The sequence below is a fragment of the Panicum hallii genome, chromosome 2, assembly GCF_002211085.1.
Source record: "Panicum hallii strain FIL2 chromosome 2, PHallii_v3.1, whole genome shotgun sequence".
In the NCBI taxonomy this organism is placed as follows: Eukaryota; Viridiplantae; Streptophyta; class Magnoliopsida; order Poales; family Poaceae; genus Panicum; species Panicum hallii.
Genome location: NC_038043.1, coordinates 40,168,627 through 40,239,501, shown reverse-complemented (window position 1 = coordinate 40,239,501; position 70,875 = coordinate 40,168,627). Strand labels below are relative to the sequence as shown.

Below are 70,875 nucleotides of genomic sequence, written 5' to 3'. Positions count from 1 at the left end.
GATTAAATTGTTTGTGCATTCATGCTGGAGCATTATTTTTCTTGTGTTGAGTTTATAGGGTTTGAATTCAAATTTATTTGAATTCAAATGAGTTTGTTTGAATGTTTGAGTGTAGAAAAGAAAGAGAAAGGATAAAAGAAGCCAACCCCAAACCTCCTCTCTCAGCCCGGCCCATTTTCCTTTTCCCCCTCCTCACTCCCGCATGGGCCAACCAAAGCCCAGCATCCTCCCCTCTTCCCTTTCTCCCGCGTGGGCCAAGCCCCGGCCCATTTTCCCCAGCGCCCGCGCGCCCCCTCCCTCTTCTCTGTCTGCCGCACCGGGCCCACCTGCCAGCTTCCCCGTTGTTCCCCCCCTTCTCCTCTCTTCCCCGGCGCAACGGCCTCCGAGGTCTCCGGTGACCACCGTATCCTCTCCGCCGCAACCCTATCCCGAGAACCCGGGCCTCACCCTTCTTATTCCCCTACGCCACCCTTGGACCACCTCATCTCAACAGCGCCGCTCCCAAAACCCGGATCGCGGCCGCTGCCTTGCCCCTGCTTGGAGCCGAGCCTCGCCGCCGCGGGCACACCGGTCCGCTGTAGCCCCACCGCCTGAGACCTCCGCAGGAGCTCCGCCCAAGTGCCAGGGTTGACCACCGAGCCGTGCTCGTATCCTCCGTCCCTGTGCTCGCCAGAATTTGACCCGAAGCCACCGACGGTGAGACCTCCCGCCACCGAAATTACTCGCCGCCGGTGATCCTCACGCCCCCTTGACCCCTCTGCCACCTCCACAGGAGTCCCCGGAGTCGATCTACACCAGCCAAGGACCCCGGCCACTCCTGCAGCACCTTCCTCCGCGAGCGCCGCCCGCCCTCGCCGCACGGTCATCGTCGACGACCACCCTCCGTTGCGTCTCCGACCCCCACGACGCCTCGGTGAGCAACACATCACCCCCCTGGTCGTATTGCGCTAGACCCCGTGGTCTTTGACAGGCCGTAGCCTCTGGAACGCCGCTCGCCGGCGACATTCACCGCCCCTCACCGTCGCGCGCGAAGCCCGAGCCTCCCTAGGCCCAACCGTAGTCCCAGACCGCTTTCCCGTGCCTTGGTGGTGCCCCTAGGCCTGAAGTCGGGGAGCTTTGGCCCCCAGAGCGGCGGGAACGCCGAGCTCCGGCGAGTCCCGAGCTGCGCCGCCGCGGATCTGAGCCGCCGGCGTCACAGCGCCGCCCCTCCTTCCCCTTATCTCCCTGAGCCGTCCGATGCCGATCCAGTGGCCCAGACCCATCCCGCGCGCGAGTCAAATGGGAGGCATACCGGTCAGCGCCGGTAGTTTTGCTAAAGAGCCCTCGGGTTTATGGGAAATCAACCCGCCGTCCAACCCTAGCCCAAAAATATTTACAGATAGGCCCTTTTTCTTCCCTTTTGACCCCTGAGCTCTCTGGATTTAGGTTTTCTAGTCCTTGTTTAGAGTTTTTGCAGGCTAGCCCCTGTGTCTAACCTTTAATTAGGTTTTAGCCATCAGTTTTTGCACAGAACCCCCCTGGAAGCTCCAGTTTCTTACAAATAGGTCCCTGGATCCTGTTTTAAGCGTAGTTTTCGCGTTTTAGCTCAGTTTTAAACGTTCTTTATATGCACGCGATCGTTGTAACGCGTAGAATAGCTTTAGACTAGTTTTGTATGTTTCTCCTATGTAATGTTGTACTGTTTTCTTATAGTTTGCTATTGGTTGTGCATATGTGTATGTGTGGACTATGTTTGATGATCGTGAGTAGACGCGGAGCCTTTGGACCAGTACCAGGAGCAGCCATCTTCCGAGCAGTTCGAGCAGCAGCCGGAAGAGTACGAGGAAGGCAAGTATAACATGAACCTCCTATCACTTTTAAATACAATTTCATACTGCATTTTAATACTGTATGCCTACAAGGACTTTCCTAGCCACTTTATATCCTATATATATCCTTTGGGTTGCATTCTGGTTAGTTGTGCTAGGTTGCTGCGCTATAACAAACTTGGTCCTTTTTAATTAAATTTGATTAATGGTCTTATGCAACTTAATTCTGGGAGTGGCCCTCTGTGCTGTGTGCTTGAGTGGCTCACGTCTCCTTAAAAGATACTTTTGATAGAAACTTGGTTTAGGGGGCCAGCACGGTGCTTAGTGCTTGGTTGGCCACTCTCCCTAAGGACCGGTTCATAGAGCGACAACCTGGGACAACCGCGCAACCACAAGACTGGAATGGGACGGTCTTGACTTACTAATTAGGTTATTTTGGTTCGGGAGTAACTTACCTGCGTGGGCAAGAGGGGTGGTAAGCTTCAATGGTCCCTGCTCCTCCGGCTTGGTCTGTGCTGTGTGTCTTGTACCCCCAGAGGTGGGCCCCATCGTCGCTGATCCAGAATCCTTAGCGGTTACACCTTACCAACGTGATCCTCTGTAACGGTCTCGTAGTGTGCTTGCTAGCCATCTCACCTAAGGAAGTGTGATGAACAACTAGCGTAGCTCACGACTTGTGGGTAAAGTTGTGCAACCTCTCGAGAGTGTAAAACTGATATATCAGCTGTGCTCACAGTCATGAGCGGCCCAGATCCTCCGTCTGATTAGTGGGGTTATCAACCTTTGACGAGGGAGATTCCCCGGGTGGTTTTGGTTTGGATGGTTCTCAGTAGTTCTTAATTAATATTGATTAAATCTTATGCAATTTGGGTTATGGTAATTCATCCACTTGTAGTAATTAGCTTTAATAAAATTTGCCAAGATTAAAAGCTAATGCAGTTGAGTCAGCTAGCCCAGAGCCTCATAGTTTGTGTTATACTTGTTGAGTACTAGTTTGTTGCGGAGCTCGTCCATGGAATGAGCCAACTGGTTCCACTCCTCTTGCAGTCGCTCAAATGCAACGGCATCCACGAGCGTCCTGGTTTGGGCATTGGCCACCTGCCGGCAGGCGTCAGAGAGCTGCTCGGCCAGCTCCTCGCACTGGCACACCTCTTCAGCATGACAGTCCCTGTTACGACTCATGAGGGACTAGGAAGAGGGAACAAGTTAGGAATGCCTGAGAAGGAGGTGAGAATCAGGGACGCCGATATGGCGTACCTGACACGCAGGGATGGTGATGTCACGCAGCGCGCCCAGCGTGGTGGACAAGGCATCGGAGATGTTCCTTCACTCCTTATCCTCCATCTCATCACCAAAGGCGAGGATCTCTAAGATGGGATCCAGCGAGTCCGCTTCACGGTGGGTGCCTCGCAACGTGGATAGATCGCCACCCACCTGAGCCAAGCATGGTGAAGATCTGACGCCGTGGTTGGCATCAGCCGCTCCCACCAATTCCAAGGTGCTGGGCACCTCCTGTGGCACCAGCCCCGCCATGGCAGCCGCGGCCACCTCGCCATCGGCAGCTCAGGCCTCCTTCTAGATGATCACCATGACCTCGTGCGGCAGTGGTTCTTCTCGCGCCGGCTCCTCATCCAGGGCCGCCGCATCTGACGTGAACAGCAGCTCCTCCCATGCCATTTCCTCGCCCGTCTGCCCCGCCGCAGACACGTCGGCCTGCTGAGGTAGCGGCACCATTTGCGCCTTGACCTCTGGGACCGATTCGGGCATGCCTTTTCAGATCCCTCCTTGACGAGCGACGCCATTGGCGGCGTCTCATCTGCAAGCGCCTCCCCCTACGCCAGCTCCACAACCACCGTCCATGACGCCGGCCCTGTTTGCGTCTTGGCCTCCTCGGTGCCCCCACGCTCTCTCAGCGTGACATCGGCAGGCCCCGAAGGTGCCCGCCGGAGCGCAAGGACCTTCCATGGTGCCACCACCAAGGGACCCGCTCGGCCTCCCATGCTACAACAAATGCCCAAGGAAGTTGGCGCACAATTATCAGAGAATCGCCAAATATGAAAGGACAAAGAGATCCTCGACTCACCAGGACGCCACCATGCGAGGGTGCTTCGGGGTTGGACCCCCCAACCCCAGCTCCGCATCTCCGGCGCACTGCCATTTGAACTTTCCACCTGTGCTGGGGCTCCCACCGGAGTGTGGCAGTCTGCCCTCGTCGCCTCTATGCGCACATCCGCTCCCTCCTGCGCTAGGGTAGGCGTAGGGTCGGGGGGAACCTGTGCTAACGCCGTCGGCTGCGAGGACGAACCCTCATCGTCATGCGCTAGTTCGTCCCAGGGGATGTCGTCCCCCTCTTCCTCTTCATCATCGTCATCATCTTCCTCCTCCACCTCCTCGTCCGATCCTTGCCGACGCTTCCCGCGCTGCAGCTTCATAAGCACCCACACTTCCTTCTTCGCCTTCTTCGCGTCTTTCTTCATCTTGCGCGCCTCATCAGTAGCATAATTTGCCACTCGCGTGGTCTCGTCCTCCAGCAACGGCGCGCAAGAATCGTGGAAGGGGCTGAACCGCCCCTACAAACATCAACCCATAGAGCCAAAAGTAAGACCCAGAACAAAGCGAGACATGGAAGGGAGGTTGGGAAGTACTCACCAAATCGTCAAAGCAGATGTCAGGCCGCATGGCCGGGTGCCCCTCGACCAGGAACACTACATCGGCTCGTCTAGCGCCTACCGAATGCGCTGTTCGATCTCAAAATCACGGAGCAAATCCTGAGTGAGCACCGTGCCCTCAGACCACACGCTCGACGCCTTCCCAAACAGTGGGATGACGTGCGCCATCAACGGCGCCACCCTCCTAGAGTGGTAAGCTCGGATGACGCCGGCGCTGCAGAGGCCGCGCCTCTTCAGATGCGCTATGGCACCCATGTCCACGGGTCCCCATGACCACACCGGTAGAGCCGCCTCGAATGTACAGCCGGTGAAGAGCGAAAGGGTGGCATCGATGTGATTCTTGATGTAGAACCACTGCGAATGTTACCCTTTGTTGGATTTCATGGTGGTGCCCGGGATCCACGAAGGTGGATTCCGGTGCAGCCTATCGGGGCCGTCAACCCATCCCGCATCTTGATCATGGAAACAGCAAAGAAATACCTCTAGAGCTTGAAGTGGGGTTCGATCCCCCGGTATCCCTCGCACAGCTCGATGAAGGCCGCGATATGCTGAATCCTGTTCAGGTTGAGATGTTGCAGCTCGATCTAGTATTGATGAAGGAGTCCCCGGAAGAAGGGATGAGATAGCAACACAGGCCCACACTTGCGGAAGCGCGCGAAGGAGATGATGTAGCCATCACGTGGTGCTGGCACCTCCTTGTAGCCTGGTACGAGACACTCCCTTGCAGCAGACTTCGGGCAGAGAAGCCCGCGCGCGATGAGACTTCCCAGACGCACCTGACTCGCATCTGAGTGAAACACAATGCCATTGTTGGGCGGCGGTAAGTGCTCAAGAGCTCTTGCAGGGGGAAGGTTGCAAAGGGGGAACGGTTTAGGCTTTGACGGCGGGGAGATGAAGAGTACAGGAAGATGGAGTGGCATGGAGGGGCCGAGAACCCTAATTATAGGTAGGGGGAAGGAAGGCGAATCTCCACCTCGACTCCCACAACCGCCATATGGCCGCGTTCACCACGTCGCGTCGCCCCATCCTATCTGGAGGTACACGCACACCGCGCCCAGGCCTGACCCCTCGAGGGATGCGCTCGGCGGTAAAGGGAGCAAAAGCCCCCACAGGTAAGAGGGGATACGGGCTGAAAATGTCCCGATGGCTCATTAAGGTATGAGGGTTCGAAGGTTGGCCCGCCAACGGGTTCATAACCGCCCAGGGCACCACCGGACTGAGGGGTGGAGACGGATGGGCCCATTAGCGGCCAGCACCTAGGCACGCGCGCGCCATGAGCACCCCGACCCATATCCGAGTCTTGACTAGAGCATGATCCATGGTTTTTCATTGAACAAAGGCAACGAACCGTCAAGACCGGTCAAACCGACCTGATAACTATAAGGATCTATCGTCAGAATCTAGAGTTGGTCACCACCTAACACATGCCTGATCCCCGTGAACGAGAACTGGGGCCCCACCAGGATCAACCTGTTATCAGCTCACCGAGCACCACGTTTCGACAAACGAGAAAAAACATGACACGGCTCAGCCCTTCCGCCTTACCGAAAAAGATGATTGAAGGGAAGCGATTGCAAGACGAGAAGGCCTCCCGACTGGTCTACCGCTAATGCACGGGGGCTTAGGGGTCGGACTCGCAAGGAGACTGAATATGTGGTCGCATGCGAAGCGGAGGCAGGAGCCGAGAGGGAGAGTCCTCTCCGCCTTTCGGATCCCTTCCGAATAGAGAGACCCCCAGGACAGCACCCGACCCCTCCACGGGCTCAAGGCGGCCATGGGGCGTCGGAACCAAGCACCATGAGACCCTTTTACCTTTTCCAAATTACCAAGGGGATACGATCACATGGTACACTCTAGGTACATGGCAGAGCCACACGTCTAGATTTGCCAAAACGGCCTATATTGGGATGGAAGAAATAGCTGGCCATAGGCCATGTACAAGTACAAACAACCCAAATGCTACCACATAGGGTAGCGCTGAGAGTCGTCTGAGGTCTGCTTCAGTAGGGCGCGGGGCAACACGGACAGCTACGTCGCAATCCATCCCCTAACAGCGAAACTATCTAGGAAGCAGGAGCGGTACACGACTATAGATGCATATGTCTCATGCCACCTCAACATGCACCTCTACCGCCGTAAGGCTACCCCGGTGACACTAACGGTGAGGATGAGAAAGAGGGAAGCCAGATGAGGCCGTATAGCACAGAGCGGAATGAAATCAAGGTAGGTGCGGCGAGGCTTGCCTGCACCTCCCTACGGGAAGGAAGTAGAGAGACACGGGTGAGCCACCACCTACCCAACGATTTCACAAAGAGCAACGAATCCGCCTCCGCCCTCCCGAGGCACTTTCACCAGAACCGAGGCAATTGCTTGATGATGGCGAAACTAAGGATCTGGACACTCGAGTTATCCTTCCTCACGCTCCTCCACTCGCAGTCAATCCACTAATAGCAAATAATGAAGGACCGGGATCCAGCTCGAACGAGCCAAACCCGTGCTCTAGGAGGCCTAGGTCTACCATGCCTTTTGGAGGTTTTGCCAGTTGGATTTGGTGAAACAACCAGGAGCCAAGTGCCGCTATTTATAGCCGTGGCTGGGCAGGGCATCGTCGCGGGGCTGGACGGGCCAAAACCAAGAGACCAGCATTAAGAAAGCTTACCTGCCCTGATTCCCATCAACGACTGCAGGTCCGATGGGACAGCGCGGGACAAGACAGGATGGTGTCAGACCCGGGGCCACGGGACCACGCACATGGCATACATATTTTAGGATAAGGGATGGGACATGGCTCACGCCCTACATCAGTTTCAACTACTCGTACCATACTAGGACTCGTCAAAATAGAAGAAAACTACCCGAGTAGTACTCGGGTAGCACTCCTAAGCCCGTATCTAGCTAGGATTTCCATACAATCCTGTCCCCCGCAGACTATATAAGAGCGGGCAGGGACCCCCTCTAAAAAACATAATCATCTAAGTCAATACAAACCACCACACAGGACGTAAGGTATTACGCATACTGCGGCCCGAACCTATCTAAAGTTTCATGTTCCTTGCACCCTGGAGGATATCTCTCGGTGGGCTTGGAGGTTAAACACCGACAGCTAGCACGCCACGTATGGGTGTTCATCGAGCATCCACTGGAGAACTCGATGGGATCTTTCAACTTCACCAGCGCCGTGCCCGATGTGGGATCTTTCAACTTCACCACGTTCACCTTCGGCTCCTGGGTCTGCACCACCAACGGCTCAGGTGGTTTCAACAACCACCTAGCCAACCCCAAGAAGTTGGAGGCATCTGCTCCGACATCCAGCCGTGACATCGACAATCTTGCCAATGATCTCGGTGGGATCAAACTTTCTAATCTAATTGGAAGCTACACAAGTCATATCAAGGTAAACCCTCATCCATCGATCACTCCTGATGATCTAATTGCCAGGATAGATTAGGTGGATGACGGCATCGCCGAATGCATCAAGCTCGCGGAAGTTGCTCTCCATTAGCCTGACCCGGCGTCCTTGACACGGAACCACCCTGAGACTCCTCTCCATCCTCCTGTCGCCATCGGCGACATCTTTTCTGGCATTGACCGAGTCAACCAAGGTATCATAGAGTGCATCAATCTCGTAGAAACCACCCTTCAGTGCATCAACCCTAGGGAGCCGAAGGCATTCAATCGCGATTTCGACAACTTCATTGGCAAACTCAAAACCCCCAGACCAAGTCCAATTCCGTTTGAGGCAATCCTACCCAAGACCCTCTCCACATTGGAAGAGGACTTCAACCACCTACTACAACTTGGAGAAGAGGAAGCCACCGGATGTCAGGAGGCTACCATTTACGACAACCATCTGGATTCAGCTACTCATGCTACACCTATAAGAGGTAGCCGCCAGAGTCTGGCAAGAGGATTAACTCAGTCGGGAAGGCTCATGTTGGTGTTTTACCGCAACATCCACCGAGGGATACCCCCGATATGGTGAGTTTGTAGGTAGGATGTCACCGAGACCAGGAACTCGAAGGTGCAAAGAACATAAAGTTTAGATAGGTTTGGGCCACCAAGAGCACAATACCCTACGTCCTGTGTGGTTTGTATTGCCTTAGGTGGTGATCGGGTGATCTCCTGTTTGGAGGGGGTCCCTGTTCGCCCTTATATAGTCTGGGGGACAGGGTTATATGGAAGTTCTAATCGGATACAGGCTTAGGAGTCCTACGCGAGTACTTTTTGGATAGTTTTCTACTTTCTCCGACTAGTTTCACTACTGTATGAGTAGTCCTACTATACTACGAGTAGTTACAACAGATATAGGGTGTGGGCCATGCCCCCATCCTTTATCCTAGGAAATGTACACTAAGTGCACAGTCCCATGCGCCTGAGTCTGACAAGCCCCCGAGCTCTTCGTAGTCGAGTAGCGCAATTGTCCGAGCACTTCTGAAGGCGTCTTCGAGTTCTCCCAAACTCCATCTTGAAGGTGGCTTCCGAGTACTTCCTTAGCTGCATCAAGGCTGCGAGGGGTTCATACCCCGAGTAGTTGTCAAGTCTTTCTTTATATGGGGTGCGATTAAACTCGCACTCCATATGGAGTAACCCCTGAACCTTAGGTTAACTCATAGGATCAAGCTGAGAGTCAATTTAATCATGAGTCTTCTATCCTTATCTTCCAATAGCATTGAAAAATAAGTCGCTGATGACACGTGTCCCGCAGCCCCCGAGCCTTGAATCCAAATCCCCAGGATTTGGAATAAAGGATCCAAAGAATCGTGACATGCAATATATGACAGTAAAAATTTGATGGTGAAGATGGACAAGTTGGCTCAATAATTAGAAAACCACCTTTTTCGGGATGAATTCCCTAAAAAAATAGTTAAACAAATAACTTCCCCAAAAAGCGCCCTAAATTAATGCTCAAACAAATCTTGTTCCCTGAGCCAATGGCTAGATAAGACCTCTGAGTTAATAATTTGAAACACACCTTATTTCGGAATAGAATCTCAGAAATAATGGTTAACAATTATCTTCCCGAGAAAAATCTTCAAAAGCCTCTTGAATCAGGATCTTCCGAGTAGTTTTACAGCGTCCAGCCTTAAAGCATGAGAGTGTTGCTGAAAACAAGCTGAGTATCTTGTCGCATCTAGCTCCTGAGCCAGGGAGCAAGATAAGTAGCATAGTATATACCTAGCATTCGGTGGTGCTAGCCCCCGAGCCCAAGCATCGGCCAAGTTGCTGCTGGATCTCGACCAACCGATGAAGCCATTTGGCTAGAGTTGAGTCCGACTAGATTTGTAGGTGAGATGAGTAGTCGAAGTAGTCGAACACACGTAGAACTAGTCGTAAACTAGTAAACGCCTTGTCATGGGAGCAAGGCCTCATCAGTAACACAAGATACTAGTCGGGAACTAGTAATCTGTTACTGGAAGTATGGAAGTGAGACCCCTTCAGCAAACTTGCGCGTAATACCAGTCGTAAACCAGTAAAACGGAGTTATACTAGAAGTATGAGCATGAGGCCCCTTCAGTAACATAAGATACTAGTCGAAAACTAGAAATCTATTACTAAAAGTATAAGAGCGAGGCCCCTTCAGCAAACTTGCACATAATACCAGTCGTAAACCAGTAAAACGTAATTATACTAGAAGTATTGATCTCCAGACGTTGACAGAAGATGTCTTGGTTGACTAAGGATGAGAACGGCGTAAATGCTCGATATTCCAGGAATTATGAACCTCGTGGCCATAAGGGTACTGTAAGCGATACGACCTAGGGCCTGTAACCTTGTGCATGATAAAAGGCCCCTCCCATCACGAGTTAAGCTTGTGTAACCTCGTGTCATCCTGGATTTGTCGAAGAACAATATCTCCAACATTGAAAGAGCATCGTTGAACGTTCTGATCATGGTAACGATAGACTCCTTATAAGTAGCGGGCCGACTAGAGCAAGACATTGCATCTGATTTTCTCAGCTGAGTTGAGATATCTTGCAGTGTCAGCCTCGCCTTCTTCAAATATCGCCAGTCGAGGAATTCCACATTATGTCAGCTGGTAATATAGCTCCAGACCCGTATACGAAGAAGAAAGGTGGCTGTCCTGTGGCTTTGCTTGGTTGTGTGTGAAGCCCCAGGATTACTGATGAGATCTTGTCGATCCACTTGTCGCCCTTTTTGCTGTTCTCATCGTAGAGTCTTTTCCTCAAGCCATTAAGAATCAAGCCATTGGTGCGATCAACCTGGCCGTTGGCCCGCAGGTTAGCCATTGAAACATACTTGACTTCAATGGAACTATGCTCATAGAAATTCTAGAACTGATGCGAGTGAAAATTGGAACCCAGGTCCATGTTGATGGTGTTGGGGAAGAAAAAATGGTGCAAGATGTCGCAGATGAAGCTAACCACTCGATCTGCAGAAAGCGTTGTGATTGGCTTGTACTCGATCCACTTGGTAAACTTGTCGATGGCCACCAACACCTGAGTAAAACCTCCTGGCGCAGTTGTTAAAGGCCTTACCACGTCTAGGCCCTAACATGCAAATGGCCATGAAGGTGGTATGGTGATAAGGTTGTGAGCTAGGACATGGGGCTGTTTGCTGAAGAACTGGCAGTTTGTGCATCGGCGAACGAGTGCTTTGGCGTCCGCCAAAGCAGTCGGCTAGTAAAAACCAGATCTAAAAGCCTTGCTAACTAGTGTGCGAGAAGCAGCGTGATTCCCGCACATGCCTTCCTAAATCTCTTGGATTACTTCTATGTCCTCCTCTGTGTGGACACACTTCATGAGTATGCTTGATTCTGATCCATGCTTGTACAGGTTACCCCGACTAGAATGTACCCTTTACTGCGTCTTAGGGTGTGTGTAGCCTTAGCTTTTCGGGGGGGGGGGGTAATTTGTGTTCCTGGATATAGTCGATCAAGGTCACCCTCCAGTCGATCTCGATCATCAAGGCCTCTCGGTCGGGTTCTTTTGGACCCTGAGCGATGGAACTTGAGTATGGTGCCATGATGGAAGGGTGATGCAACTCGTGAACGAAAACTCCTGGTGGAATGTTAGCTTGATCAGAATCCAGTTTCGAGAGCACATCCGCTCCTACGTTGTTGTCGTGAATCACATGGTGGATTTCCAGCCCCAAGAACTTGTTCTCGAGCTTGCGTATCTCCACAACGTACGCGTCCATGGTGTTCTTGTTGACGTCCCACTCCTTGTTGACTTGTTGGACCATCAATAAGGAGTCACCATAGACGAGCAGTCGCTTGATGCCCAGAGAAACTGCCAGGCATAGCCCGTGCAATAGTGCCTCGTACTCGGCTTCATTGTTAGAGACCTCAATTAGTATTTGGAACATGTACTTAAGTTGTTCTCTTCTCGGACTGATGAAAAGTACTCCCGTGCCACCACCACCGAGCTTGAGTGAGCCATCGAAGTACATGACCCAATGCTCTGGCTGGTTGGCTGGGGCTTCCACTTGGTTTTCTTGCCACTCCACCATGAAATCGACTAGTGCCTGCGACTTGATGGCCGCCCAGGGCTTGAAGTCCAGGGTGAGAGTCACCCAGTTCCACTGCCCACTTGGAGATGCGCCCGGTGGCATCCCGATTGTGGAGGATATCCACCAACGGGAAGTCGGTGACCACCAAGATGTTGTATGCGTCGAAATAATGGCGAAGCTTCCTGAAGGTGATGAGTATACCGTAGACTAGTTTCTGAATTGTCGGGTAACAAACTTTGGATTTAGAAGGACTTTGTTAAGGAAGTATACTAGCCACTGCACACCGAAAGCATGGCCTTCCTCCTGGCGCTCCACCACGATTGCCGTATGACAATGTGAGTAGTTGCGGTAATGTAGAGTAGCAGGTTCTCACCTGGTTGGGTAGCCGTCAGGATGGGGGGTGGCTGCAAATGATGCTTGAGATCTTGTAGCACCTGCTTTGCCTCCTCTGTCCACTGGAACTTGTCGTGTCACTTGAGCAGTTTGAAGAAGGGTAATCCCCGTTCTCCAAGTCGGGAGATAAATCTATTCAAGGCTGCCATGCAGCCTGTGAGCTTCTGGACATCCTTGATCGTCCGTGGAGCATCCATGGCTGTGATGGCGGTGACGTTCTCTGGGTTTGCTTCAATTCCTCGATGACTAACAATGAAACCGAGTAGTTTTCCTTATGGCACGCCGAAGATGCACTGGGTTGGGTTAAGCTTCCATCGAAACTTGCATAAGCTATTGAATGTTTCCTCAAGATCAGGGATGAACTCGTCGTGGGATTTGGTCTTGATGACCACGTCATCCACATAAGCTTCAATATTGCGATGTAGCTGATCCGCAAGGCACAGTTGGATGGCCCACTGATAGGTGGTTCCTGCATTCTTCAACTCGAAGGATATTGTTGTGTATGCATATCCTCCAAAGGGGGTGATGAATGCTGTTTTGATCTGATCTTCTTCCTTCAGAGCGATCTGGTGGTAACCCGAGTAGAAGTCGAGGAAGCAGAGCAGGACGCAGCCAACCGTAGAGCTGATGACTTGGTCAATGCGTGCGAGCGAGAAGGGATCCTTTGGGCAGTGTTTATTGAGATCAGTATAATCCACACACATCCTCCATTCATTATTATTATTATTTTTCAAGACTAGTACAGTGTTAGGTAACCACTCGGGGTGGTACACTTCTTTAATAAAATTAGCCGCGAGTAGTTTTGCTAGCTCCATCTTGATGGCCTCCCTCTTGCCAGGAGTGAAGCATCGTAGTCGTTGCTTCTCCGGAGTGGCCTTAGGGTCAACTTTTAGGCAATGCTCGATCACCTCCTTGGGCACCCATGGCATATCCGCTGGTTACCATGCGAATATGTCTTGGTTAGACCTAAGGAAGCTGACAAGCGCGCTTTCCTATTTGTCACTCAAGCCGCCTCTGATCAAAGCAGTCTTGGACGAGTCGCCTTCTTGCAAGTGGATGGCCTTGATGCCAACGTCACTGGGGTTGGGTTTAACCCTCGATTGGCTAGGCCTCTGGCTAGAGATCTCCATCTCTAAATCAGTGAGCTTTTGCACGGCCGTGAGTACTTTAGCAGAAGGCTCTAGCATGCGTGATGTCGTGGCGTACTCGATCGCCTCATGGTCGCTGTCATACGACTTCTTCAGGTCACCATGGAGCATGAGTACGCATGTCTTGCCTGGCATCTTGAGTAGCAGGTAGATGTAGTGGGGCACAGCCATGAACTTGGCCAGTGCCAGTCTACCGAGGATGGCATGGTATGACGACTCGAAGTCAGCCACCTCGAACTTGATGTACTCGGTGTGGTAGTTGTCCTTCGTCCCAAAGGTAACTGCAGGACCACTGAACCGAGTGGTGTAGCCGCATTTCCCGGGACAATACCATAGAACGGAGCTCTACTAGGGGTGAGCATCTTGGAGATGTCTAGGCCCATCTTCTTCAGAGTACTCGCGAAAAGCAGGTTGAGGCCGCTCCCGCCATCGATGAGTACTCGGGTCAACTGTGAGCCCGCCACGACAGAATCTAGGACGAAAAGGAATTTTCCTAACTCGGAGAAGCTGGTCCATTGATCATCCCTAGAGAAGGAGATCGGGACCATGCTGTATCTCAGAGGTTTTTGCGTGGCAGGCTCTACGGAGAGGATTTCGCGCAGGGTCAACTTCTACGCGCGCTTGGAGGGAAAACCTCCGTCTCCACCAAAGATGACGTTGACGATGTTCTTTGGGTCCTGGAAATCTTGAGCCCCCGACTTGTCACCCTCTTCATCCTCCTAGTCCTTTCGCTTTCCAGCTTGCAGAAGGGGTAGAGCATTGAGTGACTTGCGGAGGCTGAGCACTCGAAGAGCGTATGTTGTGACTTCAGGTGCATCGGGTATTGTTTGTGTAGGACTTTCTCAAACTGTGCATCATTATTCCCCGACCGCTTGCCACGCGGATTACGCTCAATAGCCATGACTTCTTGGTCTGGATTCCGCCTCCAGGGGTTCCCCGAGTGGTTCCGCTGGCCCTTGTCGAAGTGGTTGTTGCAGTTGCCCTGCTTGTCGTTGTTGCGCTTGGGGAAGCGGTCGTTTTCCTTATCCTCTTGGTCAGCCCACCATGCCATCATATCACGTAGATCCACGGCGGTAGTCGGGCAGTTGCGTCCAAAGTAGTGGTACGTGTGCTTCGAGAAGAGCCCGTTCTGGAAGCAGCGGATGACGTCCTCGTCGGTGATGTTGACGATGGTGGCGTGCATCTCAAAGAAACACCGGGTGTACCACCGCAGGGTCTCTTTCATCTCTTGCTTGACCTGGGGCAGATCATGGTGAGTGCCTGCTCTGATCATGGATCCTGAGAAGTTATCGATGAAGGCCCGCTTGAGGTCCTCCTAGGAGTCGATGGAGTTTGGCTTGAGGCTTTCAAGCACAGTGAGGGGCACCGATTCCAAAGCTATAGGGAAGTAGAGAGCTCTGGTGGAGTTGGATCCCCCTGAAACCTTGATGGCTGGGTCCTGCTTGCTGTTGTACTTAGGGATTCTGACTGGTTTGAACTCCTTGGGATAGGATTTTTCAGTGATGTTGGAGGTGAAGGCGGGGAAGTGGTCATTGTCGTCATCATCATGGTACCTACCAGAACGGTCCCTTCTCCTTGACTTAATGATACACTACGCATCGCGGCCATCATTTATCTTTTGCCTAAGATCGATCATGGGAGCATCGTGAAGGCTGACCTTGAGTGGTGCTTGGCCATGAGGCCTTGCGCCATGTTGGTTGCGAGGTTGGCGAGTGGATTGTTGTACTTCTTTTTTGGCATGGCCACGCGCGGACTGGTGGCGCATATTGCGCTGGTGACTATAGTTCCTCCAGTTCCCGATGCCTCCTCCGGGGGTGCGACTGATCAGTGCAGTGTCACCATGGCGCTTAGATCTTGAAGGCAAGTTCCAAGTGGAAGACACTGGATGCTGCCCATCGAGTTGCACGAGCGCGCGTTGGGTTAGATACTATAGCCTTTGAATCTGGGGTTGGGTGGTAACTGTTGGGCTAGGAGTGTTGCTTCTCCAATGGCGCCAATTGGTATACGATACTCCCGATCCGTGGCTGTTGCAAAAGCGTTGTTGAGGTTCCTTTGGTACATTGGATTGCGAGCACGGTTTTGCGTGTTCTGCCGGCGCTGGGCACACTTGGCGTTCTTCAACCGCAGGATCCTTCGGTGCTCCTCGTTCTCGTCGTGGGGGGCGTCTACTGTGGGCTCATCAGCAGACACGTCAGCATGTTGTTCGTCATCGTACTCGGGACCCAGCTCATCATCATCCATGTTGCGAAGGGAGGCTATGTAGACTTGACGATCTGACGAGTTGTTAGCCGTATGGCTGTACTTGAGTAGCTCTGTGCTACCGTCTCCCTCTTCCGCAATGGGAGAGAGAGGTTTGCCCTCCTAGAAGGGCAATTCCTGTGTGAAGGCCACAATGCGGGAATCGTAGTCGAGTAGTTCAAAGGGCTCTAAGCCCTTCCAGTACATGAAACGGCCTTGCGGCGTAGATGTTATGGTTAAACCCAGATGATTGCCCAAAAGGATTTGGGGTAGTCATCGGGTTGTGAGTGGTTTTCAAGAGCGCCCCCACCCCCGACGGGCAGTGGCTCCCTCGTCTCTGAGTCCTCCTCGGCTCTGGCTTGAAGGTGTAGTACTAAACGACGAGTACTCTTCATTGCAGTCCGAGTAGTAGTTGAAAACAGGGTCCCCCGTCAAGCGGTGGCTCCCACGTCCTTGAGCTTGAGCAGTAGATCTAAGTCTTCCTCCAGTCGGAGAGGAACTTAGATTGTGTGGTCCCCTCAGATTGGTTTGAGTCCGGTCCTACTAGTTCTAGTGCATCACGAGTGGAAGTCGTATTGAGAATGAATATCTTTTTGATCTGCAGGACCAGATCAGGGAGCAGCAACTCGTCGAGGTTGTCGATGTACTCATCAAGGTCACTGCTTCGAGTTGATGTAGAGGCCTCCGGCTTCCTTGAGTTGACTAGGTGGGTGTTGAAGCCAGCCAAGCCGTTGGCGACGCAGATCCAGGAGCCGAAGATGAAAGTTGTGCCCTCATCGAGCACAGCGCTGGTGAAGTTGAAGAACGCCATGAAGTTCTCCGGTGGATGCTCGATGAACACCCCTACCTAGCTCGCCAGCTGTCAGTGTTTTACCTCCATGCCCACCGAGGGATACGCCCGAGGTGGTGAGTTTGTAGGTAGGGCGTGGTTCGTGCCGCTAAGAGCATAATACCCTATGTCCTGTGTGGTTTGTATTGCCTTAGGTGGTGATCGGGTAATCTCCTGTTTTGAGGGGGTCCCTATCTGCCCTTATATAGTCTGGGGGATAGATTACATGGAAGTCCTAATCGGATACAAGCTCAGAAGTCCTACCGAGTACTTTTCGGGTACTTTCCTATTGTCTCCGACTAGTTTTACTACTGTACGAGTAGTCATACTACGCTACGAGTAGTTACAATAGATGTAGGACGTGGGCCATGCCCCATCCCTTATCCTAGGAAATGTATGCTATGTTCACAGTCCCATAAGCCCAGGTCTGACAGCTCAAGCATTGGAAGGGTAGAAAGCCCTCCAAATTTCTCCAATAAAGCCCACCACGATCCGTTATCGACTCTACTGAACTCCCGTTCAAAGAAGGCAGACTTCTCGCTTCTTCTGACAACAAAGAAGGTTGGGCTGCTAGTACCAAACGCTTCGCACCAGATCGTGAGGTATTCATGATTCACATCGACAAAGATAGTGAAGAATTGGAGTATGTTCAATTGGACGACTACTACATCAACAACGACGACTACATCTCCGACACACCCGGTCTAGACCCAGACGCAGCGGGGGCATTCGCCCATCATGATCTACCTGTCCATGCTCTCAACACTATGGGAACCATGAAGATCGAAGATGAAGATGACGTCCAAAAAGAGCGACATAAGCTCCGGAATGCCAAGCGTGTCGCGCGCAGGCAGCGCATACCAGAATAGCACCAACATCAGCCTGGCAACCTCTATGACCGCTCCACAAGCGACCTCCACACTATCATCAACGATGGCCGAGACGCCCGCAACATCATCATCGCCAGGCAGCAGGAGCACGACGAGGTGGAGGCCTACAGCCCCACCAACTATCATATCCCCCTCGACTACCTGGGTACAACTCGAAAACGCAAGCTAGAAGTCGGGGAACAACCAACCCAAAGAAAGAAAACCCTAAGCTCAAAGGAACGATTCGAGGAGGCTCTCCACAAGTGATGCTCATGGCACCCAAAGAGCAAGCATTCTACCTTCGAATGTCAAACCCTTCAGAGGGTTTTGGGAGCTCCACCACTCAGCAAAGACTACGAAGAAAGGCGACGGGACTACCCGAATAATAATTTATTTATAAATTATGTACCCGATTCAAGAAGGTTTTTTGAGGGTCTTTTAGGTGTTTCACTTGTTCAACCATTGTTTTGAAACTATATCTCGAAACAAGGGGTTCTGTAAACCTAAAAGCACCTCTTTTTGCCACTTAGTCAGGGTCGCCATTTATGTTTATTATTCGGCTTAATCATGACTTTCTCGCTATACTATTCTTAGACGTGCCCAATGAATATCCAGCCTAATTAGTGCAACATTTTTCCAACCAATCTCTTGTCACCTATTCCTCATGTCACGAGCCTTTTTTACCAATGCTCGGGGGCTAAGAATACGGCCAGTGGGGATGGGCTCAGGAAAGAAGAAAATGATTCAATTTCTTCAAGGCTAAGCTCAGGGAACCCTGTCATAGCCGAGCCATACGACTGCCAAAAATGGTTGCCTCGTTTGGCAATGACTAGTGGAATCCATTAATTAGCCAAATAAAGCATCTACATGATTATCTATCAAATACTTCCAATAACGCTCTGTTCCCGACTAGTACTCTATGTTACTGAAGGGGCCTCGCTTCCATACTTCCAGTAACGCTCCGTTTACTAGTTCCCGACTAGTACTCTATGTTACTGAAGGGGCCTCGCTCCCATACTTCCAGTAACGCTCAGTTTACTGGTTCCCGATTAGTACTCTATGTTGCTGAAGGGGCCTCGCTCTCATACTTCCAGTAACACTCAGTTTATTAGTGCCAACTAGTAGTCTATGTTACTGAAGGGGCATCACTCCCATACTTCCAGTAACGCTCAGTTTACTAGTTCCCGACTAGTACTCTATGTTACTGAAGGGGCCTCGCTCCCATACTTCCAGTAACGCTCAGTTTACTAGTTCCTGACTAGTACTCTATGTTAGTGAAGGGGCCTCGCTCCCATACTTCCAGTAACGCTCAGTTTACTAGTTCCCAATTAGTACTCTATATGTTACTAAAGGGGTCTCGCTCCCATACTTCCAGTAACGCTCAGTTTACTAGTTCCCAACTAGTACTCTATATGCTACTAAAAGGGCCTCACTCCCATACTTCCTGCCTAGCCACGGAGATCGAGGAGGAGTCCGCTCTCGACGCGACTTCAACTCGTGCTGCACCAGGACTTCTCGGGTCGGATGTAAATCCGATCTAGGGGAAGAGTGTACCGACTCCTATTCGGGCTACGAAACATGGCTCCTGTCTACCAGGAATCCATACAATTTGAGTTCCATCCAATGCCTAATGGCATCTGCTCAAGAAGGTTGTGCAGCTGTTCAACTCCTTCTCGCCCTGTACGTCGATCTCCATCAGGCTACGGTGTGTACAGCAGCTGCCGCTACTCTTAGCTTTTCCTACTCTACACGACTCCAAGTTGCCTTGCCGAATACAACGACTACTCAACATGACTTCACCTTGCGTCACCGACTACCTCGACCACTCGATACAACTCCTGCTCGCACCGCCAACACACCAATGACTAAAACTAGTCGGAATTGACTTTAACTAGTTAGCTTCATCAACAACTGTTGCGGCTTCATTGACAATTGCCCATGAATCAAGCTAAGAGATCAGGCTTGGACCATGCTACTGAGTGAGGTATGCTCCCAAGAACTACCTTACTTGGCCATCACTTCGTCGGCACAGACCACTCAGCGTGCTAGCGGCTACTCAGCCGACCCCCAGGCTCGAGGGCTGGTGCCGCCAACCATGTGGTGTATCTCCTCTGACTCGGCCGGTATCTACGCTATTCGGTGTACCTTCGGTGGCTCGTCTAGCTCCCATGCTCGGGGGCTAGGCTCGACAAGGCACTCGGCGTACCTTGGGCGGCTCGTCTAGCTCCTGTGCTCCGAGGCTGGGCGCAACAGGGCAATCAGTGTGTTTTCATTGGCTCGTCTGGCTCCCATGCTTGGGGCTAGGCGCAGGAAAGAACTCGGCGTATCACTGCGTAGAAGCTCAAGAGTTCATCTCGGGATAAGATTTATTTTGAGCGGTAATTTAGGATTTCTTTAGGAAAGTTATTTGTTTAACCATTTTTTCAAGAATGTTATCCCAAAAAAGGATTTTCAAATTTCTGAACTAATTTTCTTATTTTTACCATCAATTCAAATTCTTAATCTTTTACACAATCCATGCCACGACTCTTCGAATTCTTTTTTCCAAACCTTAGGATTTGGACTCAAGGCTCGGGGGCTGCGGGACATGTGTCATTGATGACTTATTTTTCAAATTTTTTGAAGATAAGGATAGAAGATTCAAGACTAATTTGACCCTCAGTCTGATTCTTCGATTCAACCTAAGGCTCGGGGGCTACTCCATATGGAGTACGAGTTTAATTGCACCCCATATAAAAGAAGACTTGAAAGCTACTCGGGGCATGAGCACCTCATAGCCTCGATGCAACCAAGAAGTACTCGGAAGATACCTTCAAGACGGAGTTCAGGAGAACTCGAAGATGCCTTCAGAAGTACTCGAAAGCTTGCAGTACTCGACTACGAAGAGCTCGGGCGCTTGTAAAACCCGGGGCCACGGGACTACACATATGGCGTACATATTTTAGGATAAGGGATGGGACATGTCCCATGCCCCATATTAGTTGTAACTACTCGTACCATAGTAGAACTAGTCGGAACAGAAGGAAACTACTGGAGTAGTGCACGGGTAGGACTCTTAAGCTTGTATCTGACTAGAATTTCATGTAACCTTGTCCCTCCATACTATATAAGGGTGGGCAAGGACCCCAAAAAAATATCATCATCTAAGGTAGTACAAACCACTACACAGGATGTAGGGTATTACGCATACTGCAGCCTGAACCTGTCTAAAGTTTCGTGTTTCTTGCACCTTCGAATTTCTTATCTCAGCGACACCCCAACTACAATCTACCACCTCGAGGATATCCCTTGGTGGGCTTGGAGGTTAAACACCGATAGGCAGGCAGGCCCTGGCTAAGATAGGAGCAGGCGGCGGGAATCACGCGAGCCCCGAAGCAAAGCAAGGATGGGTGCAGCTGAAGAACTCGGGCTGGACGATCCGATGCCTGCAAAGGCTGCTGCTGGCAACAGTCGGTAGAAACAAGACCCGATGATGGAGTCCTCGGACCAAGGCATCGCCGCGGAGTACCTTCAGAACACGCAAAGCTAACCCTCTGCACGAATCTCTGATTCGCCCAGAGGCTCGGGGGCTATAACCACTGGGTGCGCTCATGCGCACCCACGTGAGTCAAGCGGAGGGAGATCTCTCATTGGTCGCTTCAATCAAGAGGGCGAGCACGCCAGTGGAACACTCTGCATGAATCTTTGATTCACCCAAAGGCTTGGGGGCTACACTCAGTGGGTGCGCTCGCACGCACCCACATGAGCCTAGCAGGAAGAAGACACTCCCAAGTCACGTCAGCCCGGATGCGTGGCTGGGAACGCATTTGGCCTAGCGTGGAAGACTATGTCCGGGTAAAACGAAGCCCCCGCACAGCTCTCAAAGTCACGCAGGGGCTCGGGGGCTACTGACAGGGGCGAACATCACGGATTCCCCAAAAGTGCGATTTTTAGGGAGCTAATCATGGATAGACCCTCCCAAACTGTGCAGCTCGGCCTAACCAGACTGTCACGCGGCCACGGACAACCCACCAGTTGGAGGAGCATCGACGGCCCAGTATCACGCCCAGACGTGAAGCATGAGTTGTCAGACCCGGTGCCACGGGACTGTGTACGTAACGTAGTTTAAAGAGGTTTAAGAGATTAAGTCCGTCTTGTCTCTTATTTATCTCGTTTATCTCTTATTTATCCCGTTTAAGTAGGAGATAGAGCTAACTGATACAGAAGGAATCTACTCGAGATATGTTCTGGTACGATTCCTTAGCTGGAGTTGGTTAGTATCTTTGTAACCCTGACCTCCCGGGTATATAAAGGAGGGCAGGGACCCCTCTCAAAAAAAGACCTCCAGATCATCCTACACCAAAGGCAATACAAACCACCACACAGGACGTAGGGTATTACGCGCCTCGCGGCCCGAACCTGTCTAAGTTTTGGGTTCCTTGCACCTTCGAGTTCCTGATCTCGGCGTCTCCTCATCTAAACTTATCACCTTGGGTATACCCCTCGGTGGGCGGCCGGTAAAACACCGACATGAGCCACCTCACCCGACCCCTTTGGGAAGGGCTCCGCCTCGCCCGACCCAAGGGCGCGGGCTCCGCCATACCTGTCTCAGGGATGTGGGACCCTCAGGATCCCGCAAGAGTGAAAGCTCATGTCAGAGGTCAAGCCTCTAACGCGAGGACATGCGAGAGAACGCCTTGACGTGACCCCTGAGTGACAGGCCATCACAGCGAGTCCCATTCGCCCGCCGCGCCGGGATTAAGCAGCAAAACGCGCCGGGGGCTCACGCTGCCCGTCTTGTCGAAGCACACATCGCCCACCAGAACGCCGGGAGCCTGCACCACCCGTCCTGTCGGAGTGCACGTCACCCACCAGACACGCCGGGACACATGCCACCTATCCTATCAAAGCGCACGTCGCACGTCGCGTGGGTGGAGGCATAGGGACACCCTCGCATGGCATAGGGACACCCTCGCATCATCTACAGGGCCAACAGGCCCACGTGAAGGGAAGGAGAGCAGCGGGATCCCGACAACCCTCCTCTTTCTACTCGTTATCTCTCTCTCATTCGGGTATCCGACCCTACCCCTTGGCTTATAAAAGGGAAGGAGAGAACCCCCGTAGGGGAATCGAAATCTCAAACACTCACGCACTCGCATAGCACTTCACCACCAGAGACTTGGGAGCCTGTTCCCTCTCTCGACCGTTTGTAAGCCCTAATGCAAACCAGTGCAAGAACACGAGCATCAATATTATCTTCATTGTTAATGTATTTGACGGAGCATAACCGTGTTAGCAGCACCACGTGTCAAGCTCAGCAGATTTACGGATAGATTTAGAACTGTGTTAGTAATACCATATTTCGAATAGTAAATACATCATTATATATAGTATTCAATCAGTATATGCAGTATAGAGTGGTGCCTGTCGGTACAAAATTTCCCATCCCTACACAATTTCTCCGAAAAGAAGCCGTTCCTGCGACAACAAAACCAACACCGCCTTGTGACCACCTCTCATTTGATTTCGGTCCCGGAGTCTCGCGCTTGACGTTGACTGACGACCCAAGCCCGGATTAGCGGCCCACCCTGGCCCCGAGCCCAGCATATATTCGGTGGGACCACGCAGCCACTTCCAAGCTTCCGCTGCACTGTTCTTCTCTTGCCCCGGCCCCGCCTCGCATTTTTCCTAATCCTTTCGTTACCTGCTCTCCCGCATACCCGCCAGCGTACCCGTTGGAGTAATTGCGCCGCGCCTCTTTTGGTTGGGAAGTCGGAAGCCGCTCCCTCCCCTCTTCTACTGACTCCCACCTCCCCAAACCTCTGTTCCTCGCTGCGCGGCGGCCTCGGCCTCCCCGCCGCGCCGGCGAGCCATGGAGCGGCGGTCCTCCGTCCGCTTCACGCCCTCCGAGGTGCGCCCCCCCTCTCCCGCGCGCCATTACCTCCCCCTTCCCTCCCCCGCGCCGCCGCCGCGGTGGTTGGGTTCGTACTGTTCTGTTCGTCGCGTCCTCCCCGCCCGGTGTGGGTTGGGTTCTTGGTGCTGGGGGCTGCCAAGAACCGTCATACGGATTAACCGGATGAGGATGGCCGGGGTCTCTTGCGCGCAGGATTGGCTTGGTTAGCTGCGCGGTGCTCCATTTGGGGTTTTGGGTGGGTTTTTCTTGGGGGCGTTCTTGGCCCTCCCGTTCGGGTCCCATTCGCCGGCTTCTTGGGCAATGCGAGGTTCTCTTCTTTGGAGGATGAACTTTGTAGGGATTCCCTGTCGCTCGTGCCTTGTCCGCGATCGCATCTTTTGTGGGGGTTTGTGGGCGAGCATTCCGATGATTATGTGCAGGGTTGATGCTTCCCTGTGCATGCACGAGCTGGTTCTTGATTGCATTGCGAATCGTTCGGTGCGACCTGCGGTAGGCTGTACCAATGCAAATTTGTGATATTTTTAGTTAATGGGTATGCTAGGGTTTTGTTCATGAGGGAAGAGTCGATGCCCCAATAGTAGCGTCAAACTGCAGATGTTGGTTACGGTAATCAATCCATGCTAGGGGACAAAAGGGATTGTTTGATTATTGCATTGATACATTTACTTGTAAATTGACCATGGCTGTGGTGAATACCAAAACAGATTGCCAGCTGTGGCGGGCTCTAACCATGGGAATTTGTAAATATTTCGCTTAATGGGTAGTATTAATGAGGTTTGGCTTTTGATTCAAGTCTCAATTGATGCCCCAGTGGCAGGGGTAAAGTGTTGCTTTAGCTAACCAATCCGTGAAATGGGAGAAACTTAATTGTTTGATTACTGCATTGATACATTCAGTTAATGCTTGTGAAAACATACATGTTGATAATCAAACTACTAAAAAATGTGCCCCATAATCCTATTCATGTTGGCATTTGATAATGGCGAGCAGAAACTGTGTCCAAATGTTATTGTACCCAGGGCAATGCAATTGTGCTAACGATTCCAAACTTACCACACAGTAAGTACAATTCTAGATCCCAGTTTGTGGAGGAAAGTACGCTTTGATGGTACATTGCAGATTTATAATGCAATGAGTTTAGAAGTATCATCTGCTGAGGGCTGTTAGGTTTGATGTCATTGACACAGTGTAGAGTCGAACACTATAAATTGCCTATCCATTTAGGTCCACCCGCTTTTGTGCTCTGCGGAATTATGGATCCTCCCTGCATCCATCAGTACACTACATTGATACGGAGTTGGTGTTGTATTTCAATTCGTTTGGTGCATATATCTTGCTAGTATATTAGATGTACCCCTATAGATTTTCCATGATGACTTAAAAGTACTTCCTGGTACAGATTGCAAGAATGGAGAAATTGGCTGCCGAGAGAAAGGAGCAAGTCTTGGATAACAAGTTCTGTCAGAAGCTTGCAGAAGAATTTAAGTAAGTTTCACGTTGTTACAGTGTGTTCCAACTGCCTCTTTAGTTTGAATTGTTACCAAAAGAATACAGATTTCGATCTAAATTTTCACACAAAGCATATAGCATGATTGGAGTATCTTCTACTGTTCTCTTCCAATCACGAGTCCCTGGTAATTTTTTGCTTGACAGTATTGATACAGAGTGTTGCGAAACTGAAATGTTTTCCTTTTATATTTTATACATTGAGTTGCATACCGTAGTTTTATAGTGACGCTTCTGATATCCGATTATATTTTCTGCTCTTCTATGCAGTTGTTCTGCTGGACGAGCTGGAAGCAAAGTATTACAGGCTACACAGGTGATGATATCTTAATGTTCCTCCATATTTTACCAACTGTGCACTAGCATGACATATTGACATCTCTTTCAACAGGTTCAAGGATGGTTCCTTAATAAGTTTCCAGTATCAGCCACTAAACCTACTTGTGTGCCCACTTTTTCTCAAGAAAAGGCTTCAACCGCAGAAGTAAATGTATCAGTTTCTGAGAAAAAGTCTGCAGCTTCTGAAGAAAAACTTTTCCCTCTTGATACAAGTATTTCAAACAACGAGGATGAGGTTTCTCCTGTTTTTCCATTAGGTATTCTCAAACATAAATCTGTTGATACTGGAAATTTTATGTTTTGGCGCTTGGTTCATGCAATGTTATGAAGTTTTCTTTGACCTGCCTTCTTTTCAGAAACTAGAGATAAGATTCCTGATCTTGAAGAGCTGGAGTTTGAGGCTAAGTCTTCAAAGGATTCTGCATGGTAGATACTTTCACCTGCAACTATCTGTTATTATTTCCTTTTCTGTTTCTTGCACTTACTTGCAATGATCCCGTTCATGTAGTCTTTCCCCTCATTTGTGTATGATACCCTGGTATACTGTGACAGTACTTGGACATCTACTGTTTAGCATGACCTTGGTGAATACAATGAATAGTATAAGTGATCTCATTATTGGATGTACTAGTTCATATTGAGCCTGCAAGGCTGCAAGGGTTTAATATCAGAGTTTATTTGCAGTACTCTTGTAAAGCTTGTTATATTGCCTTAAACTATGGTACTAATCATAGATGATGTTGGCACTTGGCAGTGGTGAACCTAGATTTTTAACGTTGCTAGATGGTAGATTAGGATGCTTATGTGTGCATGATGTTGGTAGCACCATACCCCCATGGGTTTGGCTTTCAGGTGCTTGGCAGCCAAATGTCATCACATGCTATTTTTTGTGCTATGCAGGTACGACATTGCCCTTTTCTTGGCACACAGGAGGAACAGGGCGGGTGAAATAGTAAGAAACTGATATCTTATTACATATGCATATTTTACCTTTTCAGCCCATGGTTTATTTAAGACTAGCTGATTAGTGAATTGTCAATTGTTTGCACTTTTTTGTCATTTCATTATCAAAGTGACTGCTTTGACTTTTTGGGATGCTTCTTCTCTAATATAGTTTTCTTGAATGCTTCCTTTGTTATTTCTGTGTCCTTTGTTGTTTGCATATTCAAGCTCTGTTTCATCCTTTTTGTAACTCAATATTTCTGTACTGCTGTTCCAGGAAGTCCGGGTGAGGTTTGAGGGTTTCGGGGCAGATGAGGATGAGTGGGTGAATGTGGAGAAGTGTATCCGCCAGCGTTCCATTCCTTTGGAGTCCTCGCAGTGCAGATCCATTGTTGAAGGAGACCTTGTCCTCTGCTTCAGGGTAAGTGGTTTATTGGAAAAAGAAACTATTTTCCTGGAGTACAGAAGGAGCATCAAACCTTGTACAATGATAGCATTAGATCGTGTGCTATGCAGTTGCGACTTGGGACTTGCTACTCTTTCAAAGCAGTTATCTTTGGCTTCCTTTTATTTTCCCCTTAAGCCCTTCCTTTCTTTAATTTGATTTGAACCTCAGGAGGGAAACGAAGAGGCATTGCATTTTGATGCACATGTTCTGGAAGTTCAGCGGAAGCAGCATGATATTAGGGGATGCAGATGCATATTCCTTGTTGAATACGATCATGATCGAAGCCAGGTATTCTCAACCAATCAATCACGCTGGAGCCAATAATGTAATCGTAGATTGCTTCGCTTGCTCTTGTTTGGAAGTGTTAATATGGCTTGACATTTAGAAACTTCTCTTTGGCTGATCACAGGAGAGGGTGAGCCTGAGAAGACTGTCCCGGCGTCCGAAGTACTCCTGAAGGCTGGGCTCCTGTTATCTCTGATGCGCATCTTACTATAAGATGCGCTTCTATCCGGAACTGACCGTAATGCGAAACTTAGTTGAAGTTAGGGGATGAACTCTGCTGCGCCCTTAATCATGTGTATAGTAACAACCGGGAGCAAGGATGCGCTTGCATTCCACCATCTGTGGCACGGGGCTGCTGTAATGGGTTGTTGGTGGCCGAATTTTGTAAACTAGTTTGGGTGCAATGGAGAGGGGAGTACGGCTTGAGTACTTGGTGTAGAAAATGAGGTTTATGGCCCAGCAATTTCACCGTGTTTCTACATTTCCCTCGTTCTGTCAATTTGAAGTGGTGAAGGTGCCTGTTTAGCTGATTTTAGTCTAGTTTATTGTACGGTGCATTCTCGTCAAAGCCCGTCTAGCTCAGTCGGTAGAGCGCAAGGCTCTTAACCGGTAGAGCCCCACGGTGGGCGTTTGGTTTTTGGGCTCAACTACATTAGTTTTTATTCTTTTTTCCATCCCTGTCTGTATCTCAGTCATTGAGTGGGACAGCTCAGTTGAATTACTTTTTTATCATCCTTCTTGTCTGTATAAGTAGTACAGTAGAAATGTGGCATTTACACTTTAAGGACTTCGTTTGCAGCTGCAGATCTCTCCCCTGTTGGCCTGTTCCCTTTCCTTTTGCTCGAGATGATTCTCCCCTTTTTCCTCGCCGGTGTAGTCTTTGTGTTTCGTCGGTGGGGTTGGGAGGCAAACATGCCAGGGCAGGCACAAGACACGCTTTGGTCTCCTTTTTTGGTGCCCAACGAGGTAACTATGAAAAAAAAACGCACGCATTTCTCTTGCTCAACTGATGAGCAGCAGTCAGTGCCCAGAGAGCAGCAGCGTGGTTTCAGAAGAATACCAGACCCAGTCAGTGCCTTAACGCGACCGCTGTGCTCTAGTGGATCCTCCCAAAGTAGTACACCGAGCACGCGCATACCCGCTGCCCGGTCTATCCGGATGTGTCCGAAACCGAACAAGCTCAGCGCCAGCCGCCAGGCTGAGGCAACCAGATCGGAAGAACCTACTTCCCCGTGTCCCACCGACATGTGGGCCCGGACCCTCGGTGCTGGATTGGATGATGGAATGCTACATGTCTCCTCGACTGATTTTCCTCTCCCCCTTTTTCTTAATGGCTGACGGGTGACAGCCCAGCCCCACCGAACCCAACACACTCAGGTATATATACGGTGAGAGCAGTTACACGCTAGCGTAGATAAAATTTATCGTGTATATATATATAATCAGCTGCTAGAAGCCGGCTGTCTGGCATCGACCTGTGAAAGCGACGCCTCTCCCGATCACCAATTTTGTCTCCTGCCAATTGATCTATCATGATCTTCCACTAATACTAATAGCTTAGCGTTCTTCCTCTTCCCGCCAGAGGGACATTCGGGCCCAATCGCACATGCAGAATAAGATACTGCATCACGGTCTGACCTTGAGAGCTGGGCATGTGATCCGAGCTGTGCTCCCGAGTCCCGCCGGCCGAGTAAAACGTCCTCGTGCTTGGCCTTCACCGGCCTCGCTCGCTTCTCCACCAGCGTCCAGCAAACGCTCCAGTTTCTGCACGCAGGTCCAAGAATGTCTCAAAGTTCAAACACGTACAGTTGCCGGATCACGAATGCCTACAAATGACGCGACGGTTGTTTCCAAATGGTTTTTTAAAAATGAAATGGTCTGTTTTAACAAAAAATAGAGAAAGAAAGGGTATTGCTACATCCGTCCTCGTAAATAGTTTCAAAATATCATGAACCTATTATATTTTGGAATAAGTGTATTTTTTATCCCTCAAGTATCGTAAAAGTGTGACATTCATCCCTCATATTTCATTTGGTGCAAATCAACCCCTTAACTAATTAAACTAGTGTATTTATCATCCCCACCTTAATTTAACAATAGTTTAGTATCATATAATATTGGTTTAGGTCATTTAATTATCTTAGTAATTATTGCCTAGCCATGTCTAATATATATTAAGTCAATCACTATAATAGTTCAATGTGAATCGGTTCTGTTAATTTTTCGGATAAAATTTTTATGGGCAACCAATTTAGAGAATTTACTTTTTTTGGGGGTTTATATCTTCAACTCATCATATTACATTGCTACGCGGTGATTAGTCAAATGAAAGCGTGGCATAAACCGCCATCAGATAGCACTAAACCATTGTTAAACTAAGGTGTGGATGATAAATACACCGGTTTAGTTAGTTAAAGGATTGATTTGCACCAAATAAAATATGAGGAATGAATGACACACTTTTTAATACTTCAGGGATGAAAAATTCACTTTTTTCGTTACATTTTTAATGCGTTTTATATCATTAATCGATGGTCAAAATATCGATGGCTTGCATATGTGATCACGATTATTGAAGCCTACAACCAATAATCTACCATAGACTAAGGCAAACCCCATTCTAGTAATAGGATGACACTTCCCTTACTTGTTAGGGATAGTAATGGCCACTTCTGTCCGTCAACCTTTTTTCCATGATCTTGGAGAGTACAACTAAGAAGAGATTAGCTCACCTTCCCAAGCCCATTCTCGCAGATTTTGAGAAGCATAATTAGCCGCCGGGTACGCATCAATCATGCGTGGTGGACTTGGCGCACGAGACAGCTGGCACGGACAGCCGCGTCCCGCAAGGACCTGATCTACACAATTATCGCCATCAGCCGGGTCACCCAGCTGGTGCGGCAGTACGTAGAGTACCACTACCAGGTCTTTGCTTAACCTTAACACACACGGTAATGGCGATGGTGGATGATGCTGTTTTGGCTGTGGGTACTGTCACGGCGTACACGGGAACATGGCCTGTTTGTTGGTGCCTTTATGTAGCATTTGTTCACCTGCTTTGCAAAGGTAACCCACAACCAAAGCTGCGAAAAGATAACCGATAAACAATATCTTTGGTTTACTTGCATTTTATTTTTTTTCTCAAAAACCTAGTCTTCTAGTATTCACTATTGTTGCACTTAGAATACATTGCTAGGAGTACAAATACTAGGACCTTGGCGCTTGCTTGCACCTCTTGACACCTGAGCAGTGCTCTATTATTATTGTTTTATGCTTGCATATATTATATTAATTGTATTTTCTTGAGTTTTTTATCAAGGTAGATTTTTTTTCTAAATGTAACAGCCCCTAATAATGTGGAATCTGTTTGATGTGTTGCCAAATTTTTTTTGTAATAGAATCTTATAACTCTCTATTGCTGTAGTCTTTACAGTACGATATAGGTGCTAAATAATATTTGTATGGACCCATATTTTCCAGCTAACAGAGTAGTGGTGTCTCCCTATTTTTCTGCTTTACACTAGTGCACCATATTTTTTATGAAGATGGAAAAAACTTTTAAATATAGCATCATGAATAGTATGGACTTCTTACCGATGTTGTTAAGATTTTCACTAGAATTTATAGAGATGCCTACTTTAAGTTACCAATAAACTTTTTTTTAATAAAAACTCCCCTTTTCAGCTTTGGGTAACATTAACAATGAGGAGAGAATGCATTTGGTATAAACTTGACCATCACAATAAAAGCTATGCTTGACAATAATAGGGATGCAGAAAAAAAATATTTATGATGTAAAACTTACCAATTGATCTCATTAATGTTCAACAATGTTGAAAATGAGTTCTCATTAAAAGCATGTTTTATCCTAAGGAAAGACCTAGACAGCGACACGCGTACGACGCTTATATGGGTTTTGTGAGCGGTTATGTCCATACTTTATAGGGTGCTTCTGTAGTTGTGTACGGGTATATATATGAGTACCTAGATTCGATAGCTACTTCAAAATTTCATATGCCATGCGGTATTTTAGAATTTTTAAAATTAATCTATTATTGAGCTATTTTCAGTTTTAATATGTGACACAACATTCGGTATCTATACATGTGTATGAACACATACGTCTCCAACTGCAGAACTATGTGTTATAGAAATGAAATGGAAGTGACAGCGAATGCCCACGCGTTCACCAAAGGAAAACACGGTAAAGAAAAGCCCTGCTAAGCAATTCCGGCTGCGAGTACCCGTAGCAATTTACCCTGCGAATTGCCATCTCCCTCGCTGGGGAGGACGAGTTTCCTCTCTCTGTCCTCATCATCCCCTGCGGCGAAAAGCGGCCCCGTCTCTCTCCTCCCCCTTTGCCCTTTCTCTCTCCTCTCCTCTCCCCTCCCCACTAGAGAGAGCGGGACCTAGCACGCGAGGAGAGAGGCGGGGAGAGAGGCAGGCAAGCCGCGAGGCCACCGCCGACGCCGACGCTGACACCGCCGCCGCGATGGCTCGCCTGTTCCGCGAGTCCCGCCGGGACTCGTCCCACTCCTCCTCCTCCAACGGCTTCCTCCCGCCCGCGGCGGCGGCCTCCTCCTCCTCGGCCCTCCCCTCGCCGTTCCCGGACCTCGGGGTCCCGCTCACGGCCGCGGACCTCCGGGAGGCCGCCTACGAGGTGCTGGTCGCGGCGTCCCGCACCACGGGCGGGAAGCCGCTCACCTACATCCCCCAGTCCGCGTCGGGCGCGGCGGCGCCGGCGTCCCCTGCCTCGTCCGCGTCCTCGGTCTCCTCCGCCTCGCTCCAGCGCTCCCTCACCTCCGCCGCCGCCAGCAAGATGAAGAAGGCGCTCGGCCTCCGCTCCTCCGCCTCCTCCAAGGGCGTCGGCAGCCCCGGGAGCGGCGGCAAGGCGGCCGGGCCCCCGCGGAGGCCCGCCACGGTCGGGGAGCTCATGCGGGTGCAGATGCGCGTCTCCGAGCCCGCCGACGCCAGGATCCGCAGGGGGCTCCTCCGCATCGCCGCCAGCCAGGTAGCATCTCGCGCTCGTATAGCGAGATTTCCGGTGGAAATGTAGCTCGGAATTCTGCTTGTTTGATCGATCCTTGTTTGCGAGCCCGGTCGAATTTGTGGTGCTGGTGCTGGTGGTTTGTGGTAGTAGATCTGGAGCGGGTCAAGCTTGCCATGGTGTTCTCGGAGTTTGTTGGAGGGTCGCCCGAAAATTCAAATTTAGCTAAAAATACACCCATTTTCTTGTCTTTTCGGTTTTCGTTTTGGTATTGGTCGCCATTCATAGGGAGGGGCTGAAATGCGCCCCCCCACCCCCCCCCCCCCCCAAGCGTAGATCTTGTATTTTGGGTGTCGGCTGCAGTGGGTATTGCCTTTTTTTTCTTGGTAGTTCATTGAATATAGAATTCTACCGCTCCACTTTATAATTAGGAGTGACCTTTGTTGGCACCATGATTCTTATCTTGGTCTGCAGTTTTCATCATAAAGTGGCAATGTGAAATAGGAAGGCACATAATTCAATCAATTTGATGCGGGAGGGTGTCTTATTTGATTTGTTTCGGAGGGGTAAATCTGCAATTCATTTGTTACCATTTGGACTTCGGTCACACAACCAAACCACTTCACATTTTCCTGTACTCATTAGATGTAGCTTCTTGATATTAACCACACCTTGAGCTTGCTGGATTGACAGCTTGGGGTTTGTTAGACTATTTGTAGTGACAAATTTAGTTCTATGCATTCTGATCATGGTTGATACCCCACCTCATATCTTGGATTTCAGAAGATGGCTTAGTACAACTGTAACAATTTGATGTTGTTTAGAGTATAATGATTAAAAGATGATCTCCAAAGTTTGGATGGGCATGGTATAGTAATCACTTTCTAATGATTAGCAAATGGTTTCCAAAAATCTCATGCAGCATTGTTTGCTTTGTTCATAACTCACATGCAAACGTTAATGTTGGGCTGTTTGGAAAAGATGCAGTGATGCACGCTAACTCACATATTCACAAAAAATTTCGTAATTTCTATGCCCTATTTCTGTTGCAATATTGGACACATTATCAGTTTGATGGGCCTTTGGGGGGTTGTCCTATGTAGTTGGCAATTTTTGTTGTAGGACATGATGACTTTTTGCTAATACACTTTAAAGTTTGTTAATACACTTTTAAATTTTCTGTGAAACAGCTTGGCAGACGTGCGGAATCTATGGTATTGCCCTTGGAATTCCTGCAACAGTTCAAGGCATCAGATTTCCCAGATCCTCAAGAGTATGAAGCATGGCGGAGTAGGAATTTAAAGCTTCTTGAGGCTGGTTTGCTTCTTCACCCACTTGTTCCACTGAACAAATCAGATAGTTCTGCACAACGGTTGCGCCAAATTATACGTGGTGCATATGATAGGCCACTTGAAACTGGGAAAAACTCTGAGTCAATGCAGAGCCTACGCACTTCTGTCATGTCCCTTGCTGGAAGGTCTCATGATGGAACTTCTGATGGATGCCACTGGGCAGATGGTTTCCCCTTGAACCTGCATCTCTACCAAATGTTGGTAGAAGCTTGCTTTGATAATGATGAGGGCACTGTGGTTGATGAGATCGATGAGGTGATGGAGCTCTTGAAGAAAACCTGGGTTATTCTTGGAATCAATGAGATGCTCCACAACCTTTGCTTTACTTGGGCATTGTTCAACCATTTTGTTATGTCTGGTCAAGTAGATATCGAGTTACTTTCTGCTGCAGAGAATCAGTTAGCTGAAGTTGCTAAGGATGCCAAGACCACAAAAGACCCAAATTACTGTAAAGTTTTAAGTTCAACATTAAGCTCAATAATGGGTTGGACTGAGAAAAGACTTCTGGCATATCATGAGACCTTCAATACAAGTAATATCGAGTCTATGCAAGGCATTGTCTCCATTGGAGTGTCAGCTGCTAGGGTTCTTGTTGAAGATATATCCCATGAATATCGTCGTAGAAGGAAAGAAGAGACTGATGTAGCTCGCAGCAGGGTAGAGACCTACATAAGGTCTTCACTCCGCACAGCTTTTGCCCAAGTAAGTGTTGTTAGTTGTAAATATCATCCTCAATTTTGATTCAATATATATGAAAAGTGCTGTTTCTGTACCTCAAAATACCTATATCATTTCATCATGTTTTGTCTCGTCAATTTTTGCTCACAACCCATGCCATGTATGCTAAGTATCCTGGAAACAATAGAAAACACTTTCCTCATTCTCAAGTAATATTTGTACTCAACCACTCTGCTTTATGGATGGTCTGAGATGCTAAGTCTTGTAAAATTGATATTTTGCTAGTCTCTTCTTTTATTGACATTACTTTGACCTTTGTAGAGAATGGAAGAAGCGGATTCAAAACGTTCATCAAGAAACCCTACTCCAGTGCTTTCTATTCTTGCAAAGGACATCGGTGACCTAGCTATAAAGGAGAAAAAATTGTACAGTCCAATACTGAAGACATGGCATCCCCTTGCTTCAGGTGTTGCTGTTGCAACCCTTCATTCTTGTTACAGAAATGAGCTGAAGCAGTTCGTAGCTGGGCTTACAGAGCTGACGCCAGATACAGTTCAGGTGCTTAAATCAGCAGACAAATTAGAGAAGGATCTTGTTAATATTGCTGTAGAAGATTCTGTGGATAGTGATGATGGAGGCAAGTCACTGATCAGAGAAATGCCTCCGTATGAAGCTGAAAATGCAATTGCTAATCTGGTGAAAGTGTGGATAAAAGAAAGGGTAGATAGACTCAAGGGATGGGTTGACCGGAATTTGAAGCAAGAGGTGCTCTTTTTACCCCTTCTCATCATCAAACCTTAATTTCTCGATATAAATAGATACAATCATAGACGCTGTGTGCTGTTGTAGTTTAAGTTTTAATATTATTTTCTGCATATATCTCATGTAGCTTAAACATGCTGCTGTATCAATTTGTTATATACTTGGTTATAGTGGACCCTTTTTTTCATCTCCAGTATCCATTTGTTCATACCACTTTCTTTCATGTCCATTGTCCATTTGCCGCTCATGAATGGTTAGAAACATCTGAAGTGAGCCCGGTGTGTGTGATTTGGCTTCCCATCATACCAACTTTTATCAGTCATATTCCAGTATCATTCTTGCTGATTCTTATTTTCAGGTCTTGAAACCACACACAGCCAATGTGCAAACTGAATACATTGGCTTAGTGCAACTAGTGATTCTGAATAGTTTTCTGGGAATAAAATAAATTTTGATACTTGATCATCAGACCGCAGTATATTATATGAAGTTCTGTTAGGCCTAGCTTGAAACTTGTTTTGTTTATATAGGCTTTTTATGATTTCTTAGCCACTGAACCTGACAATATCTTTTATGCAGACCTGGAATCCAGGTGCCAACAGGGAGAATTTCGCTCCCTCTTCAGTGGAGATGCTTCGGGTTATTGGTGAAACGTTGGATGCATTTTTCGAATTGCCTATACCAATGCATCCAGCTCTTCTTCCTGATCTGACAACCGGACTCGATAGAAGCTTACAGCTTTACGTGTCTAAAGCAAAATCTGGCTGTGGTAAGTACTAGATAAATATGGCTTAAATAATTTGTGTGAATGATATTCCTTCGATAAGTCCCATTTCTGCTTTTGTATCACTGAACAGGAACACGGAATTCCTTTATGCCCCAATTACCTCCATTAACGCGATGCGAGGTTGGCTCCAAGTTATTATTCAAGAAAAAGGAGAAGCCACAAAATCTGCAGGTTCGTGTATCTCAAAATGGAACAACAAATGGAAATGATCCCTTGGGCCTCCCTCAACTGTGTGTGCGCTTGAACACACTTCAGTACGTCCGAGGTGAGCTTGAGAACCTAGAGAAGAAGATAAAAACATGCTTGCGGAATGTCGAGTCAGCTCAGGCAGATATCACAGATGGATTGGACATCAAGTTTGAGCTTTGTCAGGCAGCCTGTCAAGAAGGCATTCAGCAGATCTGTGAGACGACTGCATATAAGGTGACGTTCTATGACTTGGGCCATGTTCTCTGGGACACCCTTTACATTGGTGATACCGCAACAAACAGGGTGGAGGTACTGTTGAGAGAGCTTGACCCTGTCCTTGAGACGATATCTGGTATGGTGCACAATAAAGTGCGGAACCGTGCTATTACTGCGCTGATGAAAGCAACTTTTGATGGTTTCTTGCTGGTGCTTCTTGCTGGTGGTCCTTTGCGTGCTTTCACCCGCCAGGACTCTCAGATAATTGAAGATGACTTCAGGGCCCTCAGAGATCTGTATTTGGCGGATGGGGATGGTCTGCCAGAAGAATTAGTTGACAAGGCCTCCTCCCAGGTGAAGAATGTCCTGCCCCTCTTCAGAGCAGACTCTGAAAGCCTCATCGAGCGATTCAAACGTATGATGGTTGAATCAAATAGGTCAGCGTCCAAGAACAGGTTACCATTGCCTCCAACGACAGGGCATTGGAGTCCGAATGAGCCTAACACGGTCCTGCGAGTTCTGTGCTATCGGAGCGATGAGACAGCTACAAAGTTCCTGAAGAAAACTTACAACCTACCGAAGAAGATTTGATTCGGTTCAGGGGATAGATCACACACCGTATGTACATTTTCCGCCATCACCATCAAGATATTTTTACTCAGGGTCATCTATGCGTCGTCCCACCTCCCTCCTGAAGTGCCGAGGACCAAGGATGTACCCCACTGCAGAGGTTGCACTGAAAGAGCACCTGATAGAATGATTACAACGAGGAAGTCTAGTTCTGTGGTGCCGAGAGGGGCGTTACTGGATTTTTTTGGGTGATTCGTGTCATGGGTAGGTTGGGGGTGGATGATGGATTACTTACAGCTCGATTTGTTCATTATATTATATATGTTTGCCTAATCCAGTTCTTTTGCTGACCTTGTGCTCGTGTATTTTGATTCATTCTAGCTTGTAACAGATATACCCAGCGTGTGAATAAGTTGTGTACTCGCGTGCTACCGTCTGGTGCTTTTGACGTGACATTTGTATATTTTTCCGGCATTCTGCACTCCACTGTCTACAGCTTTTTCGATCATGTTCTTATTGGGATCTATTCTTGTCGGATTAAGCGATTGTGTCCCTGGACGACCGGTTGTGATGAGCTATCTTGGTGCACTTGGTCAATGGCTTGCAGTGGAAGGACCTGTTACTATTTCCATGCTGATTTCCTTTTTTTCGTTACTCAATGGCCATATTTGGATTTGAAACTTTGCGAGGAAGTTGATGCATGTCAAGAGAGGGAGATGCCGGGCACGTACAACACATGCAAGGTGCATGGGCGGCGAGAGTGATCAAAGGGTCATATAATGTTATCCCTATAAGAAGCTGGTGATTAAATAGGTCAACCACAATGTTTCATGCTAGTTACATGGTGTTTTGGACATCAAATTGGACTTGCATTTACTTACCTTTTGCTGTCCAAAACATCTAATTATAACTGAGGGAGTATTAGCACCAGTGTAACTTAAATTTAAACATCATCTAATTCATAACTGAAAATTCTGAAGAATAGGCATTGCTATGATCAAGCACACAACAGGATCCTATGTCCAAGCTTTTAAGTCAAGCGGCTCACAGTACTGAAAATTGGTTTCCATTCAGGCAGAATTTGAAGTTCCCAACTCCAAGCTTGTGAAATTCGTACACGAACCGTGGAGCCACATCCAAGCTGCAGTGAGGCATATGCCTAATAAGCAAGAGCCTTCCACTTGGGGACGAGGACAAGGGGAACCCGCGGCGGCGTCGTGAGCCCTGGCGCCTCCACCATGTCCAGTTCCGCCGGGCGCGCGCCGCCGGGGAGCTCCCAGTCGAAGTGGCGCAGGACGCTGGCGAGCGCGAGCTCCAGGACCGGCAGCGCGAAGTTGATGCCGGGGCAGATCCTCCGGCCCGCGCCGAACGGGAGGAGCTGGTAGTCGGTGCCCCTCAGGTCCACCGCCTGGGCCTGGCCGCCGCCGGCGGCAGCCAGAAACCGCTCCGGCCGGAACTCCTCCGGCGCGTCCCACGCCGCTGGGTCCCGCCCGATCGCCCACGCGTTGACCAGGAGCGTGGTCTTGGCCGGGATCTCGTAGCGGCCGCCCTGCACGGCCGCGGGGGACATCGACTCGCGCGGGAGGAGGAGCGGCAGCGGCGGGTGGAGCCGGAACACCTCCTTCACCACCGCTCTCAGGTAGCACATCCTGCTGAGCTCCGCCTCCGCGATGGCCTGCTGCTCGGCGTCGCCGGCGACGCGCGCGATCTCCTCCTGCACCTTGGCCATCACCCGCGGGTTGCCGGCGAGCTCCGCCATGGCCCATTCCAGCGCCACGGCTGCCGTCTCGGTCGCTGCGACTATCATGTCCTGCATGCCGACAGATGCAGGAACGGTCGGATGATCGGTCAGGAGTCAGGACTTGGGAGAACGTGGGAGAATTCTACGATTAGAAATGGATCCTCACCTTGGCGATGGCTTTGATGCCATCGTCGGTGTGTTCGAACCCTTCGCCTTCTTCTTCTTCCCTGAGTTGCAGCAAGACGTCCATGAAGTCACCAGCCTCCCCCGGCCTCTTCTCCTTGTGCTCGGCCACTATCTCGGACAGGAACTTGTCCCACTCCTCGACCATGTCGTCGAACTTCTTCTCGAGCCCCGTCGCCCGCCTCAACAACCTCGCCGCCGCGTCCGGCAGCACGTCCTCCGCCTGGAACCCCGCCACCAGCGCCGCGGAGTGCGCCAGCAGCTGCCTCCACCTCTCGGCCGTCGTCCCGGATGCGCCGGCCGCCGCGCGGGTGACCACCGCGTTGGTGTAGCCGTACAGGAGCTCCCTCAGCTCCACGGCCTCCCCGGCCTCCGCGGCGCGGCGGGCCCGGGATACCATGGCCGCGGCCTCGGCCGCCCGCACGGGCGCGAACGCCTCGACGCGGCGCGCGGAGAGGAGGTGCACCACGACGATCCGCTTGGCCTGGCGCCAGTGGTCCCCGTACGGCGAGAACGAGACGTTCCTCGACCCGTACGTCTGCTTGTGCGCCGCCGCGTTGTGCGGCCGGGAGGAGATGGCGAGGTCGTGGTTCTTGAACAGGTCGGCGGCCGCCGCGGCCGTGGAAACGACCAGGGTCCGCCGGCGCCCGAGTTGCAGGAGGAGGAGCCCGCCGCCGCCGCCATAGCGGAGGTACAGCTCGTGCAGGGAGCGGTGTGGGAGGCGGCCAATGAGATGGAGGTGGCCGAGCAGCGGCAGCCACCACGCGGGCGACGGCGGGAGCTTGCTTTTGCTCTGGTGATTCTTGATGACGTAGAGGAAGCCGAGAAGCAGGGCGACGGTGCCGGCGAGCACCAAAGGAGACATCTTTTCTCCTACTCCCGAATAATGATGGGGACAAGATTGAACTTTGTTCAGCTTAAGTATAGTGATCATTGGTAAATTAAAAATCTGCAGGAGTGCAGGTCATCCTAATGGCAGCGCGTGCACGTGAGGATCATTTTTTCTTTTGTGGCGGCTAAGGCAAACAAGACAATGTACAACTACGGGAAAAAATGAATCATGACGACGGTAGCATATTTTATGTTTATGATTGTGCTACTTTGTCTTTTGCGAGGTATTGTGTGCTACTTCGTTTGAACACTTCAACTGATAATAGCTAAACTAATCTTTTCTATTTGCATCGTTATGCTGTATACTACGAGTCAACAAACCGAGATCCATATCGCTTATGTCTACATGCAGGAACAACTTATTGTAAACTTTCGATTAAAGACTTCACATGACTTATCTATCATAAAAATTGCTACATGATATTCAACGACATGAAATTATAATTCTTGTGCTATTTTGTTCAAGCATTGTTTCATACTACGAGCGGTTAAGTACTCAAACCATGATATTTGCATTTCAAGGGTAAAGCAAACTTATTCCTTTTATATCTCAATCAAAAGATGTTACTAGATTTCGAGCCATGCCCCAAAAGTAAGTGAAGGCCGCTAGGAAGATAGGCGGTGAATGGTGACGATAATAGTGAAGGGAAAGAAAAAGGGCTGATGTAACCTACCTCGAGTTACAAGGTGAAAGAATAGCGAACCATTTAGTGGGGGCTCTTTGATCCAACCACCGAAAAGCGATGCTGTGCGATGGTGAAGTTATGGGGTGTATAACTCCCCCTATTAGGATTTACATCATGATGTTTATCTTACAAAATTTTAAAAGGACAGACACAAGGTAGTGAACCAGTTGTCTAATCCGAGAGGAAATGAAAGGACATTGATATACTCTCTTGATTTGAGCACAAAACTTGAAAAATATGAAAAAGAGTTATGCACATTTCACTAAGCACACAATACGATTTTGAGTCAACTGAGTCTATGAAGCATGTTATCACAGAAAAAGGGAGACGGAATTATCTTCTACCCCGAGACAGAAAACTCCACTATTTTCCTCTGACCCCCCTTATCCTTGTGGTTGTCAACATCTGGATTTAGTCTTCTGACTCATGATTTTACCAAGTTTTAAGGGGAATCTATATGACTCTAGTCCATAAAACCTACTCCCTCCATTCAAATTTACTTGTCACTTTATCTCTGTACTAGTCAAACTTATCCGCTTTCTACCAAGTTTATAGAAAAAAGTACCAACCTTTACAACATCAAATTAGTTTCATTAAACCCACTACCGAGAAGCTGCCATAGTGCACCTGGCTAGTGTTCTTGGGGAAGAGCTAATAGACCAGAGTTCGAATCCTGATTCCTCACATTTGTTCAGGTGGGGTATTTAATACGTCCCTTCCCGTAGCTGTCAGACCTGGGGCCAGGGAATAGCTTACATGGCACGGTTCGGTGGCTTCAACAGCCACCTCGCCAACCCCAGGGAGCCGGAGGCATCTGCGCCAACTCTCAGCCACGACATCGACAAACTCGCTGATGATCTCGGCAAAATTCGACTTTCCGATCTAATCGGAAATCATGAGAGTGAGTCTGGATTCACTCGGCTCCTACTCATGACGGGTCCGGCCTATCTAGAAAATGACTTGGACAATCTGCTTCAACTCAGAGCAGAGAAGAGGAAGGCCACATCATGCTCTGGGAAGCCCCAATCTACGACGACTACTTGAACTCGAATGATGATGCCAAGCCCTTCTTGTGCGGTCATCTAGGTCTGATGATCACGTCCACGTTGTGCGGTCATCTAGGTCTGATGATCACGTCCACGCCATAAGGCCGCTTCGTGTACTGGAAGGGCAGCAGGAGCCCTCCAAACTACTCGGAGACGACGCCCGCCTTGTGGCATAAATCCAGGAACTCCCTTTCCAGTAGATTAGACCTCTTTCTACCCTCGACACACACACACCTCTGATCACCACGTATTCATGGCGACCATTGAGGGTCCGCAGAACAATGAAGGCCAGTATGCCAACGAACTACCCGAAGACATCTCCGCAGATGAAGACACGGCCAACGCTAGCTAGGAGAACAACGATCAGCAGGAGGCGCGCAGGCGAAAGAACATCAAGCGCGCTGAATGCAGAAGGAACGCGGCAATCAACAGCGACACGTCACCCGCAACTTGGACAATGTGCTCCGGGTAGCGGGTGAACGTGGATTCCGTACTCCAATAGCCAACATCGCTGGAGCTACGGCCTTACTGTCCAACATACAAGACCCTGTCGCGGCAACAGCAATGCGACTCATGCAGTGTGCCTGACTCCAGCTCGACTACCAAAATCCGGCTCCTTCAATACGTGCAAGAAGTCGGGAGCAAGAAGGCAGCAATAGGCTGCTTCAAGACCAACCCGAAGCTAGTCGTACTGCCTACAGGAGGCCAAGACAGTGACAGGAGGCTAACCAGAATGCCCCTGCGGGCCCTCTGGCTGGTCAAGGCAATTGGAACCAGCCCCCTGCACGGCCTGCGGGCGGTCAAGGCAACCAGAACCGCCTCGCTGACCTCCCATCGGGCGATCTTCATGAGGTCATCAATGTGGGCCATAACGCCCGCGACATCATCACTGCCAGGCAGGAAGAGCATGCTGCACAAGAGGGCTTTCCTGTCTTGGATGAAAACGATCTATTTCCGGCGTTTACTCGCCGGTTCACCCTGTACCAGTACCCGAGGGACTTCAAGCCAGTCGACATCACCAAGTACGATGGCAAGACATCTGTTCCTCAGCAATGGCTCCGATGCTAATCCATGGCTATAGAAGTCGCGGGTGGATCTAACATGACCAAGGTCATCTACTTCCCAATGGCCTTGGAGTCCGCCCCACTCACATGGCTGGAGAGCCTCAAGCCAAACTCCATCGACTCCTGGGACGACTTGAAGAAGGTCTTCTTCAACAACTTCGAAGGGTCCATCACACGGGTAGGTACTCGCCATGACCTAGCCTAGTGCAAGCAGGAGCAGAATGAGACTCTACACTCCTACACCCACTGCTTCCTCGAGACGCACGCCACCATTGCCAACATCTCCAACCAGGACGTCGTCGACTGCTTCCACAACGGCATCTTCGAGCGTCCTATCTACCTGGACTTCGGACACCAACGCCCCAAGACCGTCGTGGAACTCTGCGACATGATGCAAGCTTGGGCAGATCAGGAGGAATAGGAGCGGGACCACAACTCGAGGCGCAATGGCGACTACAACAACAACAAGCGGGGCAGCGACCACCGCAACGATAAAGGCTAGTGGGACTGCTCGGGTTCCAACTGGAAATGGAAGCCAAACGATCTAGTCATAGTGATTGACAGGGCTCCGCATGGCAAGAAGTCGTTAGATACGCAGGAGCAGTTCGAGAAGCTCCTGCAGAAGCGGTGCCCATGGCACCCAAATGGCAAGCACGCAACTATTGACTGCTTGAACCTTCGAAGGACCTTCAACGCCCCTCCTCTTAACAAGGACAAAAGGAAGGGCAAGGAAAAGGAATACGAGGAGGATGAGGAAAAGTTGGAGGGCTACCACGATGCTCCCATCGGGGGACCTAGGGCCTGGTGACCGTGGGCACCGGCCCGAGCTCTCGTCACCATACCTGAGTAGCTGCAAGAGGCATCGCATGTGTTAGTTGCATGCATATACATGTCTGTAGGAAGAGTCGAAGAGAATTGTTGTGCGTTGACCACAACCAAAGTGAGGTAAGGTAAATAGCCTGTGCGTGGGTGTAGGCTTGGCCCAGGCTCCGCTCGATTCCTAGGTCCGCCACTGGATACTTCCAAAGTAGTCAACATCATCTTCGGCAGCGACTCTGGCTTCCTTACCAAGCAGGCCTAGAAGCTCACACTCTGAGAGATCATGGCCATTGAGCCAGCCATGCCATGCTTCTTTCTCCGGTGAGGATCAGTGGGCTAGCTTCTCCGAGCTGAGAAAGTTCCTGCTCATACTGGATCCTGTGGTGGTCGGCGTCAAGCTCACCAAGGTCCTGACCGATAGAGGTAGCAGCCTCAATGTACTCTTCGCGAGTACACTAAAGAAGATGGGGCTCGACATCACCAAGATGCTGACCCCAATGATGGCTCCGATCTACAAGATTGTCCCAAGGAATGCAGCTATGCCACTAGGAACAGTGGTACTGCCTGTTACCTTTAGGACCCATGAGAACTACTGGACCGAGTACGTGAAATTTGAGGTGGCAAAATTCAAAACCTCGTATCACGCCATTCTTGGAAGACAGGCTGAAAGCATCTAGGCCCCTAATTCGTGTTTTGGTAATTAATGACAACAGTTTGTGGATTAACAATTCTTTTTGAGAAAATGAGTATAGGTTGATCCACGGATGAATGAGAGTTATTTGCGAACGTGTGGATTTTTGGAGACGATGAGAAAAAGTTTGGGCTCAAGGCAAAGGTATAAAATAGGGTCTTTTGAATTTTACCGGTCACAAGGTGCTTAGTGGATGATAAGTGACCGGATTTGTTGGATAGATAGCCGTTCTATCAAGAGGGGTCATGTACTCGTGCTTGACAGGTCTCTAGTGCCATTTTGCTCAAAATATCTAAATGCATGCATGAGGGCTAACTACGCTTTGCCGGGTTTTGAAAAAGAACATGTTTGAGTGCTGACTGCTCAAGAGCGGACGGTCCGCCCCTTGGGTGTGGACGGTCCGCTACCGTTCCAGAAAGGCTTAGAGGGTTTATCTGGTGGCTGGCGGACGGTCCGGCTCTCCTGAGCGGACGGTCCGCCACTGTAACTCTTTTTGTTACAGAAAGGATGTTCTCTGGTCTGCCTAATTTGTGTGGCCCGCGGACGGTCCGCCACTTGACAGAAAGATGGGTCCGGCCAAGGTTGCCTTATATTGGGCTGTCTCTTTCTCTCCTCTCACCAACCCGAGACATACTCTCCAAAAGCTCTCTCTCTTTCTCTCTCAAGCACGTGGGGAAGACTTCAAGGTCAAGGATTTTTGGCGTGATTCGCGGACAGTCCGAGCACATCCCCGGACTCTTATCAACATTCTTCATCATGTCCTCTCGGTATTTCAATGAATCCCTAACCCTTGTTCTTGGATTTACTCATTGGAAAGAGTTAGGGTTAGTGGCTCCGATCTATTTTTGGGCCATGGATTCTTGCAAATAGTTGGGGCACTTTGTTTCTAGTGATGAGGAGATGGTGTAGTATTAATTTGGTTGGTGGATTTGAATCTAAACTCAAATTGTGGATGGATCAAAGGTTGGGGCGACTGCTGTGTTCATGCGCTGAACAGATGCGTCGCGGATGGTCCGCTGTAAGTAGGCGGACGGTCCGCCTCTGGAAGCGGACTGTCCGCTAGTGTCGCGCGGACGGTCCGCCGGTGACAAATTTTTTCAGCAGGAATCAGAATTGACTTGTGTGCTTATGGATTGGATATCTTATTTTTGTAATTGTTCTTATGGTCAATTCTTGATCTCAGGCCACCTCGGAAAATCTTCAAAGCTTTCACTTCAAAAATCAAGAAGGTTGGAACATCAAAGAGGCAATGGGATGGTGATAATTCCGATGACTCGGACTATGCTCCTAACCCTAGTGACATGGCTGCTGCATCCTCCGTGGGTGGTGTTGGTGATGATTCTTCAGAGGAGGAACTTGAGTGTTTTGAAGATGATGTTACTGTCTTGATGGGGCTAGATCTTCCTAGCCGACAGTGGACTGCTGAGAGCTATGCTAATGCTAGAGCAGTGAATCAGTTCGAAATGCCTTGTGACACCAACATCCTCTTTTTCAGAACAAAGGTACAACAAGATGCTTACTTCGGTCATTTGGTTAAAAAGACTGTGTTCAAACATCAAACCATTGACCTGGGGTATATGAGATCACATCCTGTCATGACTGATCTAGTAGACAGATTTGTGGAAATGGGGTTAGCAAATTTTCTGCAACATAGATGTGATTGGAATGAAACAGTCATACGCCAGTTCTATGCCACCGTAGAAATTGATATGGTAGCTGGCAAGTTTTGGTGGACCACTGGGAAAAGAACATATTTTGCCACATTTGCCCAGTTTGCTGCAGCTAATCAGTTGGACTATGATTTCATCACCAGTGAGCAAAGCATGAATGTAGTCTTGGAAAATCCTCTAGATGAAAATGACTACCCCATGTACTATAAGCCTGCACATCTTGGTATTGCCAGAAGCTTTGGGGGAACTCAAGGTATGAGGCATCATCCTGCGGTGATCAATAAAATTGCAAGAGTCACATTCATGCCTAAGAGTGGCAACTAGGACAAGGTTAGAGGGCTCTATTGGAATGTGATCTCTCATGTCATGAATGGAAATAGAATTGATGTCCTTGCCCTCATCATGGATCAGCTTGCAGATTTAAAGCTCAATATGGAGATGAACTTATATTTTGCTCCATACATTATGTCCATCATCAAGGCAACGACCTCTTTCCGAGGCATTTGTGAGTGCAAGCATACTCCTTTCAGGCCCTACAAGAACGATCATGCTTTTCTTATGAGGCCGTTGACTCCTTTCCCTGGAGATGCTGAAGCACAGGGGCATGATGGTGATGACGATAGTGACGATGATGCTCACATAGGAGCGGCTGCAGCTCAGCATGGCATGCCACCACCACCCCCTCCTGCACAGCAGCAGTGGGCTCCTCCAGCTGGCTATTTTGATCAGTATTTTACATCCATGCAGGCAGATCTCTCTTCTCAGATTGCCAGGTTGACCAGTCAGATGCAGAGTCAGATGGATCTCAACTTCCAGAACATGCAGCAGCAGATGTTCCAGCCCATGATGGCTCAGATGCAGGGTGTTCAGGAGAGTTTACACTCAGATATTGCAGCTCTTGACTCCCGTTTTGAGGATTTGCCTTCGTCTGAGCAGGTTGAGCAGCTCGAGCATAGGCAGCAGCATTTAGAGCAGCGCTTTGACACCTTCAGCACAGCCTTCACTGGGTTTTCTGACCACTTCTACTCAGTGTTCCCGGCTCCAGTGCCGCCTCCGGACTTCTACCCGCACCAGCCGTTCTATCCACCGCCTCCTCCTCCACCGCCGATGGATTGATACTTTTGGAAATTGATGCCAAAGGGGGAGAAGGAGCTTTGGAGTGCCTTGATCTAGGGGGAGCTCATGGATTTCTCATGGAACTCATTCGCTTTTGCTTCCGCTTGCCACTGATATTTTATTTTGTGTTGAACTTTATTGGATGGACTTATGTTTTATATCTTGCATGGATTTGGCTTGTTATTTGTGATGAACTATGTTGATGTACGCTACTTCTATTTACTTATGTTCATCTTGTGGTTGTGAGGCTATGGTAATCAAGCTAAAATTCATGTCATATATATTGTGTATCTTGTATGCCTCGATTTCCACTTGTAGGGAAAACTCCGTCAAAATGCTCATATATAAATATGTGTGCTCTGGATATTCATTCAAATTTATATGCACACATCAAGGGGGAGTTCTCTCTACTTATTGAACTTGGTGAACTTATTCATACATATTCTGAAATTTTCAAGAAAAATGAGTAAGTTTTTCCAAAGTTCAATATCAAGTTCTCTTTATGCCTAGCGTATGAAGTTGACTTGAACACTTTTATCACTCCAAAACTTAGTTTTGTCATCAATTACCAAAAAGGGGGAGATTGAAAGCATCTAGGCCCCTAATTCGTGTTTTGGTAATTAATGACAACGGTTTGTGGATTAACAATTCTTTTTGAGAAAATGAGTATAGGTTGATCCACGGATGAATGAGAGTTATTTGCGAACGTGTGGATTTTTGGAGACGATGAGAAAAAGTTTGGGCTCAAGGCAAAGGTATAAAATAGGGTCTTTTGAATTTTACCGGTCACAAGGTGCTTAGTGGATGATAAGTGACCGGATTTGTTGGATAGATAGCCGTTCTATCAAGAGGGGTCATGTACTCGTGCTTGACAGGTCTCTAGTGCCATTTTGCTCAAAATATCTAAATGCATGCATGAGGGCTAACTACGCTTTGCCGGGTTTTGAAAAAGAACATGTTTGAGTGCTGACTGCTCAAGAGCGGACGGTCCGCCCCTTGGGTGCGGACGGTCCGCTACCGTTCCAGAAAGGCTTAGAGGGTTTATCTGGTGGCTGGCGGACGGTCCGGCTCTCCTGAGCGGACGGTCCGCCACTGTAACTCTTTTTGTTCCAGAAAGGATGTTCTCTGGTCTGCCTAATTTGTGTGGCCCGCGGACGGTCCGCTTCTGTGGAGCGGACGGTCCGCAGGCACTCTGATAAATTGATCCAGGATCATTGTTGTCTCTGCTTGTTCCTCTAGGATGAACTGCGGACGGTCCGCCCCTTGGTGGCGGACGGTCCGCAGGCTAATTCCAGGATTGTTCCAGAGACCCTCATGTCTCTGGAGTTGTGGAACACTTAACTGCGGACGGTCCGCTGGTTTGGTGCGGACGGTCCGCCAGGGCTGTAACGGCTAGTTCTGACACGCATTAAATGCTCTCTGACTCTCTGGTTTATAACGGCGGACGGTCCGGTTTTTGAAACCGGACGGTCCGCGATCTCGCAGAAAAGACTGTAACGGCTAGTTTTTGATGGGATGTCTATATATACCCATTGCCCGGCCCTTGGGTCACTCTCTTGGCCATTTGGACTGCATTCTTGACCCTCTAGAGCTAAGACATCCCTCTCTCTCACACACTTGCTAAGGATTTGCATTTTTGAGAGTGAGAGTGCTTCCTAGTGCATTGCATCAAGAGGTTGAGCTTTGTGGCACTAGGGAATCTTCAAGCAAGGTTTATTGGCTTGTTACTCTTGGGACTTGCCGCTCCCTAGACGGCTTGGAGAAGGTGATTTCGTGGAGCTTCTTGAAGGAGATTGTTGAGAAGCCCCGATTTCGGTTGTGAGAGGTTTTGTGCTCACCTCACCGGAGTGGTGAAGAGCAACTCTAGTGATATCGAGGTGTGGAGTGGTTCCTTGATTCTAGCCGGCTCAAGATCAAGAGGTTCTTGATAGAGGAGCGGTTGATTCTTGGAATCCACCTCAACGTGGATTAGGGGTGACCGGCAAGTCATCGACACCACGGGATAAATTTGTGTGTCAAGCTTGGTTATTTCTCTAACTCTCTCTAATTGTTGTTATTTTGAGAAATTTACTTTACTAGAGCTTGAATTGTATTTTGTCACCCTAGGTTGCAAACCTTTCTAGACATAGTAGTAGCATGACATAGGGCTTTCTTTTGTTACTAATTAAATTTCTCTAGTGTTGTTGGTTTTAGTTTTTAAACCGCCTATTCACCCCCCCTCTAGTCGGTGTTCTTGATCCTACACCGGCCCTGGCCAAGTTCATGGCAGTACCACACTACATGTACACAGCATGCTCACTCTATGTGGTGACCTGAAGAAGTCATACCACTGCGACTAGGAAGCCATCGAGTACACCTCGACTACTCATGTGCCAGATACTTCTGCGGAAGTACTCGCGGCCGCACAATAGCTCTCCCAGCCCTAGTTGGAGATTCTGATTAAGAAGTTGGGCTAGTCAAAGGTGCAACCCACCGATGACGTCGGCACCAAGAACATCGAACTGCAGGAGAGCAAACCAACAAGACAGCCCTAATCGGAGCAAGGCTGGACCCCAAATAGGAAAGCGCACTCGTCAGCTTCCTTAGGCCTAAACGAGACAACTTCGCGTGGAAACTGATAGACATGCCAGGAGTGCCCAAGGAGCTGATCGAGCACTCGCTCAATGTCGACAATGAGGCAACCCCGAAGAAGCAATGCCTCCGAAGATTCGCTCAAGACAAGAGGGATGCCATCAAGAAGGAGATAGAAAACTACTCACAACAGGGTTCATCAAAGAGCCAGAGTGGCTAGCTAATCCCATTCTTGTAAAAAAAGAAAAATAATAATGAATGGAGGATGTGTCGATTATACCGATCTCAACAAGCACTGCTCGGAGGATCCCTTTGGGCTGCCTTGCATCGACCAAGTCATTGACTCCACGGCCGGGTACTGCACTTCTAGAAGTACCTGCAACACTTATATCTTTAGTGCTTTGCTGCTGCTACTGGGTACCTGCCACCTCGTCCGCATCAATCAGATGTGCTTCGGGAAGAAAGGTACCCGCGGGCGGGGGTGGCTCAATAGGCTCACCTATGGGAAGCTCGGGGACTGGCGATGCCACTTCGAGTTCTTTCTCCTAGCTTCCTCCTGCACCCATTTCTTCTTCTTCGACTTCATGAACAGCAGACGCAGGAGGCTCCAAGGGCAACGCTGCAACTTCAAATGACTTCTCTAGCTCGGGCGTTGAAGTAGCCAGGGCGTGGCCAGGCTGCTCTGAGCCTAGAATAGAGGAAGTCCTATCAACAATGGAGCTGTTGACGCAAAAAATTTGCGGAGTTTATTATGGAAGCTGATGGGATCCTAGGAACGTTTATTCAGGTCAAGTCAAAGGTGATGTGGCAGTTGGTCAAAGCTAGCAAAGACTCTGTCAGAGTAATGGCTGGATGCAGTTCAGATCGGACTCGGAGATGACGTCAGCAGAAAATCTAGGAGTCCGATGTCCTTTAGGAAGATCTTGTAAATATAGTAGATTTAGTTTTTTCTTTTCGCTCAAGTTTATTAAGTCATGACAAGTTAGGAGTTTTAGCCTCGGGCTATAAATAGTGGACCTTAGGTTTTGTAAAGAACAATCATCATTCAATACAACTCTTTTCGACACTTCGCCAAAACCCTAGGAGTAGGAGTAAAGTAGATCTCGACGACTTCTTCAACAAGTAGGGCTGCATCAAATCGATCTCCAGCTTGTTGGTAAGCTTGTTATTATCAGATTATTTAGGCTTTAATTACTGGTGCATCGCTGTAGTTTCTATCAAGTTCTTATAAGATTACATCATCATAGTTCTTAATAGATTTCACAATTTATCCAGTGGTAATTATCAGGTCATCGGCTCTACCTAACCCTTTCTTGTAGAGATTCCATAGCCGACCTATCCTTTAATCATCGCTACCACCAACGGTTGTCCATGATCCTGGGTTTTGTTGCGACGGTCAAATCGGCTAACGCGCTTGGTCTGTCGTTGTTCTCTCAGGCTGCCTCGGTTAAGTCTGATCCTTGAGTAATGATGCCGGGTCAAGTCTTATTAGTTAGATCTGTCGGTCGATCAACGATGGCATGATCGAGATGGCTTGATGGTTTCAATCGGCCCCATGGCCGATCATGAGCTTAATACTAAGAATAAATCACAGCATAATTCGGTGCATCGATTAGTTATTCTCGGTTTGTCACCTAGCTGTTAGCGCTGTCTCGGTTAAGTTCGATCCGACTAATGGTGATGATAGATCTAATCTGATTAAACGTGTATATTTTAATGTGAAGTTTTTATTTCTTAATCCTGCTTTGCTGCCGTTGCGTGGTTATATGTATTGGATGTTTTGGCCGATGCACTCCTTGCAACTATTCAGAACTCTAGTCGATACGTTCCCTAATATTTTATTGATTAAATTTCTTTTCCCTTATCAATTATCGGTCAAATTGACTGGCACGCCCTAAACCCGATTTGCAGGAACTGCACTAGAGATAAGCAGAGCTCCCAGACCTTAGTGTGTCGTGCTCCGCAAGATTCACCATCCGATTTACTCAGCTGGCGTAATCTTATAGGCGCTGGGGTAGACATCGTCCTCAGCTGGCATACCCGGATCCTCTCGAGTAGAATTGTCGGATCTTATTTGTTGAAGTAAAGCTGACCATTGCTCTAGTTGCCGCAAAAATCGGATGGTGAATCTTGCGGAGCATGACACCCGAGGTACTCATGGGCGCCGGTACGCCAGCTGAGGGCGATGTCTGCCCCAGCGCGGCTCCAGAAATAGTTGGCAATGGGTCCACCATGACTGAAGGGATATCCTACCCCGACACGGCATCATCCCCAGCTACTTGTGTCTCAACCCCTTGCTTTGGGAGCTTGGGGTTCAAACAAGCAGTGCTAAAGAAAAAAAGAAAAAGAAAGAGTGGGTAGTCAAAAAAATCATTAGCAGGCAACAACAATAACGATACTTGTGGATTCATGAAGTACTCATACCTGCGCTGCTGGTCGTCGTCGTCATCACCCAAAGGGATGCCAGCCTTGCGTTTTTGCACGACCGACCTAGGCTTCTTTGGAGGACCGGGTAAGGCTCCACCACCAAGAGAACTTGCGCCCTCCTAGGAGGTACCCATCTCCCTCTTCCTCTTCAGGTCGGCCAGGGTCGGTCATCATCAGATTTTTCGTCTTCGTCGTCCACCTCCTCGACATCGGGGTCGAGGGCGACGGGGTGATGTGCCCTTGGCCGCAGGTGGCTAGGACATCAATGTCTAGCATAGGAGGCATGCTCCTATACACATTCACATTATCCTGCAAGGGAAACAAGTCAACATCAGCACCAGTACACCAAACGAAGTAGAAAAGTACTCTGCAGAACAAAATAGGCAACTTACTTTTACCTGCTTGGGAGGATTGGATGCGATGAACAGTTTTGAAACATATGGTGCAGTATTAACATCCGATAGGACTCGCTGCACTCTCCTCAAAGCTTCTCCTTGTGTCAGCCTTTCTACAACCAGTCGAGATGGACCTTCAGTACCGAGATACACGAAACCAAAGCGAACTCGCATCTACAGAGGTTGGATGCGTTTGGCGATCCATGAGTACATAGCAGATGCTCCAGTGACTTTCATTTCTTTCAAGGCTTTGATCAATTCAATCAACTCATGAACTTGATCCATATCACCCTCAATGGACTTCTCTTTCCACTCGGGTACTATCTTGGGCCCTTCATTGGTCCTTTCAGGCAAAGCTGGCTTATGATTACCAATGTAGAACCGGCGCTCTTTCCAGCCGGACAAAATTCTCAGGAACTTGTACTCGATGTAGTTTTGATCCATGCTCTGCCTTAATAGGAATCCGGCCCCTCTGACTACACTGATGTTATTCTCGTCGGGTTGAGGATTTAATTGGAAGAGGTAGCGGAAAAGATTGAAATGGGTCCTAATGCTAAGGAAAGCTTCGCAAAGATGGACGAATATTGTGACATGCAGAATGGAATTTGGGTTTAAGTGGTGAATCTGAATACCATAATGGTACAGGAGGCCCCAGAGGAAATTAGAAGAGGGAAGAACTAAACCCCGTTCAATGAAACGCTGGAACAACACAATCTCATTGGTATGTTCATAAGGGCTGCATGTTTCCTGGCTGGGTGCCACTCTACTACATCCCTACTCTGGAGCAGGCCATCATCTACCAAAGATTGCAGATTAGCTTTGGTGCACTTACTCCTTTTCCATGCGTTGTTGGATAGGGCAGCAGCCTTGGTCTCCTTCTCCTTCTTGCTCCCCTTGTCACCGGCCTTCTTGCCACCCATCCTTGATGTCATGAACCTCTTCACTCGCATACGCTTGAGGGCTAAGGAGAGGGGAGGTGGAGGTGCGTGCCGGGGGATGAAGAGGAGGAGGTGGAGGAAGTGCATATCTAGATCTAGAAATGGCGGCGGCAATGGAATAGAGGAAGGCGAAAGGAGCGGTGAAAGTGAAAGTGTGGATTTACCCTAAGTCACCGCATGCCATATTCTCTTGGATCCTCTTTCTAAATTCTGGGTTTGGATTCAAGGCTCGGGGGCTGCGAGACACGTGTCATCAATGACTTATTTTTTAAATTTATTTGAAAGACAAAAGAGGAAGATTCAAGACTAAATTGGACCCTCAACCTGATTTTTCGATTCAACCTAAGCTCAGGGGCTACTCCATATGGAGTACGATTTACATTGCACCCCATATATGAAGAATATTTTCTGAAGATTTAAAATCTACTCGGGCAAGAGCACAAGCAGCCTCGGAGCAGCCAAGAAGGTACTCGGAAGACACATTCTAGGCGAAGTTCAGAAGAACTCAAAGATGACTTCAAAGGTACTCGGAAGTCTGTATTACTCGGCTACGAAGAGCTCGGGGGCTTATCACACCCGGGGCCATGTGATAGCTTACGTGGCATAGATCTGTATGGAAGAAGGGATGGGGTATGTCCCATACTCTAACATGTTGTAATGTACTTGTTTACGAGTAGGACTAGTCGGAACAGAAAGAGACTACCTGGATAGTGTCCGAATAGGATTCCTAAGCTCGTACGAGGCTAGATTTCCTTGTAACCCTATCCCTCAGAGTATATAAGGGGGGGGGGGCAAGGACCCCTCTAGATCATCTACAATCTCAGGCAATACAAACCACCAAACATGATGTAGGGTATTACGCAACTCATGACCCGAACATATCTAAACCTTGCGTTGCTTGCACCTTCGAGTTCTTGATCTCGGCGACACCCTGCCTAAAAATCAGACACCTTAGGGTATCCCTCGGTGGGCTTGGAATTTTACCTACGGTAGCCCACATCATTAAACTCACTACAAAATATATTGATAATGTATTTATTTGATATTGTGGAAATTTAAATATTTTTTGTAAGCATGGTTAAAGTTAGAGATATTTGACGTAGGATTGAGACAAGTGACGTGGAATAGAGGAATATGTTTCCAGGATAGATAGTTTCAAGCTTACCTATAAGTTTGGTATAGACCGAACACCGTAACTGCTAGGATACCAGCTTACATGATTGCAAAACTAGAAGAAAAACAGCACCACATCACCCTCACAAACAAAAGGAACTCAAGATAGTTAGATTTGTACTTCTTTCTTGGTTTAGGTTGATGCGCATAGTTAGATTGGATCCATCACAAGCGTGATTGTTTTTCCGCTCTCAGTCTGGCCGGAGATGTGACGGAAAACAAGGTTTCCATCCATGCAGTTTTTTCAACATTTATCAAGCTTTTGCGTTAGTGCCACTTTGTGCATATTCTCATTGAGTTTTGAATTTCGCTTGTAATTGATGCACAAACCATGGATCCACATCATGAATTATTCCTTATTCCACTTTAGTAGTATAGTGATGCATGCCTAAGCAAGCGTCTTACCACTTGGGGACGAGCACTAGGGGAACCCGCGGTGGCGCCGAGAGCCCAGGTGTCTCAACCATGTCCAGGTTCTCCGGCCGCATGCTGCCATGGAGCTCCTAGTAAAAGTGGCGCAGGAGGCTGGCGAGCGTGAGCTCCAAGACCGGCAGAGCGAAGTTGATGGTGGAGCAGATCCTCCGCCCCATGCCGAACGGGAGGAGCTAGTAGTCAGTGCCCCTCAGATTCACACCTTGGGCCAGGTAGCGGCGGGACTGAGCCCCCGCGTTGCTCCCCGGGCGAGCGACTCGGGCGGCGGCCAAACCCTAGCATGGCCGTGGAAGACCATGTAACTTGCTAGCATGGCGTCGGCGAGGCCAAATCGTGGAGATCTGGTCTCACACCTTCGGTGCTGCGCGGGCAACGGAGCGCGGCGGCACCTCACCTGGGGGCTGCGCGAGGTCGGCTTGTTGCGGCCCCCTTATCGTTGTCGGCGGCGCGCACGGGTGGGCTGGCACCCAAATCTATGAGGTGTCGGCGTTTGGTGGCCACGGTAGGAATAGCGGCACATACACCGGCTCCACCAAGCGTCGGGCAACGGTTGAAGATGGAGGGCACCACGGAGCTGAACGCGGCGGCAACATTTGTGGCCGGCTATGGGGCTGCTTGGCTCCCCTTGCGCGTCGCTGGCGAGCGTTGACAGTGGCGGTCCATGCCTGTGACAGCGGCGGCGGTGGCCTACGGCTCCGATGGCACGCGGCGGCGACGATGCGCGTACTGACCTCTGTTGGGCTAAGTTTCAGGTGGAGGATGTCTTTCGCTTCTAGTGTCCGTCGTCATGGGGGCTTATCTCCGATTGCCGCCCTGCTGTCTGGGATCAGCTGGGAGCCCTATGGGCATGCTGGTGGAACTGCCAAGGGTCGTCGGTTGCCGTGCATTGCTTCTTGATGTGCAGGTCTCGGGCGAAAGACTAGCTTGGTCTCGACTGCCGGTGATGACGGTGCCTGGGCATCGTTTTCCTTCTTGAGGGCATCACCGTGAGGACCTCAACCTACAGGATAGATCCAGGTGAAAAATAAAGAACCGACGCACTAGTTCGAGCGACAGCAGCATCTTGATGTTGCTCTCCTCTTGAGGCGTCGTCATGGAGTCCTTGATGGCGAAACCTTGGTCAGCTTGGAGCAAAGGCTCCTCTTGAGGCGTCGTCATGGAGTCCTTGATGGCGAAACCTTGGTCAGCTTGGAGCAATGGCGGTGTCTGATCTGTTTGCATACTCAAGATCGACTCAGTACAGTTTTTAGATCACGGAGCGACCAAACGGCATAGGACCATTGATGATCTTTACATCAAAAGTTTCTAAGAAGAAAGTTGATGTGAGATTTTTGTTACTATGTGAGGACCAAAGCAAGGTTGAAGGAAGGGCTTAGAAAAAGTTAGAAGCTTAGTCTTTTATGCTTTCTTTTTTATCTCTTCCTTTGTTATCTTTTGTGTTTCTCGGTTGGAGTTTTCGGAGTATAAGTACTCCTGTAAGTTTCTGGCTTTGTGGCCGGATGTGTTCCTTTATAGTTTTAGACATTCTCTTATCAATGTTTAAATCCAGAATTTTCCCTTAATCTAAAAAATAGCTTGGGCCTGGTGGCCGCCGCCGCCGCCGGCTGCCAGGACCGCTCCGGCCGGAACTCATCCGGCGCGTCCCACGCCGCGGGTCCCGCCTGATCGCCCACACGTTGACCAAGAGCGTGGTCTTGGCCGGAATCTCGTAATGGCCGCCCTGCATGGCCGCGGGGGACATCGAGTCGGGCGGGAGGAGGAGCGGCAGCAACGGGTGGAGCCGGAACACCTCCTTCACCACCGCTCTCAGGTAGCCCTGTTAGTTTGATCTCGACCCCAGATCGGTCCAACGACCAATCCGGAGTCCGTTACGCGCCCTGATCGGGGGCGCACAGCCAACCCTATGGCATGTGGGCCCCCATCGCGCAGCGCCAAAATAAAAGAAGAGGTGGGGGCCGGGGCATGCGGTATGAGGTTCACCGTGTTGCCTATAGCCCCACCTAAAACCCTAGCCGATCCGATCTAAGGGGCGCTGAAGCGCCGGGAAGTTTCGCCGCCGCTGCACTACATCGCCGCCGCCGCCTCATCCTCGACCTCGACGACGGCTCGGTTTCATCCCGTCATGGCCAACAATTGCGACCCTGGGTCATCGACTGGAGGTATCTCTCTCCCTGTTTCTCTCTCGGTTAATCCCAAGCACCTACATTGTTTAGCTAATTACCGAGCCATCCGACACTTAGTCGATCCGTAAGGTATCACAATGGTATCAGTAGACCTAACTAAGTGTAGTTAGGCTCGGGTAAGAAACTTACATAGCAATTAGAAGGAGGGGATTTTGCATTAAATCGAAAGACAGAGAGAACAGATCGATTGAAACCCTTCGGGGTGAAAGAACCCAATCACCCCGTGCAAAAACCTAACCCTAACCCTAACCGGGCAAGACAGAAGACTTACCTCGCCACCAGGAGCTCCATGCTCCACGGGACAGCAACGCCGAGGCCCAGGAGCTCCGGCGGACCACCGTCGGTGACAGCTCGCGACATCCCGAGCTCGTCGAGCTCGCAGATCCCCACCGTGCCATCGCGCACGGGCTAGCTAGCCACCTCGGGCCCACTTGACGGCGGCGCGCTCACGTACAGGTGAGTGCGCTCGCCGGCGAGGAGGCCCGCGGCGGCGCCATCGCCTCGGTCGCCGTCGCGAGGAGGAGGTAGGAGGAAACACTGGGGAGTGAAGAGAGAATGAGCTAGGGTTTCGGGAGATCGGCTCGCGAGGGGGTTTTGATCCGCCGGGATCAACGCGCGACCGTCGATTGCGATCGGACGGTCGCGGTCGTTCCGCGGGCGTGCGGGCCGCTTTTGGCCCAGGCGGGGCACGGCTTTCCCGGCCCAGGCCCAGGTTGCGGCCTGGTGCGCGGGTCAGCGCCCCACGCGCGCGGTTGACCACGTTGGGCTGGGCCGCACTTGGCCGTTTTGGGCCAGATGAACAGTAATTTTTCAGTATTTTCTCGGAAACAATTTTAGACATTTCATGTATGGTTTCATCTCTATTTTATTTTTTCACCAACGTGATAAATTCTATAGAGAGATAGTAAGTTCGAAAGTTTGTGAATGTAAGCATAGTTTATTTTTTTTCCGCTGCAAATTTAATTAAGTTCTATCCTTTAATTATTTTAGAACCAACGAGATATTATAATTGAAGGAGTGAGTTTTATGTTTTTCTTCCGCCATAATATTATTATTTTCTGACCAATGTTGATAATAGCAATATTATAATTTTTTCAGTAAGTTTCCATGCATTTGTTTTAATTCTGCCCAACGGTGATTTAGAATTAATGCAGCCAGTTATTTGTATGTCTTAATATTGACCAACGTTGAATTGAGATATGCAATTATTGTTTTATAAAGCAGTTCTCACTTTTCTTGATTTAAATTTCAGGATCTAATGCAATGACTTTCATTAATGCTATACCGCCGTTGGATGGTTCCAACTACGGGATATGGGCACAGAAGCTAGAAGTGGCTCTCGCACTGTCAGATATTGACTTAGCTATCACCTCACCGTTTCCCGTTGGTCCCGAGGAATTGGTGAGGGACCTGGATGAGAGCTCTGCCGCTTGGCAAGCTCGTCAGAGAGAACATGCAAATGTTCAAATGAAATATGATCTTGAGAGAGCAAAATGGAACTCTTCCAACAGAAAGTGCTTGATGGTCATCAAGAGCTCCATTACAGACAGTATCAGGGGAGCAATCCCATATTGCACCACCGTAGTTGAGTACTTGAAGAAAGTAGAGAGTCAATTTGTTGGCTCTTCAAAAGCTTATGCGCAAACTCTGATTCAGAGGTTAGTAAATGACAAGTACACTGGCAGTGGTGTGAGAGAGCACATACTGAAGATGAGCAACATGGCATCTAAGCTCAAACCTATGGACATGGAGCTTCCTCGTGCTTTCGTTGTCCATTTGGTTCTGGCTTCCCTGCCAAAAGAGTTTGAAACCTTCGTTGTTAACTACAACATCAGCCTAGAGACATGGGACCTAGAGAAGCTCATCGCGACGTGTGTGCAAGAAGAGGAAAGGCTTAAAGCCTCGCATGGTGACACGCTCAACTATGTTAGGCACAACAACAGAAACAACTCTTCTAATAAGTACACGAGGCCACAAGGGAAACCTCAGTTCAAACGGGGTTCCACTTCTTCTTCTTCTTCGACTCACCCAGGCAAGGGTGCAAAGAAAGATCAACCACACATTGAAAAAGATCAATGCATGTGGTGTCACAAGACAGGACACTACAAGAAAGACTGCCCAGATTTTCTAAAACACTTAATTAAGAAAGGTGAGGATGTTATCACATTTATAGATGAGACCCTGTACGTAAGTTATTCTAAATCTACTTGGTGGATTGACTCAGGTGCAACTGTTCATGTTGTTAATTCCTTGCAGGGTATAAGTACAAGGATGATGCTGCAAAGAGGGGATAGATGGCTGAAAGTCGCAAATAGAGTTAGAGCCCATGTTGAAGCAGTTTGTCAACTCATGTTAGAATTAGAGAACGGCTTTAGTCTCCAGTTGCATAATGTTCTTTATGTACCCTCTTTGTCTAGAAACTTAATTTCAGTATCATGTTTGGCAGATGATGGTTATGATTGCCATTTTGGCAAAGAACAATGTGAGATTATATCTAATAGTCAGTGTGTTGGTCTTGCCATCCGACAAGACAAACTTTATATGTTGCCTATGCATGACACTGTGAATTCTGTTAGCAATACTACGAGTATTGAACTCACGACTAACGATGCAAGTAATAAGCACAAACGATGCGACAACGAAAATTCAGCGAAATTATGGCACTGTCGTTTAGGCCATATTTCGAGGGGGAGAATTGAGAGATTAATTAAAGAAAATATTCTCCATCCGTTAGATTTTTCAGATGAAGAACATTGCATCGATTGCGTTAAAGGAAAGTACGTTAAGAAAATAAAGAAAGGAGCCAAACGCAGTTCAGGGGTTTTGGAGATAGTGCACACAGATATCTGTGGTCAATTTCCCATAAAGTCTGTAGATGGTTATGATTCATTTATAACGTTTACAGATGATTATTCGCGTTATGGCTATATTTATGCAATTAAAGAAAGATCAGAAGCGTTAGATAAATTCAAGATTTTTAAGGCTGAAGTAGAAAATCAGCAAAATCTTAAGATAAAAATAGTAAGATCTGACCGTGGAGGTGAGTACTACGGTCGACACTCCCCGTATAGCCAAATTCCTGGACCTTTTGCGAGGTTTCTGCAGGAAAATGGACTAGTAGCTCAGTACTCCACACCGGGTGAGCCTCAGCAAAATGGAGTCGCTGAAAGACGTAACCGTACCTTAATGGATATGGTGAGAAGTATGCTAAGCTACTCCATGTTACCGATTAATTTATGGATGGAGGCGTTAAAAACCGCTATTCATATTCTTAATCGCGTACCGAGTAAGTCGGTGCCTAAAACACCGTATGAGTTATGGACAGGGAGAAAACCCATACTAAATTATTTACATGTGTGGGGTTGTCCAGCTGAGGCGAAAGTATTTAATCCAACTATTGGAAAGTTAGACCCTAAGATAGTAAGTTGCCATATTATTGGCTATCCAGAAAAGTCGAAGGGTTATCGTTTCTACTGTCCTAATGGATATACAAAGTTCATAGAAATGAGACACGCTGTATTTTTGGAGGATCAGATGATGAGGGGGAGCACGGTAGCTCGAAAGATTGACCTTGAGGAGAAGCGGGTTTTCGTACCTACTCCGATGATCCAAGATCCATTTTTCGGGTTGCCTGTTGCTGCTTCACCTGCGGTGTCAGCACCTGTTGTTAGTTCTCCAGCTGCGGCGACGAGTCAGAATCAGGAACCTGTCCTTCAGAATTCGACAGAACCGATAGCCGCACATGAAGGGGAGCAACAGCAGCCCCAGGAAGAAGAGGTGCCGATAGCTGAGGCACCGATAAGGTCTCAAAGAACAAGAAAATCCACTATTTCGAGCGATTATGAAATCTATAATAGCGAGGAAATTCAGATGGAGGGTGACCCCACTTCATTTGAAGAAGTCATGAGAAGCGTTCATTCATCTGAATGGTTGGAAGCCATGAAAGATGAAATGAAATCGATGAGTACCAACGATGTTTGGGATCTAGAAGAAATTCCTAAAGGAGGCTGTAAATGGGTCTACAAGACAAAATGTGACTCCAAAGGGAATATAGAAAGATATAAAGCGCGACTTGTGGCGAAAGGTTTCACGCAAAGAGAAGGGAAAGATTATAATGAGATATTTTCTCCTGTTTCATGCAAGGATTCTTTCAGAATTATAATGGCGTTAGTGGCGCATTATAATTTAGAGTTACATCAGATGGATGTAAAGACGGTGTTCCTCAACGGGGACCTTTATGAGAATTTTTACATGGCACAGCCAAAAGGTTTTGTCGTGGAAGGAAAAGAAAAGATGGGATGTCGTCTAAAGAAATCCATTTATGGATTAAAGTAAGCTTCCAGACAGTGGTATTTGAAATTCGATGAAACCGTAAGAAAGTTTGGTTTCAGAGAAAATGAGGAAGACAACTGTATTTACACAAAATTTAAGAATAAAAAATTCGTTTTCCTTATTCTGTATGGGATGATATTCTGCTTGCTAGCAGTGATATTGATCTGCTATTGGAGACAAAGAAATTCTTATCCTCAAAGTTCGATATGAAAGATTTAGGTGAAGCCTCATTCGTTTTAGGAATTGAGATTCACCGAGAAAGAACCAAGGGGGTTTTAGGATTATCGCAGAAAGCATACCTAGAAAAGGTACTAAAGAAGTACGGTATGCATGCGAGTAAGCCAACACCTGCTCCTATAGTCAAGGGCGATAGTTATGGGAAATTTCAGTGTCCTAGAAATCAGTATGAAATCGATCAGATGAAAGCGGTACCATATGCTTCAGCTGTCGGAAGCCTACAGTATGCTCAAGTATGTACGCGCCCTGACTTAGTTTTTGTCACCGGGGTACTTGGCAGATTTCAGAGTAATCCAGGGATAGAACACTGGAAAATGGTTAAGAAAGCCTTGCGTTATGTGCAAGGAACGAAAGATCTCATGCTAACATACAGGAGATCTGAATCCCTAGTGATAGAGGGTTATTCAGATTCAGATTTTGCGGGAGATAAGGATGACAGAAAATCCACGTCAGGCTATGTGTTCACTCTCGCAGGTGGAGCTATATCGTGGAAAAGCTCCAAACAGACAGCCACTGCATCATCTACGATGTATGCAGAATTTATAGCTTGTTACGAGGCATCGGGGCAGGTTAAATGGCTAAAGAAATTTGTACCCGGATTAAGAGTGGTTGACAGCATAGAAAAACCACTAAAGATGTACTGCGACAATGAGCCAGCAGTATTTTACGCTCACAACAACAAGTCAAGTGGGGCTGCCAAACACATTGACATAAAGTTTTATGTTGTTAAAGAGCAAATCCAGGATCATACAATCAATCTTGAGTATTTGAGCACAAAGAAGATGTTAGCGGATCCGCTCACAAAAGGCTTACCACCCAATGTGTTCAGAGAACACTTAGCCGGCATGGGTTTACGGGAAAGCCTAGGATTCGTGGACAGTAAGGGCCCAAAAGTACGGTTCCGTTTCAAATGGAAAAGTGTGTTGTGGCTGTTAATCCAACAGTAATAACTATTGAGACGAGGCATGCTCAATGTACTAATCTGAATGAAATAGGACGTAAGAAGTGAGTAAGTAAGTAGAGATCAAAGGGGAGAATGTTAGTTTGATCTCGACCCCAGATCGGTCCAACGACCGATCCGGAGTCCGTTACGCGCCCTGATCGGGGGCGCACAGCCAACCCTATGGCATGTGGGCCCCCGTCGCGCAGCGCCAAAATAAAAGAAGAGGTGGGGGCCGGGGCACGCGGTACGAGGTTCACCGTGTTGCCTGTAGCCCCACCTAAAACCCTAGCCGATCCGATCTAAGGGGCGCTGAAGCGACGGGAAGTTCCGCCGCCGCTGCACTACATCGCCGCCGCCGCCTCATCCTCGACCTCGACGATGGCTCGGTTTCATCCCGTTATGGCCAACAATTGCGACCCTGGGTCATCGACTGGAGGTATCTCTCTCCCTGTTTCTCTCTCAGTTAATCCTGTCAGCCCAAAACCAAGAGAGTTGGCCCAACATAAAAAGTGGGGGGAGTCTCTCACCTCTTGGGCTAGCATATGCCCAAGTATTTGCAGTTCAAGGAGATGTCGATCATCCCGGCGCACGTGGTGAAGGAGGGCGGTGTGTCGCTCTCATACCCGGCCAACTCTCTTGGTTTTGGGCTGACAATTGGTATCAGGGCTGGGTCCGCAATCTCCTGTGTCCGTGCACACTTGGGTGGTGTAGGCCCGAAGCCCAGTGAACCGTGGGTGTGAGGCCCGTGTGTGCTCGTGTGTCGAGCCGGTCGGTGGTGGACCGCGGGTGTGAGGCCCATATGTGCTCGTGTGTGGAGCCGGTCACTGGTGGACTGTGGTGTGGGCCCGGTCAGTGCTTAGGGGCACCAATGTGTGACAGGGGAGATTGTTGGGATTAGTCCCACATTGGTTGTGGGGGGAGAGTTGAACCAACATAAAAAGTGGGGGGAGTCTCTCACCTCTTGGGCTAGCTTTTGGGGTGTAGCAGGATTTCCTCCGGGTGTGTGCCTGATTGAGCCAACTCTCTTGGTTTTGGGCTGACAAATCCCAAGCACCTACATTGTTTAGCTAATTACCAAGCCATCCGACACTTAGTCGATCCGTAAGCTATCACAAGCCCATCCTGCTGAGCTCCGCCTCTCAGGTAGACCAACGGAAGAAGGTATGGTCGATCAGGAGGACGTGCAGGGTTTTCGACAACTAGAAATAATGGATCATCACCTTGGCTATGGCTTTGATGCCATCATCGGTGAGCTGGAACCCTTCGCCGCAGCGAGACGTCCATGAAGTCACCAGCCTCCCCCGGCCTCTTCTCCTTGTGCTCGGCCACTATCTCGGACAGGAACCTGTCCCACTCCTCGACCATGTCGTCGAACTTCTTCTCGAGCCCCGTCGCCCGCCACACCAACCTCGGTGCCGCGTCCGGCAGCACGTCCTCCGCCTAGCTGGAACCCCGCCACCAGCGCCGCGGAGTGCGCCAGCAGCTGCCTCCACCTCTCGGCCGTCGTCCCAGATGCGCCGGCTGCCGCGCGGGTGACCACCGCGTTGGCGCGCAGCCGTACAGGAGGTCTCTCAGCTCCCCGGCCTCCGCGGCGCGGCGGACCCGGGAGACGACAATCGCCAAACGTTCAGTTCAACGCAGTTCTGCATAGCTTGGACCGTCTCGTGGATCGTGTGCAGTTCTGATAATCTGATTACACATATGGCGTTTGGTTTCATCTGGTTTTTCCTCCTGTAGACCATTGAATGGGAGGCGTGGTAGTTTTTTTTTTCCTTTTTGGTAGAGTCAGGTCCCCCTTTCCCCTTCGTCCCCCTCTGGCCCTCTGTTCGACGAGCAGCCTTGCAGGTGCCTCTGAAGGCAGACTCGCCGCTGGACGGGGGTTGATGTAGGAGTTGCTAATCCATACAATTTGCGCATCCCTACGCAGCAGATCATCCATGGACGATGGTAGGAGCCCTGGATCTGGCGCATCCTGTCCATCAAGCGCTGGCGGAGCCGCATCTGTAATGGCTTCTGCAGCAAGATAAGGTAAGGCAGATATCTGGTTGCTTGCGCTTAAATGCGCTTAAAGAGCATCTCCAACAGTTCCTAATAGTCTCTTCCTAATAACTAGTACGGGGAGATATCCCAATACCCGTTTTATGAATATTGGAGGAGATACTTTTACAGTCTTCCAATAAATATTTCCCAATAATCAATTCAATAAATATTTCGCAATAATCAATTCTCATGTATTTCTCTAAGGGAGGGAAGAGTTTTCCCGGAAATGGTGTTGATGCTCGTTACGGACCAATTTCGACCGTCAATGTTACGGACCAATTTCGATCGTCAATTTGATCAGAAAATTAGGAGAACTAGCACTCCTTACCCGCATATTTATCTAAGAATAATATCATTTGCACATGTCCCTTGGAAATTGGTGCTATGCAAGAAATTGAGCAGAACTGGAGGGAAAACACACACTTGAATCTAAGGCAAAAGTCATCGACCAATTAGAATGCACCGTTTAGCCTTATATGGATCAAAAAGCCCACCAGAGCAGGCAACCAACTTAGGACATACCCAAGCCACGCTCAGAATTGACTAGGGCCCACATGTCAATCACCCACATGAAGCTGAGGTCGGTGGGAGCTCAGCCTGGTTCGGCCGAACCAGAACCAACTCCACCGCCTTACCTCTTCGATGTGTCACCTCCCCATTGGCTCCCAAAGTCGGTTCTGTAGAATTTCAGCTGGTTGCACGGCAGGAGCACCCCATGAGCAACCTATAAATACGAGGGGAGGAGCTGCAAATGAAGACACACCTCAAGTTGCTCTCTCTCAAGTTGCTCTCTTGTTTAGTCCTTAGGATAGTGGAGTTTAGGTGAAGTAGCTCTTCTTCGGGTTCCCGAGGTTGCCTAGGAGTGTTCGCTATGGATTTTGCTCTTCCTCTCCTTTGTAATGTTCAGAATCTCTTAATAGAGTTATCTTCTAGATTTATATATCCGCATAGTTTATATTCTGCGGTGTCAGACATATATGCTATGATTAGTTTATACTTTTGTCTGGATTAATTAGTGTTGCCGAATGCGTTGAGGTAGGCGGCAGGTGGTGACAGCCCTGTCCGTCCAGCATAATCCTCCCTGAGGTCCATAAAGTAGCCGAGTGGACTGGTGGCTCCTCTGCCAGTCTTGTGCGGTTCTTCCGGTAGTGCCTGGGAGCTTGGAGCTGAGGATAATCATGTGTTTGTATATGAGTGTATAGTATGAGCTGTATGTTTAGATAGAAGTACATAACTCCTAAGGTAGCTTTCTTCTTCCTTTCTCCCTGCCTAATGTCTTTGCTAAGAGTTTGAACTTGAGTAACTTATGTGTCACACTACCTTATTATCCATATATTATCTTACCCCTGTTTATATAATTGAATATCCAAGCAAGAATTTATCATCAACTTGCCTATTCTATAATTGCCGCCTTCCCTGCGGAAATATAAATACGACACTCGAGATTACTCACGGATAAAATGATACAACGATATTTCGTACGCTTGCAGATTTATTTGTGATGTAAGAAATACCACACGGTGTTTGTGGTGCCATCGCCGGGGATTCGCAGCCCTGATAATGACGCTATCAAACACCAACAAATAGGGAGGGAGGGGGATGCTCAGCCCGATGTTGGAAGCATCTGACTTTTTAGTAAGCGTCATGGACATAGCCGATGCTTGTAGGAGTTTTTTCCATTTTTTTTACTAGATACTAGAAATCCCCATGCTAAATGAACTTTTAGATCCATTTCGCAGCACATTTATGTTTTCGTACTCTTGCTTATTCGATACCTTTTATAATAAAATACAGGGCTTTCTTCGAGGTGTTCAATCAGGCATGTATATGGTGTTATATCAAGGTTTGATGACAAAAAGAAGCAGTTAGTTAGGTCAATTGGGTTTGATGGTCTCCTTCACTTCCCTGATCTTAGGCAGATCAATAGAAGGTTGTCAGTATTGTTGATTAGTAGGGTTGATCAAATATTGAAGCATATAGTTATTGATGCCCGGACACTATCAAGTTCACTAAGGATGATATTGGTGTTGTATTTGGGATACCTAGCAGTGGCCGTAGGGTACTTAATTGAGCAAGGTACTCCCTTCAAGGAGACTGTTAGGAGGATAATGGATCGATATTTTGTTACCCATGGTAAGGACAATTGATCAATCAAAGTTGCCAAGGAGATTCTTGAGAGGCATTATGATGGGAGTATGAGCTTGAATGAGGAGGATTCATTTCGGGTGTCATTTGTGGTTTATGTGATGTCCACTCTATTAGCACCTGGGGCCAAATATGACTGACGCAGTTGACTACTGGAATGCGCTTGATGTTCCTTCTTTAATACAGACTTATGACTGGGCTAACTATATTATGCACCGTTTGATAGATGCTGTTGTGAAGCTGAAGTCTGATATGAAAAGTGCGAATAAAATCCTAAATATTACTGGATGTTTGCTTTTCCTACAGGTATATAGTCTGTCTGGGTTCTTGTTTTAAATGCATTGTTCATAAGAATGTGAAATTGTTTGTATCTTGGGAGCTCTTTTGGTATGTCTGAAAGTATTTTACTATTCTCAGGTTTTATGTCCAGATAGTATTGATCTAGGCTCGTGGAACTTGGATCATAACATCCTCCCTCGGATCCGATGCTTTTCTTCTGATACAATCAGGTCCATGACATTGGCTGATAGTGGCTCAGGGTCAGATGGTGTACATCGAAAAGAGTTTGGGAATTCGAAGGTACTTTTTATGTAATTGAAATATATCTTTTTGTTGTTGTTGTGGTATGCATTAGCTATTTGTTCTTCGTTTTGTTCATAATGTGAATAACAGTTGCGAACAGCATACGGTCTATGCTATCATTGGGCTTGTGAATTCCGACGTAATGGGTTAGGCCATGTCAAGCTTGGGAACCTTGCTCTTTGGAAAGTGAAAGGAATCGGTGCTCGTAGCCTAAGAGGGGGAGTGGTGAATTAGGGAATTCTAAAACCTTAACCTATAGCTCAAACTAGTTAGCATAAAATATAAACTAAAACATATTATCTAGATATGCAACTAGGGTTCAACTAGTGTGAAAACCTCATCCCAAAGAGTTTTGCAACCTATAGCCAATCCTAATAAATCCTAACAAGATACTACACTAAGAATGTAAAGGCACACAAAATTGCAATAAAAAATGCGGAAGCTTAGAAGAAAGGGATGTGAGGAAGCAAACTCTCGACAAGAAAATTTATCCCGTAGTATCGGTGGGCACAAGGCCATCCCTAGTCCATGGTTTTGGAGCACTCACTAACAGTATTGCTTTCTTATTACCGAGTCTCTTCCGGGGCTCTTCTTGACTCTCCACCAAGGTTTAGCCACCAAGGCTCTCACCAAGTCTCCGGTCACCTCGATGTCGCCTCCACTAAGGAGCTTCTCCATGAAGGAAGGGGGTATCCACGTCTCCCGCACAAAGCCGTCGTCGCCGCTCCACACCAACCCGGAGGGTCGATGACTTGCCGGCGAACCACCGAGACTCCAAGGGACCGGCACACCGAGACACAACTTGCGGTTCACTCAAGAACCAGCATACAAGGCAGCAACATCTTGCTCTCTCACTCTCTCTATAGCTAGCCTAGAACTACACCTCACAAAGCTTGTGCTAAACCTAAGGATCAATGAGCTCTTTGGTTGGCTTGGAGAACTTCAGCAGAGTTTCTGTAGCTTCTCACGAACTCCAGTAGTCTCAAATGACTCGGGGTGAGACCTTATATAGACTAGAGATACACTCCTAGCCGTTATATACTTTTATCCTGAAAAGCATAAAGAGTCGGTTAAACTGGTCGCCACCGTCAGTTTAACCGGTCACACTTAGCCTGCCTACTAGCCGTTGAACTCCAACTGACATACCTCTGCTGACGTCATTGCATTGATGCAATGCACCGACGACCGTCGGTTTAACTGGTGCTGAAGACTTTGCTTGAAAACCCTTTTGGAACCAAAACATTTGGAACCAAAACATTGCGTATTGAGTAACCACAGTATGCTTGCACCGGCGCCTTCTTTTGCACCGTCGGTTTAACCAGTGCCTTTGTCATTTCTTCACTTGATTGCCATGTCATCTCCTTATTGCACCGACGTCTTGTTTTTATAGCGCCGGTTCAACCGGTGCAACTGGGTTCTTCTGTACTTGATCATTGTTTCGACGACCAATACACTGACCCGTTATATTTTGGAACTGTTGGTTCAACCGGTCGACTGATTTCGGCTAGCACCATGCCTTAGACATCTTAACACCGAATTGGACCATCTTGTATATAAATTGGACTCCATCCATAGGACATAGAAATCCTACAATCTTGAGCTTACAAACTTGTTAGTCCTATTGACTATGTTGTCATACAATCACCAAAATTACAATTATAGCCTAATAGGGCCATGTTCCTTATAGGAAGCAATAATTTCACTGGAACGTGCTCTGAAGGTCCCTCTGGAGGTATAGTAATTAGTTTTTTTAATTCCTTTTTGTCATCCCTTTGTCTTTGCATCCTGTATTCTTGGAAGTCTGTACATTAGCTATTATAGATAGTTTTGTCTTCTCCAGTATCCTGATTCCAGTTTACAACTCTGTTGTCTTTTCCCTTTTTTTCCACATGTACAGGCTACTGGCCCTCTGTATCTTGCAGTTGTTGATTTTGAAGCCGAGTCATCTCATCTTACTGGATTTGGTGGGGCATCGCTAATAACCGCTATATTCTCCATTATTGAGCCATACCTTAGGAGGTTTAGCTACAACCAGTGGCGGAGCTACAGGGTGGTCCAGGTGGGCCGCGGCATACCCTAAGGCCCAGCCCACCAAGGACCACCCCAGTCCGTAGCGGCCCAGCTGGCCAGCCCACCAAGGAGGCAAACAGCACTGGAGGCAAGCAGTCACGAGTGCGCCAGGCTTCCAGTTTCAGCCGCCAGACGCCCTGCCAGTGCCCTGCTGCCTAGACTCCAGAGCCCCAGCTCCCTGCCCCCAGACGGCAGACGCAGTTCCGAGCCGCCGCCGCCAGCCGCCGGGCGCAGGCGCCGCCGCCGCCGCCGCCAGCCCACCGCCGTCCCACCGCCGCAAAGCCGCAAAGGCCGTCGCTTGAGCAGGAGATCAAGCATCAAGGCCGTCCTGTCCCGCGGCCCCGGCCCCCGGCGTACTGTCGGCGTCCACATGACCACGTCGTCCCCACCTTGGCCGGTAAGCCCCCCCCCCCAATTCGTTCTCTGTTTCTGTCAATTTGGTCTGCTGGTAGTCATTAGTCAATTTGACTATTTGAGTTAGGGTTTTTCACCCCACGAAGGCCGCATGTTTGTTTAAATGCTTGCAAGGACCAAGGAGGCACATTTCGATCTGGCGTCTAGTATGGGTTGAACTGCTAGCAGCTACATTCTTGGGCCAGTTTGGGTATGGAATATGGATGCGATAATCAACAAGCATATGAATATATCTCAATTTGTTACTATGCTGATATTTCTCCAAATGCTCACTTATGCCCTTTTTTCTCCAACAGTTTAAATTGGGCTAAAATTGATCTTCTGCATTTTAATACCAAATAAATGATTTTCACATGACATTGCATATGCCCAGTGCCATTAGTACATTCATGTTGTGCATGATACAGGCATACAGCTAGCCTATGGAAATCATCGTATTCATGAAAACAGCTACCAAAAGATAATATTTTAGTTGTGCAGTACAAATGTGCTAAACCCTAACTTCGATTCCAATAGTTTGATTGTTTAATTTATAACATGATGTGGCCTTTTTTAATTAGTATAACGGCTTGATGGCTGATGCACTATGAATTTTGACATTTGATTGCAGAGTGATTGAATTATGAAGAGGGATGGAGATATTGCATCTCTTTTTCGAAAGCATGCAGCAAAGAGGCAAAATGTGAATCCTATGCCACCTCCGGAAGCAACTCAAGAACAAGAGAGAGTAATTGAAGAAAATGTGAATCCTATGCCACCTCCACCGCCACCACATCCGGAGGCAACTCAAGAGCAAGAGGAAGAGAGAGTAATTGAAGAAATTGTGAATCCTACGCCACCTCCACCGCCACCACCGCTACCACCATCGGCTCCACCAACTTATGACGTGAGTCGTCTTCCAAATGATCCAGGTGAAAGACAACCCATTGCAAGTTTCCATGCTAATGATCATGATGCAATTCGAAGAGCATATATTCTTAGAGGTCCATTTCAGCCATATGCACATGAGTTCCCAAAAAGGTGGATTGGAGATAGAGAACGTCATTTCAATTTTGTGTGGTTTCACAATTTTTCTTGGGTTGAATATAGTGTCAAGAAAGATGCTGTGTTTTGCTTTGTATGCTACTTGTTCAAAAACAAAGAAAGTAAGGGAAAGGGAACTGATGCATTTACTGTGAAAGGTTGGAAAAACTGGAATATAGGAGAGAATGCACTTTTGAAACATGCACGTTCTAAGGCACATAAGGCAGCCCAAGAGAAATACTTTGGTTTTCTGAATCCTGATGCAGCAATTGATGATAAAATTGAGAAGTGGAGTACTGAGGATCGTTATCTGTATAAGAAAAGGCTGACTTATTCACTTCGATGTTTGAAGTTTCTTTTGCATCAAGGATTAGCATTCCGTGGACATGATGAAAGTGCAGAGTCTAGCAATAGAGGTAATTTCATTGAACTTTTGAAATTTGTTGCTGCACATAGTGAAGAGGTGAACAAGTATGTTCTAAACAATGCTCCAAATAATTGCACTTTGACTAGCCCAATGATACAAAAGCAGATTATTCAGTGTTGTGCCATAGAAACTAGAAAGAAAATAATTGGAGAACTTGGTGAAGAGCCCTTTGCAATTTTAGCAGATGAGTGTAGTGACATATCACATAAAGAACAACTAGCTCTTTGCTTGCGTTATGTTGATGCTTCAGGAAGGCCA

The 70,875-nt window shown here is 48.5% G+C and overlaps 4 protein-coding genes across 4 annotated transcripts in view; 3 read left to right on the top strand and 1 right to left on the bottom strand.

Annotated features, from left to right (window-relative positions):
- Positions 1 to 23,177: 23,177 nt before the first annotated feature.
- On the top strand, positions 23,178 to 27,264 carry LOC112882437 (protein SAWADEE HOMEODOMAIN HOMOLOG 2-like). Its single transcript, XM_025947505.1, has 9 exons — positions 23,178 to 23,314; positions 24,717 to 24,802; positions 25,094 to 25,139; positions 25,215 to 25,419; positions 25,519 to 25,588; positions 26,063 to 26,114; positions 26,382 to 26,525; positions 26,721 to 26,840; positions 26,962 to 27,264. The coding sequence occupies exons 1-9, from the start codon at positions 23,276 to 23,278 to the stop codon at positions 27,007 to 27,009; spliced, it is 810 nt and encodes a 269-aa protein (XP_025803290.1). The 5' UTR covers positions 23,178 to 23,275; the 3' UTR covers positions 27,010 to 27,264.
- A 3,942-nt stretch (positions 27,265 to 31,206) lies between these two features.
- Positions 31,207 to 36,880, top strand: LOC112883316 (protein unc-13 homolog). The gene is made up of 5 exons (XM_025948597.1): positions 31,207 to 31,848; positions 33,015 to 33,878; positions 34,176 to 34,619; positions 35,196 to 35,385; positions 35,474 to 36,880. The coding sequence occupies exons 1-5, from the start codon at positions 31,330 to 31,332 to the stop codon at positions 36,397 to 36,399; spliced, it is 2,943 nt and encodes a 980-aa protein (XP_025804382.1). The 5' UTR covers positions 31,207 to 31,329; the 3' UTR covers positions 36,400 to 36,880.
- A 431-nt stretch (positions 36,881 to 37,311) lies between these two features.
- On the bottom strand, positions 37,312 to 39,447 carry LOC112883317 (cytochrome P450 71A1-like). The gene is made up of 2 exons (XM_025948598.1): positions 38,286 to 39,447; positions 37,312 to 38,188 (listed from the first exon to the last, which is right to left on the bottom strand). Exons 1-2 carry the CDS (start codon positions 39,234 to 39,236, stop codon positions 37,538 to 37,540), a joined length of 1,602 nt encoding a protein of 533 aa, XP_025804383.1. The 5' UTR covers positions 39,237 to 39,447; the 3' UTR covers positions 37,312 to 37,537.
- A 30,342-nt stretch (positions 39,448 to 69,789) lies between these two features.
- The window catches only part of LOC112881035 (zinc finger MYM-type protein 1-like), a 1,453-nt gene continuing 367 nt past the window's right edge, over positions 69,790 to 70,875 (top strand). Inside the window, exons 1-2 of the mRNA XM_025945747.1 lie at positions 69,790 to 70,078; positions 70,370 to 70,875. The exon at positions 70,370 to 70,875 is cut by the window's right edge and continues 267 nt beyond it. Coding sequence (XP_025801532.1) covers positions 69,790 to 70,078; positions 70,370 to 70,875 — 795 coding nt within the window. The remainder of the gene's footprint in view (positions 70,079 to 70,369) is intronic.

Coding starts and splice junctions, on each gene's coding strand:
- LOC112882437 (XM_025947505.1), top strand. CDS start 23,276: ATGGAGCGGCGGTCCTCCGTCCGCTTCACGCCCTCCGAG. Junction 23,315..24,716: donor TCCGCTTCACGCCCTCCGAG/GTGCGCCCCCCC, acceptor TTCCTGGTACAG/ATTGCAAGAATGGAGAAATT. Junction 26,115..26,381: donor GGAACAGGGCGGGTGAAATA/GTAAGAAACTGA, acceptor CTGCTGTTCCAG/GAAGTCCGGGTGAGGTTTGA.
- LOC112883316 (XM_025948597.1), top strand. CDS start 31,330: ATGGCTCGCCTGTTCCGCGAGTCCCGCCGGGACTCGTCCCACTCCTCC. Junction 31,849..33,014: donor TCCGCATCGCCGCCAGCCAG/GTAGCATCTCGC, acceptor TCTGTGAAACAG/CTTGGCAGACGTGCGGAATC. Junction 35,386..35,473: donor TAAAGCAAAATCTGGCTGTG/GTAAGTACTAGA, acceptor ATCACTGAACAG/GAACACGGAATTCCTTTATG.
- LOC112883317 (XM_025948598.1), bottom strand. CDS start 39,236: ATGATCACTATACTTAAGCTGAACAAAGTTCAATCTTGTCCCCATCAT. Junction 38,189..38,285: donor GCATCAAAGCCATCGCCAAG/GTGAGGATCCAT, acceptor GTCGGCATGCAG/GACATGATAGTCGCAGCGAC.